This window comes from Magnolia sinica, chromosome 5, assembly GCF_029962835.1.
Source record: "Magnolia sinica isolate HGM2019 chromosome 5, MsV1, whole genome shotgun sequence".
NCBI classification, from domain to species: Eukaryota; Viridiplantae; Streptophyta; class Magnoliopsida; order Magnoliales; family Magnoliaceae; genus Magnolia; species Magnolia sinica.
In genome coordinates, this window is record NC_080577.1 from 45343225 (window position 1) to 45415313 (window position 72089).

The 72089-nt window shown below is 41.2% G+C and overlaps 1 protein-coding gene across 4 annotated transcripts; it reads left to right on the plus strand.

Annotated features, from left to right (window-relative positions):
* The first annotated feature begins 18339 nt into the window (after positions 1-18339).
* Positions 18340-51399, plus strand: LOC131246008 (syntaxin-52-like). 4 transcript variants are annotated; one of them, XM_058245863.1, is made up of 8 exons: positions 18340-18583; positions 18626-18657; positions 19313-19532; positions 21886-21987; positions 22997-23145; positions 23246-23346; positions 23445-23489; positions 51068-51399. In XM_058245863.1, exons 3-8 carry the CDS (start codon positions 19315-19317, stop codon positions 51197-51199), a joined length of 747 nt encoding a protein of 248 aa, XP_058101846.1. In that variant the 5' UTR covers positions 18340-18583; positions 18626-18657; positions 19313-19314; the 3' UTR covers positions 51200-51399. The 4 variants fall into 4 exon arrangements, with proteins under 4 accessions (XP_058101846.1, XP_058101845.1, XP_058101844.1 ...); XM_058245862.1 differs by having other exon boundaries at positions 18341-18517; positions 18599-18657; XM_058245861.1 differs by lacking the exon at positions 18626-18657 and having other exon boundaries at positions 18342-18517.
* The last annotated feature ends 20690 nt before the right edge of the window (positions 51400-72089 follow it).

Sequence of the window (72089 nt, forward strand, 5' to 3'; positions counted from 1 at the left end):
TTTGCTCGGATCTACCTTATCAAGGGGCACTTTCTCTGGGTCTTCTATAGATGAGTTCTCTGCGGGTCCTCGGGGATCCAAAACATTGATGGCAAGCATTTGCTTCACGGATCCCTTTTTTACTGCAATTACATAACATCTCTGAGCCTCGCGTTGCTCGCCTTGGAGGTAGCCTATTCCACCCTCGGCTGGGAATTTCATCATTAGGTGATAGGTGGAGATGACCACCCTCATTGCATTGAGAGAGGATCTACCCAGGATGATATTGTATACAGATGGTACATTAACAATAAGGAAGTCTACCATAAGGGTGACTTGATGTTGCCCTTCTCCTGCAGTTACCAGGAGGGAGATGGCTCCCTCGGAGATCACTCTTTCTCCTGCAAAGCCGTACAGAGGGGTCTTCACAAGTCGGAGGTGTGACTGTGGAATCCTCATTCTCTCGAAAGCCTTAGAGTAGACCACGTCGGCTGAGCTGCCGGTGTCGACCAGAATACGGTACACCTTATGATTAACTATGGTCATGGTAACCATCAGGGTATCATCGTGCAAATGCTAAATTCCGCGGGTATCGTCCTTAGTGAAGGTTAGGCTGCACGGGCTGACCCGAAGTTCCTTGCTGGGCTGATCGGTCAGGTGAACGTAATGTTCTAGATCAGGCTTCCGAGAGTGGGCTTTCCGAGCCTTGTTCGAATCTCCCCCACCTGATGAACCCCCAAAAATGGTGCGAATTTCAGCTGGCTCTTCCTGGGGGTTATTCGGCTGCTCTTGTGCTTCTTTCTGAGCAGTTTTTCCTTCTTTGGTGTATCGGTGTAGATGTCCCTTCCGAATAAGGGTCTCGATCTCATCTTTGAGATCTACACAGTCAGTCGTGTTATGGTCGTGATCTCAGTGAAAGCTGCAGTACTTACGCTTGTCTCGATGATCCAGGTCGGCCCTCATACAAATGGGCCAATTCAACAGCTTTTCTCTTTGGATGTCCAATAGAATCTGCTCAGTGGATGTGTTAAGGGGGGTGTAGGAGCGGAACTTTTCCTCCGGCCTTTTGCTCGGGCGACGATAGCGAGGGGCGTGGTCATCAGGCCCTTTGTTGGATGGCTGAGATTCTTCATTCCTAGGCCTCTTCCCTTTGCCATTTGGCTCTGCCACTTGGACATTTTTGCGGGCATTAAAGAATTCTTCGGCGTTAGTGTATTTCTAAGCTCTGGCAACGAGTTCTGCTAAAGTTTTTGGTGGGTTCTTTCCAATGGAGAAGGTAAATTTTCCTTCTTTTAGGCCACTGAACATAGCTGTGATGCCATCTTGTCATCATAATCTTCTATTAACAGTGCTTCCTCATTAAAGCGAGCGATGTAATCTTTCAACGACTCCTTCGGCTCTTGCTTGATAGGAAATAGGTGAGTGTTGGGCTTTTGACTTCTCTTACCATTTATGAATTGGGTAAGGAATAACCGACTCAACTCTGTGAAGGAATTAATGAAATTCGGCTTGAGCTGCCGATACCAACTCCGAGCGGAGCCCGTGAGTGTGATCGAGAACCCTCGGCACATCATGACATCCGTCGCCGTCTGGATATGCATCCATAAGCGATAGGCTTCCACGTGCTCGGACGGGTCTTTGGACCTGGAGTATTGGATGACGGGAGGTATCCGGAACCTCTGAGGCATCACCTCGTTCATGATTTTCGAGGTGAAGGGAGGCTCGATCTCTTCCATCATTACCTGAACAGTGGCAGGAACTGACGTCAGCTGTTGTTTCTTTTTCGGAGTTAAGAATTTTTCGTTGAGCTCCGTGAACCGTTTCTCCCAAGGGTCCTTGTTTTCCGCTATGATTTCTTGGGTGTTTTCTATTTCTAGAGTCCTCATTCCCCTCCTCCGTTTTAGCTGATGTCGAAGATCCGCTGGTGTCAGGGCCGAAGTGACTGAAGCATTGGTCAGAGCTCGAGTGGTTGTGTTCCGAGCGGAGACTCGAATCTGGGTCGGAGGAGGATTCTGACCCAAAACCGGTATCTGGGGGTGTTGAGCCGCCTCGGGCCTCATACTCCTCGAAGCAGAGTGAGCTTCCATGACAAGACCAATTGGCTCGGGAACAGGGTTTTCCTAAGTCGGGCATGATTGTGGCTCATGTTGTTGCTTCATCTGGTTTACTTCGTCACGCAGGGCCTGTATCTCGTTCTGCATTTGCCCGATTGCGAGAATGCTGGGAAGGCTCTGGGGCTGATTCAGCATGAAGTAGTGAGGAGGAGCGAGTCTGCTCATTTGGCTTTGGTTTCGCGGCTACTGCTTTCTTCTTTCCTCTAGCCATTATGCTTGAGAATAGGAACCTGACCTTTTGTATCAAATTCCCAAAGACGACGCCAAAAATGAAGTCAAAATCTAGACCACCCTCCACTCGGCGCGGCGAACTCACAATGAGCCCTAGTCCTACACAAAGAGTGAGCAAAGGAGACCCTGGCTAAGCCGGGGGACCTTCCGATGCCTAAGTCAGGTCAAGGGAATCTGCGTCTAAGTTGATTGCAGAGAGAGGGTGTGAGATGTTACGTCCCTATAACGGTGGGGTCTCATCGTATTTATACCTGATTGTCGGATGGTCTAGGTCCGTTAATCTTGGCACGATTCGCTCAATCAGGAGGATTTTCGGATCATGGAGATATTGTACGCGATCTAAGGTTCATGTATTGTGTCATGCGTATCTGCGGGCGAAGTAACCGGTCACGTCCGCTAATGGTAGTTTCCAAGTTTGGTGTATAATGCACTCACATTTCGCCCCAGCCTCGGCTCAGGCCGTCTCTTTTCTGAAGGAAGATAAGGATGAGGACGAGGACGAGCCCTCGGCCAGGCGGTCCTTCTTCAAACGAAGCCGAAGACAAAGACAGGGCCTTGGCTCAGGTCGTCGTTTTTCGGTGAGATCTCACCTTACTCGGCTTAAGGTCGCCATCTAAGGGTCCACTTAGGCTTGACGTGAAGTTCTCTTTTGTAAGTGCTATAGTTTATATCCCTGTTTGTTGTCAAATTTGTGGTGTCAAAATCACTGTTATGTTATATATAACCTGCTTAAGTGAAGCTCTCTCAAGGATCAACATACATGAACAAGCTAAGCTCACATCAAGCAAAGCTCTCAAGTACAAGACTCAAGATCTTGAATGAAAGAACTGATCACAAGACAAGACTCTTGAATGCAAGAACTGCTCACAAGACTCAAGCTGAAAATGCAAGAGCTGCTCACAAAACAAGACTCAAGCCAAAAAGAAAGTACAAGGCAAGACTCAAGCTGAACTCAAGACTTAAGCTGAAACTCAAGCCACTTTCATGATTGAGCTACTTCAAGGTTTAGTCTACATCAAGACTTCAAGGCTCATTCTTCATGGTCTCTTGTTTCAATGTCCATACTTCATGATTGAGGTTTGTTTGACCATAGGATGACCTTAGAAGTAGGTCATTTCGGATACATAAGTCGAATGTTATTTTACATGTGATTGGTCTGTTCTTCGACTAGTCTTAGGTCTGCTTCGACTAGTCCTAGACTTGCTTCGACCAGTCGAATTTCCTGGATCGATCGTAAGTTTGTTACAAATTCCGGATAAAATCATAGCCTTCGACTAGTCCTCGAATGCTCGACCGATCGTAGGAACAATGATGACTCGGATCTTCGACCCGTCGTAGAATCTACGACTCGAAGTCCAACGAAGATTTTCTGACCTACGACTGGCCGAAGGAAACCTACGACTCGTAGGTGACCTACGACTCGTAGGAGGGCTACGACGATCGTAGAACGGCCAAAGTATATCCCGCCGGATTTTTCAAATATCTCATTAGAGCTTCGACTAGTCGTAGAGCACTCTAGACCATGAAAACTCGATCTTCTCACCTATAAATAGCACGAATCTCGAAGAAATCATCGATTTAATTATAGTATTCAAGCCAATCTTCGTCGAACTTCTGAGAGATAATTTTGTGCTCCATCTAAGCTAAGTGTGCTTATTTAATATCTTCTTTCCTTAGCTTTATTTTAATTGATTTTGTTTCTGTTATTCCAATCTGATTTGAAAAGAGGAATTGTTATTCCCTTTCTTTGGAATCAAAATCAATTAAGGCAAGCCCTATTTGGTTTAATTTAAAATCAATTAGATCTAGAACCATTGTAATCGAGTACTGGACATTGAACTTGGACATTCAATCATCTACTTTGATTTGGTTCTACCGGGCTGCTACAACGAAGAAGATATTCAGGTATTTTACATATTGTAAATTCCTTTCTATTATTTTGGTTTCTTTCAAGATTTGCCAGAAAAATCTTGTTATATTGGTTATCTGAGGAGAGCCAGGAAAACTCAGAAGTGGGGGTTTTTTTAATTGTGTAAGCCCACATACAAAGACACAATTGTAAGGGTTTTGGGTGAACCTGGGAAAACCTATCTTTAGTGAACGCTAATATCCCCTGTGTGAGGATATTAGGAGTGGAGTAGCTTTTTGTGTGGCTGTTGGATAACAGTTGGTGAACACACAAGCGAACCACTATAAATCCTTTGAGTTGTGGTTGATTGATTTATTCTTTTAATTATTTTTATTCTTTTTGTGGGATGTATGTATGGTGGTGAATGTTGTAATTATTTCAAGCTTTGTGAGAATGTTGTAATAGCTTAGAATTTACTTTTTGCTATTCCTTTATAAGCTTGTTTTTCAATTTCATTTTGAAAGTTGTTCCAGCAAGGTTGCCCTGCCATTTTTATGGTGTATGGCTGTCCCTAGAACAATACATCTTTAATTACAAGTTATTTCAATTCAGTTCATATTTGTTTTTGTATTCCTCTTCGATTTGAGACTTGATACAAAGACCTTTCTAGAAATAAGGTTGTCCTACCATAAACTCGTTTTTGGTGTAAGGTTGTCCTTAGAATAACGTTTGTATCAACCTCTCAAGATCTGAATTTTGAGGTTGTTTTTCTTTCCTGCATTATTATTTAATTTGGCTATCATTTTCTTTATTATTCCGCTGTTATAAGTTTTTATTTGGCATTGTCCTATTCACCCCCTTCTAGGACATATAGCTTGGCCTTTTCAAGTGGTATCGAGCCTAATAGCTCCTTTTAATTCTTGGATTTAATTCTGAGCTAACGATTTAAGCTATTAAGATGTCAAATTTTGATAGCCTTTCACACTAGGCCTCCACCCTTTGATGGCTCCAACTATGCTTATTGGAAAGCCGTAATGAGGATCTTCCTCAAATCAATGGATGAAAATGTGTGGCAAGCCACGGTGACGAATGGAATCCTCCTATCATGGAAGTTACCTTGGGGTTGATGGTTCAAAGTCTATGAAAACCACACCATATTACCAATGGACCACCCTTAAAAGTGAGAGTAGTGCAAATGCTAAAGCACTAAATGCAATTACTTGCGCACTATCACCGGATGAGTTCAAAAGAATCATCTCTTGTGATACTCGCAAAGCAAGCTTGGGATATATTAGAAATGACACACGAGGGTACTACAATTGTCAAAAATCTAAAGTCCAACTCCTCACAACCAGATTTGAAGAAATTCATATGGAGGAAAATGAGATGTTTATGGACTTTTACACTAGATTGAATGACATTGTAAACTCAATGTGGGGTCTTGGCGATAAAATCCCAGAAAGTAAAGTATGTGCAAAAATATTACGCTCACTTCCTGAACGGTTCAATTCTAAAGTAACCGCAATCCAGGAACTTCGTGATACGGATAATATGAGGGTTGAAGAACTAGTTGGTTCTTTACAAACCTACGAGTTAAACTTTAAAGCTCCTAAAGGTAAATCTATCGCTCTAAAATCTTCTAAATGTAGTTCAAAAGAAAATTCTGAAGATGACATTGCTCTTTTAGCTAAAAATTTTATAAGATTTTCAAAAGCAAGAAAAGAGTTGATTTTCAAAAATCAAATGATAAAAAGAAGTTTAGACCCAAATCTCGAAAATCTTTGAAAGATAGTCAATGTTACAACCGTCTGAATATGGGCACTTAGCAAATAGATGTCCTAAAAGGGACAAACCCAAGAAGAAGGGTATGTTGGCTACATGGGATGAATCATCGGATTCTGAAGGTTCTTCTGAATCGAAGATTCTGAAACCGAGTCTGGCAATGAGGTCAAAGCTCTTATGACTCTAGCCAAATTCACATTTTCGGATAATGACTCTACAAGTGAAGAAAATCAATAGTGAATGTGAAAATGAAGATGATCTTCAAGACGCTTACAATGCCCTATATAAGGAAAGTTGTAAAATTGTTACAAACTTAAACTTCAAAAAGAAAAGTTTTCTAAACTCAAAAATTGTTTTGAATCGCTTGTCTTAGAAAAATCACAAATTTCAGATAATTTTGAAAAATCAAAATGCGATTTGGAATTTAAAAACTCTCAAATTGTTGATTTAAAATATGAAATTGAGAAACTTAAAACTGAAGTTTCCTCTCTTCTGAGTTTAAAGGACACATGGAAATATGCCCAAGGTGATCCAAAGTTAGAAAAATTGTTATCCGGATCAAGAAAATGTGGCGATCGATCCGGGTTGGGCTATGATAAAAATCAACCTCCTAAACAAAAGTATACTCCTCCTATGTTTGTTAAAGGAGAGTCCTCAAACTCAAAAGGAAAAAGTACTTATCAAGATTTTTCTAAAAATTCAAAAACTTTTCAAAACCTAGAAACAGCCATGTCAACTTTAATCGAATCGAAATCCACTAGCTGAAAAGATAGTTGATTTACTCAAGGAGCTATTAAAATCTAACTCTATAGGTCATTCCTACAAGTATACACAAAAGAAGACCAACTATGTTCCTAAACCCAAAACAATTATGAAATGGGTTCCTAAAGTCACCTGCTTGGTTGCTCACACTGCTTTCAAAGCAACAAGTCATTCAAAGTGGTACCTAGACAGTGGATGCTCCAGGCATATGACAGGTGACAAAGCCTTATTCACCGATCTGAAAGATATGACTGATGGTTCAGTCACATTTGGTGATGGAAGCAACTGCAAGATTTTAGGCCAAGGTACGGTTCAACTTTTTAATCTTCCAGTGTTTAAAAATGTTTTATATGTTGAAGGCCTAAAGCACAACTTGCTTAGTATATCACAAATATGTGATAATAACCATAATGTTCGGTTTTCTAATCAAAGCTGTGAAATACTAAATAATAAGGGTTCTGTAATATTAACTGGACGTAGAACGTCTGAAAATTGCTATATTATTAGCGAATCCAGCTCATCTAATCAAACATGTTACATGGTCCATACAGACGAGACTGATTTATGGCACAAACGTCTTGGACATGTACATTATCAAAATCTATATCGATTGAGCAAACGAGAACTTGTAAGAGGTTTACCCAAACTTCAGAAATTAGATAAAATATGTGGTGAGTGCCAGATAGGCAAACAAACAAAGAACTCACACAAAAAGGTGAATTCAAATACCACATCAAGACCACTCGAACTTCTCCACATGGACTTGATAGGACCTACCAGAACGGAAAGTCGTGGTGGTAAAAAGTATATCTTGGTAATAGTTGATGACTTTACCAGATTCACTTGGGTAGTCTTCTTAAGGGATAAATCTGAAACCCTTGAAGAAGTAAGAAAAGTTCTTAAAAGGATTCAAACTGAAAAATCTTCTCAAATCAGTAAAATTCGTAGTGATCATGGATCTGAATTTGAGAATAGCAATTTTGAGAAGTTCTGTACCGACCAAGGAATATTACATGAATTCTCTGCTCCCAAAACTCCACAACAAAATGGAATTGTAGAAAGGAAGAATAGGGTGCTTCAAGAAATGGCTAATGTCATGTTGAATAGCATGAAGCTCTCTAAAATCTTTGGGCTGAAGCAGCACAGCTTGCTATATTATTAACCGAGTCTACACAAAAAAGATAATAATAAAACGGCTTACGAATTGTGGTTCAATAAAAAGCCTTGTTAAATACTTTCGAGTTTTTGGCAGCAAGTGCTATATTTTACGTGATCGTGAAAATTTGGGAAAGTTCGATACGAAGAGTGATGAAGGTATTTTTCTAGGATACTCTTTAAACAGTCGAGCTTATAGAGTTCTGAACAAAAGGACTGGTGTGATTCAAGAATCCATTAATGTTGTCATTGATGATCATTTAAACACACCAACTTCTAATTCAGATAATGATGAAGTACTAATCATTGATAAACCTGATACTTCATCAAATCAAACTGATTCTGGAGGACTGTTAAAGATCATCCAACCACACAAATTCTTGGAAACCCTCTCACTGGTGTTCGCACCCGTAGACAACTTGAGGATATATGTAATTATGTATGTTTTACATCCCAAATTGAACCATCTAACGTAAAAGAAGCGCTTACTGATGAGAACTGGATTGTTGCGATGCAAGATGAACTCAACCAATTCATAAGAAATGATGTTTGGTATCTCGTACCAAGACCTAAAAATAAACACATCATCGGAACAAAATGGATTTTCAAAAATAAGTCTGACGAATGTGGAAATATAATGAGAAACAAGGCTAGACTGGTGGTACAAGGTTATACTCAAATTGAAGGAATTGATTTCGATGAAACCTTTGCACCAGTAGCACGTCTTGAATCTATCAGACTATTTATATCCATTGCATGTTTTAAAAAGATAAAGATCTATCAGATGGATGTGAAAAGTGCTTTTCTAAATGGCGATTTACATGAAGAAGTCTATGTTGAACAACCAATGGGATTTGAAGATTCCAAAAATATTGATCATGTATATCGGCTTAAAAAGGCACTTTATGGATTAAAACAAGCACCTAGGGCATGGTATGAGAAACTAACAAAATTTCTTTTAACTCATAATTTTCAAATGGGATCTGTTGATAAAACTCTTTTTGTTAAAAAACATAATGATCATATCTTAATGGTACGGATTTATGTTGATGATATCATTTAGGATCAACTTGTACTGACTTGACTACTGAGTTTGCAGATTTGATGAAATCACAATTTGAAATGAGCATGGTTGGGGAATTGACTTATTTCCTTGGATTGCAAGTAAAGCAACAATCAAGGAATATTCATTTCTCAATCTAAGTATGCCTTGAATCTAATTAAGAGATTTGGATTTGAGAATGGCAAGAATTTCGATACTCCTATGAGTACTACCTGAAACTATCAAAAGACTCTAATGGTAAAAATGTTGACTCAAAACTTTATCGGAGTATGATTGGTAGTTTGTTATATCTAACTGCTAGTAGACCTGATATTTTACTAAGTGTTGGTATTTGCGCAAGATATCAATCTGATCCAAAAGAATCTCACTTGATTGCCGTTTTGTCAAGCGAATTATTAGATATGTCGCAAGTAATGTTAAAATCTTGGTCTCTGTATCCTCATGAAACCAATGTTCAATTAGTTGGGTACTCTGACTGGGCTAGTAATCTAGATGATAGAAAATCAACCGGTGGTGGTTGTTTTTTATTGGAAATTGTCTAGTTTCTGGTTTAGTAAGAAACAAAATTCTATTTCACTTTCAACAACTGAAGCTATATCGTAACTGGTAATGCATGTACACAACTTGTTTGGATGCAACGAATGCTAAGTGATTATGGAATTAAACAGATTCTATGTTATTACATTGTGATAATTCCAGTGCGATAAATATTTCAAAAATCCTATTCAACATTCTCGTACTAAGCATATTGACATTAGATTTCATTATATAAGGGAATTAGTAGAAGAAAAAGTTATATCTCTAGAATATATTCCTACTGAAGATCAACGTGCTGATATTTTCACAAAACCTCTTGATAAAAGCAGGTTCAAAAAGATGAAATTTGATCTTGGCATGTGCATTTTAAATTGATAATTTATGCCTTCTTGTATATTATTATATTTGCTAGATTAAATTTCAATTTTTGTGTATATTGCAAGATATTGAATTTTTGGGGTTTGTACGACCAGTCGTGAGTATACACGACCAGTCGTACTACGACCGGTCGTAGAGCACGGATTTCACTTCATATTGGGGATTTTTCACTTTCTTCCTCATTTCTTCTTTCTTCTCCTTGGAGCCGAACTACGACTCGTCGAACCCATCCTTCAAGTTCTTCAAGGTTAGTGTTCCAAATCCGTTTTTCTTGCATATTTGTGTCAAGATTGCTTCCTTTTCTCTCTTGAAGCTTTCTATCTTGAAAATCATTGAGATTTGGGGTTGAGATTTTGAAAAATCTGTTTTGAGCAAACCCTCTTCTCAATCCTTTGCAACTTCTTTATTCCTTTAAATCCTTGTTGCAAATGGCTTCTAGAGGTAAGAAAACTACTTCACGTGGTCCTTCTTCTTCCTCCAGGATCTACCCCTTTATCTAAACGTCATCTTCTTGTTCCCAATGATGATCCATCATTTGTTAAGGACATTAGATCTCGTAAGGTTATCGTTGAACATCCTGTTGATGTCAATCATATTGCTCCATTTGACATCCTTCCTATGCTTGAAGCTGTATGTTGGACTAACTTATTGCATTGGGGTGGGCCTGCATACCGGTCCATTGCCCAATCCATGTTTTCATGTATTAGTGCATTTTCACAGGATAATTTAACTTTTCAAATTTCTACTAGAGAAGGGCCATTTGACGTTGATCGTCATTTAATTTCAGCCCTTATGGAAATTCCTGTGAATGATGAGGGTATTCCAATTCATAATTTAACTGATAAACCCTCAATGGTTGAAAAACGCATGCTCACTAGAGACTTGTGTAATATGGATGTTCAATGGACTCAAAAAGGGAATGCGCTCCCCGCAAGGTATTTGTTACCCAAATACAGAATTCTTCACAGAATCGTTGTGTCTAATCTGTATCCCCGATCGGGTAATAAATCTAATTTAACTTCATTTATGGTTCGTGTTATCCATGCTATCTCAAATGGTACTCAGATTTGTTTGCCTTCCTTAATCTGTCATTTCATTCTTCAGTTTCGACTCCATCCTGGTCATAGTGACATTCCATTTGCATACTTTATGACTGTATTGGCTACTCATATGTTAGTTGATATGCCTGTTGATGAAGCACCAATCCATCATCTGATCTTCAACAATACAAATATTAATAAGATGAAGTTGGATCTGCTTCCTGAACAAGGTGGTGGTGTTGATGGTGGTCCTGAAGAAGCTGGTGTTGATATTAATATGGATGATATTTTTGAGGAACTGGATTCTGACTCAGCTAATGATCCAGATTTTGTACCATCTGATGTTGATGCACGTCTGAGTGCATTAGAAGGTAGAGTTAAGGATATAAATGTTAAGTTGAAAAACATGTCTGTTGCTCATGATTTGCAATTCAAATATATGCGCAAATATCTTAGGCGCTTGAACAAAGGCATGCACCAACTTGATCCTTCTATTCCTGCTCCATCTTCAAGTTCTAATTCTGACTAGTTTTTATGAGACTTTTTGGTCTGTAATAACTTTCTTACTTAGCACTTATTTGCTTGGGTATGAGTTGGATTCTATTTATGTATTATGCTGAATATTTGTTCTTGATGTAATGCTGAATATATGTGATGCTATCTTGAGTATCTCTATGTCACTCTGAATATTTCTTTTGCTATACTCTCTTACTTCCTCATGTTTCCTCTCATGACTTCCTTTATTTAGTTCTCCTTTGTCATATTGTGACAAAAAGGGGGAGAATGGTTTGTTCTTAATGTGATTGTGAGGGGACCCAGGGGGAGTTAGGGGGAGTATATGTTTGATATATGTTTGATCTTGTTGAATGAAGCTAGTTGAATGTTGAAACTGGTTGAATGTTAATTGTTGAATATTGATTTGCATGTATTAACCAGTTGTTTTACTTTTGTTTGGTTATGTGTTTTGTCACTAATTTGACAAAGGGGGAGATTGTAAGTGCTATAGTTTATATGCCTGTTTGTTGTCAAATTTGTGGTGTCGAAATCACTGTTATGTTATATATAACCTGCTTAAGTGAAGCTCTCTCAAGGATCAACATACATGAACAAGCTAAGCTCACATCAAGCAAAGCTCTCAAGTACAAGACTCAAGATCTTGAATGAAAGAACTGATCACAAGACAAGACTCTTGAATGTAAGAACTGCTCACAAGACTCAAGCTGAAAAGAAAAAGAAAGTACAAGGCAAGACTCAAGCTGAACTCAAGACTCAAGCTGAAACTCAAGCCACTTTCATGATTGAGCTACTTCAAGGTTTAGTCTACATCAAGACTTCAAGGCTCATTCTTCATGGTCTCTTGTTTCAATGTCCATACTTCATGATTGAGGTTTGTTTGACCATAGGATGACCTTAGAAGTAGGTCATTTCGGATACATAAGTCGAATGTTATTTTACATGTGATTGGTCTGTTCTTCGACCAGTCTTAGGTCTGCTTCGACTAGTCCTAGACTTGCTTCGACCAGTCTAAGAAAATCCTCGACCAGTCGTAAGTTTGTTACAAATTCCGGATAAAATCTGTTAGCCTTCGACTAGTCCTGGAATCTGTTCGACCAGTCGTAGGAACAGTGTCGACGGATCTTCGACCAGTCGTAGAATCTACGACTCGAAGTCCAGCGAACCTTTGCAGGACCTACGACCAGTCGAAGGAAACCTACGACCAGTCGTAGGTGACCTACGACCAGTCGTAGGAGGGCTACGACCAGTCGTAGAACGGTCAAAGTATATCCCGCCGGATTTTTCAAATATCTGTTACAGCTTCGACTAGTCGAAGAGCACTCTAGACGACGACCTGATCTTCTCACCTATAAATAGAGCACGAATCTCAGAAGAAATCATCGATTTAATTATAGTATTCAAGCCAATCTTCGTCGAACTTCTGAGAGATAATTTTGTGCTCCATCTAAGCTAAGTGTGCTTATTTAATATCTTCTTTCCTTAGCTTTATTTTAATTGATTTTGTTTCTTATATTCCAATCTGATTTGATAAAGAGGAATTGTTATTCCCTTTCTTTGGAATCAAAATCAATTAAGGCAAGCCCTGTTTGGTTTAATTTAAAATCAATTAGATCTAGAACCATTGTAATCGAGTACTGGACATTGAACTTGGACATTCAATCATCTACTTTGATTTGGTTCTACCGGGCTGCTACAACGAAGAAGATATTCAGGTATTTTACATATTGTAAATTCCTTTCTATTATTTTGGTTTCTTTCAAGATTTGCCAGAAAAATCTTATTATATTGGTTATCTGAGGAAAGCCAGGAAAACTCAGAAGTGGGGATTTTTAATTGTGTAAGCCCACATACAAAGACACAATTGTAAGGGTTTTGGGTGAACCTCGGGAAAACCTATCTTTAGTGAACGCTAATATCCCCTGTGTGAGGATATTAGGAGTGGAGTAACTTTTTGTTGTGTGGCTGTTGGATAACAGTTGGTGAACACACGCGAACCACTATAAATCCTTTGAGTTGTGGTTGATTGATTTATTCTTTTAATTATTTTTATTCTTTTTGTGGGATGTATGTATGGTGGTGAATGTTGTAATTATTTCAAGCTTTGTGAGAATGTTGTAATAGCTTAGAATTTACTTTCTGCTATTCCTTTATAAGCTTGTTTTTCAATTTCATTTTGAAAGTTGTTCCAGCAAGGTTGCCCTGCCATTTTTATGGTGTATGGCTGCCCTAGAACAATACATCTTTAATTACAAGTTATTTCAATTCAGTTCATATTTGTTTTTGTATTCCTCTTCGATTTGAGACTTGATACAAAGACCTTTCTAGAAATAAGGTTGTCCTACCATAAACTCTGTTTTTGGTGTAAGGTTGTCCTTAGAATAACGTTTGTATCAACCTCTCAAGATCTGAATTTTGAGGTTGTTTTTCTTTCCTGCATTATTATTTAATTTGGCTATCATTTTCTTTATTATTCCGCTGTTATAAGTTTTTATTTGGCATTGTCCTATTCACCCCCCCTCTAGGACATATAGCTTGGCCTTTTCATCTTTCTTAGACGTGTCTTCTGTCATGAATCCAAACTGAGTTCCAGACCGAGTGGATTGTGACTAGTTTTCACTTATCTGCTAAACATTCTGAAGGTCTTCATTTTCAATAGTGTTCGCCGTTCTGGATATTCTTGCGGATCCGACCAGACTAGAACGATGCCGGTCCTCGGGACTGTAAGGGGCTCAGATCTTCCCATAACAAACACCGCAACCGTCAATCCCCGGCAACGGCGCCAAAAACTTGTTCACTCCCCAAGTATAGAGTTGTGATGTAGTAATAAACTCGGTAAGACTGAGGTCGAATCCCAAGGGACTGATACTTGTACGTTACCTGAACTAGGTAGAAATAGAACTATCCTAAGATGAAATCTAAATCAAATATAAATTGATGAATAATGGTGAGAGATTAATGTAAAACTTAAGAGAAATCAGAGATAAGAAACTAGGGATTCAGAGGATCCACTTGTAGAGATCAGGGAGATCTACGGTCGATTCATGAACTCAACTGGACTTCGAGTCCCATCTTCATCCAGTTGGAAGATAGAGCCTGAAAATCAATTCTTAACTTTATTTAATCTAGTTTTCAAGAGATCAGACGGGTGTAAATTAGAGTGGAATCCATCACAAAACCATGCCCATGAGACAAAGCAAACAACAGAATTAAACCAATTCACAGCCAATCTGAGTGATGTATGAATGTCAGGAAGAGTTTCGTCATCCAACCATGTCCAAGGGGCAATGGTGAACAACAGGGTTTCCTAACTGCATAGTCACAATAAGGGAATGGACATACTCAAAGCCATCGCAAATATATTGTAATTTAAGTCACAATAAATCATTAAAAACTGAAAGCATTCCATGAAATCAACTAGCATCAAAATCAGTTTAACATGAATCAAAGCCGTAGGAGTACTTCCATCACGCCACAAGCTTCACCTCTTAGCCCTAGCTAAGAGGGTTAGCCTAGAAAAGACATGATTAGGCTAATCTCTCAAAAATTTAAAAAAAAAACATAATAAAAATAACTTCTAAACAAAACACTTCTATGTTTCTCTTCCTCTCTCCTTGACATGGATCCCTGCCAAATTGCCTCTCTTTCGTCTCTCTTTCTCCTTTTCTTTTATAACAGCAGCAGGAGTCGGTGGAGAGGCTGGATTCGGCGTGCATGAAAAGCTTCCGCAGCAACAGCCGCGTGCGCAAGAGAACTTCAAGAAGCCTTGCGTTGGACACACGTTTTGGAGTTCTTGACCGTCCATCGATGCAGTCCGACTTCTTGGGTGTGGTCTAGACCCCCTTTTCCATCATGTGAACGGTTTGGATCACGAATCCGACCCTAATATTGATCACAGAACGGCCCACCGTGGCTGGTTTTCACGGACGCGTGTTCCTGCGTAAACAGGGTACGCTGTGACGATCAGTGGGCCCCACAGTATGGTTTTTAAAGAAATCCACCCCGTTCATTGGATTCCTGACGAAAAACCAGTCAGGAAGGGATGGTTTTGGTAGAGTTTTCGTGCGGTCCAATGATGTTTTCCTTCCGCCGTTCGTCTTCTTTTAGACGGTTTGAAAACCGATCTTCATTACTTCCTCCAGTTCATTCATCTAGGCTTGGATTATAGGAAGCGTGGGCTTCTGATGGACGGTCCGGATTGGAGAGATAGCTTGTGATGGTGGCCCATAGACGCCCGCAAAACGTGGACAGCTTCCGGTTTCCACGAACAGAGCCGCAAGAAACGGAATTTTCGTTTTCGTGGCTGAGGGCAGTGGGGTCCACAAACTTCGTCGAAAGAGAAATGCACTCCGTCCATTAGTTTCCTGACGAAAAAACAGGCTGGAAGGAGAGATTTTGGCCAGGTTTTAGTGCGGCCCACCGTATCTTTGGTTCCACCGTTCATTCTGCGTTTGACGGTGATCTTACACGTTTACGTTCGCATGAGAACAAAGAGAAAGCTTGGAGATAATTTTGGCCACTCTCCTGAGTGAATGGATGGTCTGGATCATCCATTTGGATGATGAGTGGGCCCCACTACTGAAAAATGGACGGACAGCGTCCGTCCGCTGTTGCTGCGTAAGAAGAAGACGGGTCAGCCCGTCTTTGACCGGGCTGACCGTCCGGTGAACGGCGGCTGTGCGTGTGCTGTGCACACGCACCATGTAAGGTGGACCTCATGGTGATGTATATGAGAAATCCACACCATCCATCTTGTTTCTCTTCTACTTTAAGTGGTTGAGACCAAAATTGAAGCATATCCAGATAGCAGGTGGGCCCCAGTTTAACAATTTGTGGGCTGATCTTGCTATTGGGCCTCTTTCACAAGAATAGAACGGATGAAATTCGACATGTACGGTTAATTTATAGTCCTCAGGCCATATATGAAGTTTCGAGCCGAGAAGATGGTTAGAACCCTGTGATCTTGCATTCTGGCTGATTTTTGGATTACTTGAGCTTCAGTTTCTCAGTTTTCTCGGATCTCTGGCATGTAAATTCATTGATCTTGGTCCCCTGGGGTCCATCCCTTGCCTTGGTGCATTCTGAGCATTAATTCTATGCTTTTAGCATCCTTTTTCAGCCCAAGCTCCTAAAGTCACCTTGCAACACAAACACGATTAAAATAGTTTGTTAAATAATATCATGTTCATAAATGCAGGCAATAATTGGGTCTAATATACAATATTTGACCCTCAACACATCAACAAAAGGTATGATGAAAGATGCATGCCATGGTGGCCTGACGCAAACCTATGGTTGACATCTCATTTCCATTTTTTTCATGTAATGTGGCCCACATAAATTTTAGATCTTGATGATTTCTCCACCTGGACCTAGAATCTGGTGTACAACCTATGGATGGACCGGATTTTAGATATATAACATGGCGGGCCCCCTAGACTAGGGTGTCTTAAGCATCGGTGTTCTAGATATTCGAGTCCCACTCAACGTGCTGTAGGCTGTAGGCTACCAATTCCTTCTCGGGGGAGTCTGCCATACTCAGGCAGTCTATGACCTGTGATACACAGGCAGTCAGAAACTTTACATGTTGCATGCACTGACTCCTTTTAAACCGGCTAAACTGTGGAACCTATTGCCTTAAAATCACAATCACAAATTGAGATTGATAGCACAATCCCAGCCTTTGATTTACGGACAATTGTTTATGGAAATAAGACTATTGGATATTTTCATGTTTAACGTCCAATAAATGTCCACCAATCCGATAGCCAGATAATCGTAATTTTTGGTTTATCGCATGCCTTTCATCCATCACAATCTGCCGAAGCATCAGAAGTTCTTCTTTTCCCGCCGTAACAGGCATCTTTAAGATGGGATAACGAAGTTCGAGGCCGTCGCAAGGGATGCGATTAGCTACCGACAAGTTGAGTAGCGAGACTCCCTATTAAAGGGACGTCACCAAGTTATATGGCCCCCCCGTGATGTATATTTTGTACCCGTATCATCCATTCATTTTGAGAGATCATTTTAAGGCATGATGCAAAGAATTAGGTAGATCAAAGGCGAGTGAACCCCACCATAGAAGTGGAGAGAATGATGCCCCACCAATAGGTCCACATGATTTTTATTTGAGATCAAATCCGTTTATATGTTAAAACGAACATGAAAGAAGGGAAAACACAAAATCAGTTGGATGGAAAACTTTTGTGGCCCTTAGAATTTTTTAATCTTGGGCGTCATTCTCCGGCTGATTTCTCCGGTGCAGTCTACTTGACCTTTGAATCTGAAGCATTCTTTGAATTATGCCTTAATATGATATCTCCAATGGATGGACAATGTGAATACAGAACATACATCATCGTGGGCCCACATAAGTTGGTGACGTAACTTGAGTAGCGAGACTCCTTAACTGACGCGGATTGCCAATTGGGCCTTACCCCGGTAAGCTCTGTGGAGCCAGCGTGATATAAAAATCTTATCCACGCCGTCCATCATAATTAAACATCATTATGCTACATGATCCCCAAAATGAGGCAGAACCAAGGCTTAATTGGGTCACAAAGTGAGGATTGAAGGGTCACCATTAAAAGCTTTTTGGGAGCTGCAGAAGTTTCAGATCAAGCTGATATTCGCGTTTTCACTTCATACAGGTTTACAAGACCTCATGAATAGGTTAGATGGTTAAAAAACATCACAGTGGCCCTTAGAGAGGTTTCAATGGTGGGTGTCATTATCAACACTGCTTCCTTTGGTGTGGTCCACTGGGGATCTGTAACTGCTTCGTTCGTATAAAATACCATAAAATTTTCTGTTAATAGGTATGGACGGTGTAGATAAGACTTTTATATCACGGTGGGCCCCACAGAGCTCTTCCCGGACGTATTGCCGTCCGGGCGGGGGTAGGACGCAATCCGCTTCCCTACTTAACCTGTCAGTATCTAATCCGACTCCGTCACGAGGCAAGCGACACAGGATCCGAACACAATCGGCATTAGCCGCTGACAACGCGAGGAAAGCGACACAGGATCCGAACACAATCGGCATTAGCCGCTGAGAACACGACTCGTCCTCGGCCGTCGACTCCGCTCCTCCTCGGTCCGTACGTGCTTCCAAGGTATGTTCTTCCCCCCTTCCTCTACTCCCCATCTATCAAAACGAAACCCTAGATTGATAGAAATACTCTCGAATTTATCAGAATCAGGATCTGATACAAACGGATTCTGAGATTTTGATTCCGCGATTGCGGAAGAATCGGTAAATTCTCTCTCTCTCTCTCTCTCTCTCTCTTTAAATTTATTTCTTCTTTTTCTTTTTGGGGATGGGAGCTCTATAACGTGTCGGTTTCGACCGATCGTGAAACTCATGCTTGTAATTCGAAGAGGTAAAGCAACCAGAAACTCGATTAATGAGAATTGCAATTTCTTGCGATTCAGGAAAGTCTTGGCAGTGTTTTGGAGCATTTTCTGGGAAGAAGGATTTCGTAATATATATTTTAAAAATTTGATCTTATTTGTTTTTAATTGCGATTGTATGAATAATGAGGAATTATGTGATCCTTGGTTCGAGGCGGGCCTGTCCATATTTTGGTGGTCCAGACTGTTGATCTGATAGGCCCCACCATCGATCCTGTGGTCTGCCAAGAAGAAGGTACAATGTACGATGAAGAAATATGGATGGCTTATGACCTTCTGCTGTGGTAGATTTTTAGATGGTTCATCCATCATGGGATCATTCGAACCTGTGGCCTGGATCAGCAAACCATGGACTGGCCTGTCCAAGCTCAACTCCAAGGACACCACTCATCGTAGCTCCAAGGATCATGCAATGTTACATGAATACTTTGCAATTCTTTCAGAAGGTGAAAATTGTGGTTGAATCGCTCCGAATGAGGCTATATTTATTTTTGCAGAGATGGCTTTGTCTTCTGATTCATGGTTGAGGGAATTCAATGAAGCCTCCAAGCTTGCAGACGATATCAATGCCAGGATTTCGGAGAGGGGTTCGTTGCCCCCCTCAGGCCCGGAGACACAACGTCATTTATCTGCAATTCGGAGGAAGATAACAATTCTTGGGACGAGACTTGATAGCTTGGAATCCCTTCTTTCTAAGCTTCCTAGCAAGCAGCCTATGTAAGTGGCCATGCCCATGCTCTACCATTTATCAAAATGCCATTTAGGGCTGCAAGTGCTTACTGAGTTTTTTATTTTTTATTATTTATTTATTTTTTAATTTTTGGTTTTTTACTTGATCATCATTCCGAACAGCATATCCCTTCTAAATAACCCAAAACAACCTATAAAAGAGATGGGCCCAAGATCCTGGATGGACCATCAAACTAGACCCAATTCCAAAACAACCACCGCCCCCCCCCCCCCCACCAAAAAAACCCCCACCAAAAAAAAAAAAAAAAAACCATAAGGGAAAAAAAAGAAGCACCAAAACCGCTAGCAGCTTGTACAGATTGTACCTTGCATGATGCATCCAAGTGCAGGCCATTGTAATGCTCTTTTGGGTTGCTCTCAAGAACATCCCTTGACATGCGGCCATCCCTATCTGGAGCCTTCATTGTCCCACCATCAGATCCTTCCCACTGCTACTGACTGCCCAATTTTGCCTTTCGCCAAATTTCCTTCAATGCCCCCACATTTGCCTGAATTACCACCATAACACCCACCTTTATTGAGTTTTAGCTCGCTTCTATGTTTACATTAGCATGAAAACGATACTTTATTGTGATTGATGTTTGCACGACAATCTTACTTATTTTGCTTAATGAATGTGGGATCATGATGAAAAATGGGATATGCAGACACTTCATTGTTATTATGATATTTGATGCAGGTTTTCCCTGGATTCATGCACTTCAAGGCATGCTTGGATGTGTAGTTGAGCTGATCTAATAATCTTTCAGAAAAAAAGAGCTGAAATAATAATCTGGTTTGATTTAGAAGAAATGACCCAAGTGGTGGCGACACCATTTCTAGTCATAAATCACAATGAGGTCCAAACTCCTAATGTCAATTGCACACGTTTCAAGTTGGGCCCAAAAAGGTCGTGATTTCAATTTGGGCATGAGTCCCTCATTATGGTTGGGGTGGGGCTGGCACTCGCTTTGGTCATTTCCACCTCTCTGATCTGAATTATTGCTAGTCAATTCAACTGAGTGTCCAACTGCAGCTCAACTACTCATTTATGTAGGTGTGTGCTGTGTCTCCTTAGTGATTATGGGATCATGATGAAAAATGGAATATGATGAAGCTTCATTGTTATTATGATTTTTGATGCAGGTTTTCCCTGGATTCATGCACTTCAAGGCACACTTGGATGCGTAATTGAGCTGATCTAATAATCTTTCAACAAAAAAGAGCTGAAATAATAATCCGATTTGATTTAGAAGAAATGACCAAAGTGGCGCTGGCACCATTTCTAGTCATAAATCACAATTAGGTCCAAACTCCTAATGTCAATTGCACATGTTTCAAGTTGGACCCAAAAAGATTGTGATTTCAATTTGGGCGTGAGTCCCTCATTATGATTTTTTTTTTTTTTTTGAGAATTAACTGAAGATTTCATTAAAAGGAAGGAGAAAACAGAGAGGGGAAAACCTGCTGAGATAGCAGGCCAAACACCCTACAAAAAGGAAGAAAAATTACAAACATCCAAATTAACCACATTACAAGCCCATTTGGTTATAAATAGATGCACCCTTCTAACTATGCAGTCCACTGAATTAGAAACATCTCTGAAACACCTACTGTTTCTCTCTTCCCAAACTGCCCACCAAACAGCTAAAAGAGAAATTCTCCAAACCGTTGCAATATCTCTACCTAGAGAGACACCATGCCCGGCCGCAAGAAGGCGCTCCGTAGAAAACGGGAACGTCTAAGAGACTTTGAAAGAAGAAAGCACAACTGACCAAACCCGATAAAAAAATGGACAGTGGATAAATAGGTGATCAATCGATTCTTCATTTGCCATACAACATAGACAAATATTGGAGATAATCATTCCCCTTTTCCTAAGATTGTCAACTGTAAGAACTCTCCTCTTCCCCACCAGCCAACCAAACGCTGCAATCTTAGGAGGCACTTTGTATTTCCACACTTTTGCTGTTGTCACCTCATCAGGAAAAACTGATTTGCTGCCGATACAAATATAAAGAGATTTCACTGAAAATAACCCCTTTTTATCAGGTCGCTCATTATGATTGGGGTGGGGCTAGCACTCGCTTTGATCATTTTCACCTCTCTGATCTAAATTCTTGCTAGTTGATTCAACTGAGCGTCCAACTGCAGCTCAACTACTCATTTATGTAGGTGTGTGTTGTATCACCTACAATATTTATTCTTTCTAGAAGAGTTCGTATGGGAAGATGTTTGTTAACTGTTTTTTGATGCTCTTTGATGTATGTATTAATGAAGTTTGATTTATAGAAAAAGGTCCTTCAGAACAATCATCTAAACTGGCTTTTCATATATGCAGAACAGAGAAAGAGCTGCATCGGCGCCAAGACATGCTTGTAACTCTGAGATCTAGAGCCAACCAGATGGCTTCTACGTTAAACATGTCGAACTTTGGTAACAGGTGAAGTTCATGTGGAAATCTTTTTGGGCTATTTCTTTGTCTACCATGCTACTTTCAACCAGTTGAACCCTCACATGAATGCTGGGTGGAAATTAGCTCTGTTGAGTGTTGCCTAACTCAAGGCAAAATGCCTTTGCTGTGTGGCTGTCCAACTAATGCAAGTTGAAGCCAATTCTTGGAAGCCAGTTATCATGCTTTTCTTTACAAGTGGGGGATTGGGTTGCTTCATCTCCTTAGCAAGATGGAATTCTGTGGACCACCACATCCCCGTGAATTAGTTTGTAGAGAATGCACCAACCAGTGTCTTTGGGTCTATTGAAATTTGAAAGGATGAATTAAATGATCCTCGACACCAGGATGAATTAAATGATCCCCAACCAGTGTCTTTGGGGCCAATAACTTGGTGATTCAGACAGTTGATCTGATGAACCATGGAGTGGATGGGCCATGCGTGGAAATTTCCCTGATTGGGCAATCCTTTCCTTTGTCAGTGCCTGCAAATAAATGATTACGAAGAAAAAAATGCACTGCAATAACAATCCAACAGAAAATGGTCAAAGAGTGGATGGCTAGGATCTTTGATCGAGGAAAATTTCGGTCATTGTCTGTCCACTGTTGGGCTCATTAGATTAGTGGTTTGGGTCAGCATAGCCATGGGCCCACCTGTACGGACTGATGGCCGAAGGATGCTATGCACCCGTGGGTCCAAGATCATATTAATTACCACCGAGTCCTTTTTCAATAATATTATCAGTGTTATTTGCTCAAAGAGGGATCATATAATTCCTCAATTTGAAAGATGTAAAGACAATCGTATATGATGAAACATGTTGGCATGCTTTTTTGAACCTATATTCAGGGTACTACATGTACTGCCCCTCATGGATGCACGTGTGCCAGGAAATACTGTTGTTGGCTGGGTTTTATCTAGCTGTTTTTTGAGCTGATGTCCATTCAAGAGGGATTTCTCTGCCATTCATGTGGATTTTCATTTCGTGTATTGCTTTAGGATTTGGGGAATTAAACATTGGATAATCATTGTTGTGAAATCTAGGGAAGATCTGCTTGGACCAAATCAAAAACAGGTTAGTGAGATAAACAGGACCACTGGATTGGATAACTATGGTCTTGTTGGTCTACAGCGGCAGATTATGAAAGGTAATTCATTTATAAGCTTTTGTTGCATTTTCGACTAAAAGAAATAAAATTCTACGCTTGAGCTTACTTGATTTGTTGCATTGATCCTTGTCAACTATAGAGCAAGATGAGGGCCTTGGGAAGCTGGAGGAGACGGTATTGAGTACAAAGCATATTGCATTGGCAGTTAATGAGGAATTAGATCTACACACAAGTCTTCTTGTATGTTTGTGAACATGAAATGAGTTCATTTTCTTTGAATGCTACATTTCTATCATCTCATGGTTCGTAATGTACTCACAGTTTCAGTGTTGTTGCAGGATAACCTGGACCAACACGTGGATTCAACGGACTCACGCTTACAGGTTTGCTCTTGTACTGGATGGGCTAGTGTGAGATCCATGTTGGACATAGGATTACATGTTAGGGGCATGTGCTTGGCCAAACATGCACCCGATAGGGCACATGATCCGAGAGGAGTACAGCATTTCATATACAGAGGCTCATTGCTCATGAGTGCAGCTTGTTTGTGTGACACATAGGAGCACTCTGAATTTTCCTGGGCAGTAAACTCTTATTTCTGAAAAGATGAATTTGGCACTTAAAATGCATCGAGGGGATAAAAAAGGAAAAGAAAAGAAAATTTAGCTTCCCATTCTGAAATTCCCAGTGGTTTCAATAATTTTGCTGATGAATTGGAAATTACGAGGCAGGAAATGATAAAAAGAAACCCTCTAAATTTAAGGTTGAAGAAGACCCATCATTTAGTTTCCTATAAAGAATAAAATAAAACAATTGACCTATTCTAAAGATTCTTATAGCCCCCACCAATTTAAAAGCATAAAATGGAAGCCATTAAAATTTAGAAAGAAGTGAACAGGTATAATTTGAAATGGGAATCAGGAATCAAATGATGAATTGTAGGATTCAAATTGAAGAATGTAGGATTCATCCAAAAAGGGATTCAAAGTGGGATTTTTTTTTGAAAGGTGAGCGCAGTGTTTTAAATATCGATGATATCAGCCGATATATCCCATGATATATCTTGTATCCCACCTGTGAGATACGAAACACACAAGCAGTGGGATATATCTCACATGTTCGATTCGGTGAGCAATTTTTTTTTTTTTTCGATCCTTTTTTTTTTTCTTGTAAATCATGTTAAATCAGTGTCAAATTGTTACAAATTCATGATTTTTCATGTTTTGCATGGCATGAAAAATCATGGATTAAGAACTTCGATTTCGAGATTTGGAGAAGGAACAAGTTGTAGAAAATTAAAAAAAAAAAAAAATCAAAATCAAACATCTATGTAACCTAATCTAGTGATTCTTCTTTTGATTTTGAATGTATTGCTTGTGTTTCCACACGTTTTCTTACTTTTATAAATTATATGAATAAACTTTGAATACACTTGTATCAATTTAGTTAGACAACACAAAGATTAGGACCCCATACGAAGAAACCTATTATGTGCACTTTTTTTTATTATTTATTTATTTATTTAATTTTTTAAATGTTTTGATTTGTAAGTGTGTATTGATGCCTTTTTTAATAATCACTGAAATTTTGTTGAAAAAATTGACCAATTTTCAATGTTTCCCCATATTTCCAACAGCAATGATACATTATGCGATACAACCAAGGTATTCCGTATCGGTAACGGTGGCCGCAATGGTGACCACCATTACCAATATGGGTATTGGCCATAACGGCCGATACAGGGGCATAACGACCGTTACGACTTCCGCAACGGTTGAAAATTTTCTTTTGTCCGAAAATTTCTGAAAAAATATCTAGAAAATCAAGAATAATGTAAATATTTCAAATATGTATTCATTTTTTTTTTAAAAAAAATATTTTGAACATGTTTATGGTAGTTTAACGGTCCACTCTTTGGTGAGAGTGTTGTATCGAGTTGTCTAGTGACTTGTTTAATATGATTATGTTTCTAATGTTTACACATCACAATCAAGCATTAGAATTAGAAATCAGAAAAAGGCATAAATACTGTTTTTTCAATTTTTTGAAAGAAATGCCCTCGTAAATTATATTCGCTCAAATCATTTCAATCCACAATTTTAATCTTAAAAGCTATAGTAAGAGTGGTCAAAATTTGTTGTAAGATGATATAGGAGAGTTTTTGGAATGAGAAAAGTGAAAAAGAGGAGAAAAATGAATTTAAATGGAAAAAAGTGATCGTTTTTCGACCACGGTCGTTATGCTCTGTAACGGCCTGTATGGCCACTATAATGGCCGATACGGTCTCAAAAAACTAACTACCCCTTCTCACCCTTGTATTGCGTAACGGTCATGGCCACTTATATGTATCGGCCTTTACGGGCGTATCGTAACAGATATGGAACACCTTGGATACAACCGATATATCTCATGCGATAACCAATATGTATCTGTATCTCAAGGTTGAGACATGTAACGCGATACCGATATTTCGAACATTGGGTGAGTGATATTTTATTAAAGGGATTCAAAGTGCGATTAAATCGTTCTTCCTAAGATTCAACATGTCAAGTCAACTCACTGACTCTATCAAATTTGACTTGTGGAGACTTGAACCATGTCAGTGATGTCACTAAATTTAATGAAAGCTTGGGTTGATTGTTGGGTCAACTATGTTGTTGATAGAAGGTACAAACATTATTGAGACTTGAACCCACAACTTCTATTTTAGAACCAATCATTATTACCACCATGTGCTGGTTGCTTGTTCGCCGGTTCAAACTTCTTTAGATATTTTAGTATTCATGGATATCATCATCATCATCTAAGCCTTATCCCAACTAATTGGGGTCTACATGAATCCTTTTCCTCCATTACACACTATTAAGGGCCATTACTTCAGTTATACCATAGGTCATCAAAGTTTTTTCTTACTTCCAGCACCCACATCCTTTTGGACCTTTCCCTTTGCCCTTATAGCCTTCAACTTGCATCAACTCGCTCCTGTCTCAGTTCTTGCTCTCTGTTGCAAATGATCCAACCATCTAAGTCTACTTTCCCTCATCTTAGATGCTACTCCTAAGTTCCCTAAAATGCATTCATTTCTAGCACCATCTGTCCTCATCTTTTCACTCATCCATCTCAACATCCCCATTTCAGCTACACATCCTATGAACATGTTTTTCCCTAACAGCCCAACATTTTGTCCCATAAAGTATGGCTCTATCGTACAAAATTTCCCCTTCAATTTGATTAGTACATGACAATCACATAAAACTCTAGAGGCCCATCTCCATTTCTTCCACCTAGCTTGAATTCTATGGGCAACGTTCTTCTCAACATCCTGCTTTCAAATGTGCCTTCGTCGAACCGAAACATCGCTGTAGGCTCGGGCTTCGAACCTGCAGAGTACCTTGAGTTGATTGACACCTGTCTTGGGTCAGATCAAAACCTAGACACGTGCCAACTCTTTCCTTCTCAAGGAGACCCCAACCTCCCTCGTTCGGTTTTGGATGCTGATTTCATATTTGCATGCGACACGTGTCCGGAGTTTCAATGGCTAGATGTTGTGCCTTGTGCGGTGGTCAAGTTAGGGTCGCTACCACGTGTGGCACTTCACTCCGCACACTCGCTCAACTCGGTCACATGCGTGATACATAATTTAAGTGTCACACATGTGCCAAACTTTGCCTTACGTGAAAGCCCCTGAAAACTCTCGTTATAAAATTGGCATATGCAGCTTTGCTTAGGGACCCCCCTCTCCAAAATCTCTTGCATGGTGGTCCATAGGAAATCGATGCCTCGATGACTTCATTTGCTACATCATTAGATCAATCCCAGAACAATGGGAAGGAAGACGAACAGAGGGAAGAAAGAGCGGAAGAATGTCGGGTGTTAACGGAATGCAAAAGCGACCTCGTTTTTTCAAAAGAGAAGGCTGGCTTGGGATCTGAGGAGACCACCCTATATGAGGTAGTTGGAGAAGGGGATCTTTTTGAGGAGGCTCTTGATGTCAATCCTTTCTGCGCTGAGAAGATGCAAGTCGAGGTTGGGGATCTTCAGACATCTGTAGTCCAGACAGATTGGGATGCAAATGGAATCACAAATAACATATCGACAGAGTAACATTGGTGGGTCAAAGACATCATGGAAAGGGTAGGTGGTCTTGTGGGTATGGCATATGGTGTCAGTGATGACGATGGCCACGCTTTTTTCCAGTTCGCCAAGTCTAGGGCTGCTTAGTACTTACGGGAAGCTCAAGTGCTAAAGTCCAAGATTCCCAAGGGCTCGCAAGAACTTCATCTTGAATGCTCCATCAACTACGATTCCGCTTCTAGACTTCTTAGAGGCAAGAGGGTTAGGTTGGGTATAATCGTTGATCAATGAATACCGTCTTGGAATGGCAGGGGGCTGGGAAGCAAGTCCAAAAGGGCTTAGGAAAGGAAAATCTACGGCGCGGAAAAGGCCGATATCATTTCAATTCAAGAAACAAAGCTTTACAACATCGACCAAAGCATGTTGGATTCGATTTGGGATTTAAAGGACAAGGACTAGGTTGCACTGAATGCCCTCAGGGTCTGCAGGGGGTGTTTGCATTGGGTGGAATACCGACAGATGGAAGAGCTGGGACATCTTCTCCGGAATCTTCTCTATTTATGTCATGCCGTGCAACATATCCTCTGGATTCAAATGGGTCTTCACGGCAGTTTATGGTCCGTGTTGCACAGTGCGAGAGAGCGATTCTGGGATGAACTGGACAAGGTTAGGAACAAATGGGAGGCTCCTTGATGCATTGGGGGTGATTTCAACGTCGTCCGGTTCTCTGATGAAAAGTCTAGAGTGGGAAAAGTTTCCAAAAGTATGATAAGATTCTCGGAGTAGGTAGGGAAACATGAAATAGTGGACTTGCCTTTGGAGGGGGCCCGATTCATGGTTTAATTGCCAAGCGAACCCACTGATGTCACGGTTGGGATAGATTCCTGGTTTCCACAAATTGGATCCAGAGATTTCCTTTGTTCTGTCAACGAGGGCTTTTGACAATTGTCTCTGATCACAAGCCTATTTTGCTACAAGTTGTGGAAGATAACTGGGGTTCAAAACCCCTCAGATTCGAATTAGCATGGTTAAAGATCGACGGTTTGCAAGATCTTGTATCCAATCGGTGGTCTGGCTTTTTAGTTGAAGGTTATGCTGGGTTTAGACTCGCTAGAAAGCTAAAGATGCTGAAAGAGAATATGAAGCTGTGGAAGACAGAGGTGCTGGCTAAGAGGGAGGAAGAATTTAACAAGTTGGCTGAAGAGATTCACGATCTGGGCTTGATTGAAGAGGAAAGGGACCTACTGGAAGAGGAGAGATTGAGAAGGGGCAAGAGAATAAGAAATTAAATGGTGTTAAAGATCACACACAATTTGGTTGAAGGAATGAGACAAGAATACCCAATACTTTCATTGCATGGCTAGTGCCATGGTTCACAATAACAAAATATCTACTTTGGAAGTGGATGGCTCTAGCACTACAAATAAAGACAATTTGTGAAGCAATCGTCTCGTTCTACAAAAATTTGCTTGCCGCCAACCAATGGGATAGACCAAGGTTAGACAATTTGCAATTCTAGCAATTCTCCCCTCTTGAAGCCTCATCTATAGAAAGGCCCATTTCAAGAGGAGGTGAAACAAGTAGTTGATATAATGTGCGGGGACAAAGCCCCATGACCAGATGACTTTCCAATTGCTTTTTTCCAAAGGTTTTGGCACATTGTGGGGAAGGATGTCTCGGACTTCGTGATTGAATTATTAGAAAGTGGGTGTCTCTCGGTCAAGTTGGGAGCTTCCTATATTCTTATATTGCTCTCATTCCTAAGGAGGAGGTTGTCTCTCGGTCGAGTTGGGAGCTTCCTATATTGCTCTCATTCCTAAGGAGGAGGGTGTCTCTTGGTCGAGTTGGGAGCTTCCTATATTCCTATATTGCTCTCATTCCTAGGCTGATTAGTTTTTTTTTTTTTTTTTTTTTGGGGGGTTTGTAGCCCTTAGATTCAGGGAACTCAATCAAAAGGTGATCTCGGAAAGCCGAGGGGCTTTTGTTATGGGTAGATAGATCATGGATATTGCGCTGGTGGCTCACAAATCCGTCGATTCCAGACACAGAGAGAAGAAAAGTGGCATCATTTGCAAGTTACACATCGAAAAAGCTTATGATCACACGAATTGAGGATTTCTGGATTACATGCTTGACAGGCTAGGTTGCGGTTCCAAATGGAGAGGCTGGATTAGATTGTGCATTTGTACAACTTCTTTTTCCATCTTGGTTAACTGGTCCCTCAAAGGATTCTTTAGAGCTTCCTGGGGTCTTAGCCAGGGAGACCCTCTATCTTCGTATTTATTTGTGCTGGTTGTTGAGGCCCTTAGCATGATGCTTCAAAAAGGCGAGGTGTGCGGCCTCGTTCATGGTTTTCGGATCCTAGGTTTTCGGAGACCATTAATCATTTGCAATATGTGGATGATAATATCCTTTTTTGTGAGGTGGAGTGATGCAGGACAACTAGCCACTTGCTCTAAAAGCTCGAACTGATAGAGCATGGCGAATTAATCCCTTTATCTCATAACCTAGGCTCCACATCTCGTGGGCCCCAAATCACATGGGTAGTGCCTCACATGAGCCATCCACCTCACATGATCCACCCGCCTCACACGGGCCGCCCACCCTGAGTGCACCTCTGCATCCCACAGGCAACCCCACTCGAGTCCGGTGTGAAAATGCCCTTGCATTAATCACCCCCAGTGAGGAGTCTCAAACACAAGACCTCCCGCTTTGATACCATTTTGGCACAGGATAACTAGGCACTTGCTCTAAAAGCTCGAATTGATAGAGCATGGCGAATTAAACCCTTTATCTCATAGCCCAGGCTCCACATCGCATGTGTTAGGACCTCGGCCGAACCCCCCTCGTGGGCCCCGAATCACATGGGTACCGCCTCACACGAGCCACCCGCCTCACACGGGCCACCCACCCTGAGTGTGCCCCTGCATCTTATAGGCAATCCCACTCGAGCCCAATGTGAAAATGCCCTTGCATCTTATAGGCAATCCCACTCGAGCCCAATGTGAAAATGCCCCTGCATTAAGGAGGACCCAATTCGGAACCTACGCGAGGTTGTAGTTTGCTTTGAGGCGGTCTTAGGTATGAAGATTAATGCCACGAAATCCGAAATGTTGGGTGTGCATGTCAACGAGGAGAATCTTTATCGGTTCGCCAGTATCTTTGGATGCTGCTCTGCTTCCTTCCCTACAAAGTATCTTGGATTACCTCTCTGTATTGGCAAGCCGACTACCCATATGTGGAACATCGTTATTGAAAGAATTTAGTGGAAGCTTGCCTCCTGGCAGTGTAGATACCTTTCCTTGGGTAGTCATCTATCCTTGATCAAGACAACCTTTTCCAATATGCAGGTGTACTGTACTTTTTGTCTCTTTTTAAATGTCCGAGATCTATCTTGGAAAGGCTTGAGAAGCTTAGGAGGGACTTCTTATGGAATGGGGCAAGCGAATGGTACAAGTTTCATCTCTCAAAGTGGGAAGAGGTCTGTAAACCTATTGCAGAAAGGGGAGTAAGTATTATACCCTTAGTTACGGACCTTATGGTAAATAAGACCCTTCTTCGGAAATGGATATGAAGATTCTTCGTGGAGGAGGACAGATTTTGGAGAAGGTTGATAGCTGCAAAGTATGGCTTACAGGAGTGTGGTTGGTTCGTTAAAACCTCCTCACTTTATAGAACCTCAGGTGTTTGGAAAGGTATTGCGTCTACACAACATTAAGTGAGCAAAGGCGTTGCATTTAATATAGGAAGAGGATCTCGTATTCGTTTCTGGGTGGATGTGTGTAGTTAAAAGGCGTTACAGGATGTCTTTCCGAGGATAGCTATGGTCAGTGTTCCAAATATTGGTATCGCGTTACGTATTGCATTTGTAGGATACACATACGTTTTGGTTATCGCATGGGATATATCGTTCGTATCGGGTAATTTATCACACTTATTGGGAAACATGAGGAAACATTGGGAAAATGGTTGATTTTTTCAATGAAACATTAAGGATTGTTAAAAAAGACCTTAATACAGACTTTTAAATCATAACATCTCAAAAAAGAAGTGCACATAATAGGTTTTCTTTGTATAGGGTCCTAAGCTATGTGCTGTCTGACTGAACTAATGCAACTATATTAAAATTGAATGCATAACATTTAGAGTGTATGTGATAATCATTTCATCGAACACTTCTAAATACTTCAAAATTAGTCTCAATTGATAGTTGGTTGAAGGGAAATTTCTAAAAAAATATATATATATATATTTAAATAAATTTTAATTAAAAAATAATTTTTATTTTTTGAAAATTGACAAGGACTTAACAAATCGGTAGATTGGCCCTCATACATGCTTGATTTCATGTTTGGAGTGTAACATTGCAAGCATTTTGGGAGAAATTGGAGAAATTTTGAATTTTTCTCAAAATTTCCCAACTCGAACCACGTACACTCAAATTTCAAAATTTGAGTGTATGTGATGATTATTTCATCAAATACTCCTAAATACTTCGAAATTAGTCACAATTGACAGTTGTTAGAAGGAAAATTTTGAAAAAAAAACATAGAGAACGTGAAGAACCAATGGATACGAAATCAAAGTTCAAACTCCATGATTTTTCTTGCAAAACGTAAATAACCAAATAGATTTATAACCATTTGACACTGATGTAACATAATTTCAACAAAAAAATGGATCGAAAATTGAAAATGCTCACCGGATTGAACATTGGGATATATTGGTGCTACTTGTGTGTTTTGCATCGCACATGTGGTATACAAGATATCATGGGATATATCGGTCGATATTTAAAACAATGGCTATGGTTGCTCCTAACAGATTTATTTAGCTGAAAGAGCACTATTCTTGGGAAGGGGACAACACAGTTTGGCTCCCTTGCTGCTGTAGAGATATTGAGGATGAGGAATTGGACGAGTTGTTGGGCTTATTGGATCTCTTAGACTCGGTAAAGCCAGATTTACTAGAAGATGACAAGATAGTCTAGACAGGGAATAACTCCGCTAAATTCTCTGTAAGATCAGTCTGTTGTTTCCTTTCCAGTCTGTCTCTGGTGTTGTGCCTGCATCACCCGTTCCATCACTGGTTCTATGCTCCCCCTTGAGTAGCGACTTTCGTCTGGTTGGTGGGTCGGCAACGCATTCTTATAGTTGACAATCTTCAAAGAAGAGTGATGGTCCTTCCGAATATTTGCCTAATGTGCTTGGCCAATGAAGAATCGATTGATCACCTCTTCATTCATTGTCCTTTCGCATCTAAGGTTTGGGATTATTTTCTATCTTGGAATAATGTTGGTCGGGTCATGCCTAAGTCTATGGATGAGCTTCTTTGGACGTGGCATGGAGGAGTTGTTAAGAATCGAAAAGCTATATGGAGGCTTCTCATCATGGCTATCCTTTGGACGATTTGGGGAGCGAGCAGTGATCGTTGTTTTCAGAATGTTAGTGTAGGGGTTTATGAGGTCATGCAAAGGATTGACCATTTTGTATCTGATTGGGTGGTTCATGTTAAGGTTGGTTTGAGCGCCCCCTCTGTTTGAGTGGCCTCTTTTCTATTAGGCTTGTGTTCTTTCTCGTGTTTGTGAGTTTTCTAATAAAATTATCACTTAAAAAAAAAAGACCCAAGATATCAAAGGTGAAGTCTTGGATGAGTCTTTGAGTTGACGTGACCAGATGGACATTGAGTTGAGTTGAGTTGAGTTTTCAACTTTTTGAACTATAGGATGTATGACCATTTTGTTTCCGATTGGGTGGTTCATGTTAAGGTGGGTCCGGGCGACCCCTCTGTTTGAGTGGCCTCTTTTCTGTCAGGCTTGTATTCTTTATCGTGTTTACGAGTTTTCTAATAAAATTATCATTATCTCTTTAAAAAAAGACCCAAGAAATCGAAAGTGAAGTCTTGGTTGAGTCTTTGAGTTGATGTGACCCAATGGACATTGAGTTGAGTTGAGTTTTCAACTTTTTGAACCATAGGATGTATGCCACAACCACCTTATTTGCTTTCAGAATATTCTCCATGTTTGTGCTTGCAATTCTATATATTTCCAATGGAAAATGATTCTTAAAAAAAAGGAGTTGTAGCCTACAGCTAGTCATAGTTGTTTAGTCCTTATGCACCTACTATTGCTTTCTTTTCCAGCTACTTCAATAAGTAAATTCGTGAATTACTTATTTTTATGGATAAACATTAATTTTATTCAAAAGGAGAAACGGGAAAAATGTAAATATAATTGGAAGGCAAAGAGTTTCCGATGGGAATTTGCAATTTCATTCACTTCTTCTCATGTGGTTAAAAGAAATAGCTATTAGGTGCTAAATCATAAATATGATTGAAGCACAAGTGCACAACTTGTTGGAAGCCCAACCAATTACTTTCTTGGAGTCCTTTCAACACATTGCTTCTTGAGAAAGAGGAAGCGAAGATCCTATGACTCTCAATAAGTGTCCAAGCCTCTACCCTATCCGAGTCTCCCAAGTGCCCAGTCTTGAAAAATACTAGCAGATAACACCTTTGTTGTCCCTGATCATACTCCTTAATATGTCTCTAATCATACTTTGTTGCCATTCAGAATGTCAATCACCTTGCCTCAGCAAGGTAATGAGTCTAACAAAAGCAAGCCCCTTAGTGGCACCGGGATTTTGGGATCATCATATCAATGGTCTTCCCAAATTTCCCCAAACACTTCTCCAGCTTTCTCCCCACACCAATCAGAGGCCACATTTTTGCTTCTCAATAGAACTCCTTGGGCTGTACATCATCCATCTCCCTTTTAGTATTGACACCATCTTGCCTTGATTTTTTTTCCTTAGCCTCCCCATCTCCATTTCCTTGATCTAGCTTCCCATTTGGATAGAAGCTTATCGCTCTAGTGTTTAATAGTGAAATCAGCCTCTTGAGAATGAAATTTGATAAATGCAGTAGTCCTATGGCCTTCCATTACCTTACATCTTGGGATGAAAGCTTCTATCAACCTTTCGCAGGAAGATATCTTTATTTGTCACCCATTAGAAGTATTACTCACATAAAGAGAAACCAATGGAATGGCGAAACAAGATTGATCTAGCCGACCCAAGTAGTTGGGATAAGGCTAAGATGATTGTGATGATGATAAAAAGAAACCAAGAGTGCATTGAGTTTCTTTTGCACTCTCTTTATGATTCTAGATTCATGAGATGGGTGGTGGAATTGATGGATAGATGCGTGGGATGCTAATCTCATCGTCCAATTTGAGATCGAGGTGTGCCGTAATGGTATCACTATCAGTGGGTGTAACAGTCCCTGTTGATACTGTTATGAGGGGCATAAGGTTATTTATTATTATTATTTTTTGGTTAAAAAGTTTCGGAAATATATAGGAAAATCTCAAAATTTTGGAGGATTCCAAATATGTTTTCTTTTTTGGTTTTGACCATGCTTATGACAGTTTAACTGTCCAGTCTTTGATGAGAATGCTATCTCAGCCTGTTTGATGATTTTATGAACTCATACGTAACATATCAACTAGGGCTAGTCCAATATGAAAGTGGCTCAGCAGGCTCCCTATATTGTCTGGGAGCTATGGCTGAGACGAAGTGCAGCCAGATTTGAAGGTCACAAGATGTCAGAGAAGCAGATCACCTTGGAAGTCTGCTTCTCCATGCTAGAAAGGGACAAGAACTCCCTATCAGAAAGCGTCACTCTCCAGGTGCTTGGGATGGAAAGCAATTCCATGCCACACAAGGGCAAACCTATCATCGTGAAATGGACAAAACTGCGTAGAGATTGGCTGAAATTGAACATTGATGGTTCATCAAGAGGGAACCTAGGTGAAAGTGGGGGTGGGGGAGTATGTATGGATCATGCAAGGGGGGTCATCTTTGCTTTCCACAAATATTATGGGAGAGCAACAAACACTATCGTGGAAGCGCAGGTGGTGTAGGACATGAAATTCAAGTATGATGTGCAAGATTTTCAAGCTTAAGATCACGTTAGTTCAAAAACAATTACACAAATTTTCACATCCCACATAAAAGTGCAAACACTCAATCAAGGGGAATCTTATGCGAATCCAGGCCTACACATGCTAGGGCCGGATCAATCAAAATTATAGACCAAACAAGAATCAAAGGAGGTTAAATTCATTCACACATGCACATAAATAATTCCCTGATCCAAGGGGTTCACAAATTTCAATTCAGGGAACCTTAAGGTTGAAGAAAGGGCATGAAATTGGGTTTTTGAGTAATTTAGGGATTTTGGGTGAAAGCGGAGTGAAAGAGAGGAGAGAGACGAACCAGAAAAGTACCGCACACATGGACAACAACAATGGCCCAGACGCACGTGCGTGTGATCTCGGCCGCACGTGTGTGGGGCCCACTATTTAGAAAAAGGCCACCTTGGCCTTGGTCGGCCAGGGATAGACTCCAGAACTCCCAAATTGCAGCTCGATCCGATGCACAGTTTGTGTATGTTGTTCCGCCAAAGTTTTAGCCCTCCTACAGGGCCAGATTCTGAAAATCTGTTGAAGAGAGGGAATTTGATGCAATAAGGGACAGATTTGTAGTGCAAATGATTATGGGAGATGAGAAGGGTGGATGGTATAAGATGGGTGCAGATTAGGATAGATGTGGCTTTGCACCATGGTAGTTAACCCTTCGATGAAGGGAGGGCTTCGCACCCAATTAGGCTTCACAACTCAGAGAGTAGGAAAACGCAGAATTTTTATTTATCTTCCATCCCTCAAAAAGCTACAAGGGGTGCCTATTCATAAGAAAAGTCTATACCCAAAAGTCGCGCCATGTGTGCAACCTATTATTTGGCGATGAAGTAAACCAAAATAAAAACCAAACAAAGAAATCTAAAGCGTTCATGATGTTCTAAATAATAACAATAAACAAAACCTAAAATATGAAATCAATCCGACTAGTGGGCCACGATTATGAGATCCTATGGTGGGCTTTTTTTACTGTCGGGCCTACTCTTTTGAATCAAAACTTCGTTTCCTAACTAGGAGGCCCTCCCTGGACGTCGTCATCGATCCAGATCGACGATGGGGTGGTCCTTCTGTCGCATGTGTGTAAGGGGCGGCGTGCGTGTGCTTGTGCGCGTGATGTCCCCATCAGCAGGTCATGCTGGATAGTCTAGACATTTGTTCTAATCTAGGCCTTACTAACATCGTTGTCGAGATTGACTCCAAACTCATAGCGGATGTGGCAAGAGACTCAAGAGCTCCCAGCCCTTGGAATATCTGGTATAGGATGGGAGCCATCCACCAAAAGAGTCGCCACCTCAACCTCATATTCTAGCACACTTTCCATGAAGGCACTTCGGTAGCAGATGCGTTGGCGAGAATGGCCAGCGAAGGGCAGCCCAACAAACTCTACACATGCCGAGCTGATCTCTCGAGTATGATCAGAGGAACACTAGTGCTAAACAATGCCGGATTAGGGTCGATCAGGTGATCACACATTAGGAATCACATAAACATCTCCTCCTGTGCTTGATGCAGCAAACTCTGCTGCTGGACTTCCCCAGCGAAATGCTGCTCTCGCCCCTGTTTTGTTGGTGAGCTCCACTTTAATGCAAGGGCATTTTCACACTGGGCTCGAGTGGGGTCGCCTGTGGGATGCAGGGGCACACTCGGGGTGGGTGACCCATGTGATTTGAGGCCCACGGGGGAGGTCTCGTGTTCGAGACTCCTTACCAGGGGTGATTAATGCGCATTTCACACCGGGCTCGAGTGGGGTAGCCCGTGAGATGCGGGGACACACTTGGGGTGGGGGACCCATGTGATTTGGGGCCCACGAAGGGGGTTCGGCCGAGGTCCTAACCCATGAGATATGGGGCCTGGGCTATGAGATAAAGGGATTAATTCGCCATACTCTAACAGTTCGAGCTTTTAGAGCAAGTGGTTAATTGTCCTACATCACACTTCTTCGAGCTTATCCTTCCTGTCGGTTCTAGCCAAGCACAAGGTTAATCTCCCACATGTTCTGGGATCAGCGCAAACTGTGCAGGAGCTGAGATATGCCCTGTTTTTTTCTGGATTAGTGTTGCGCTGCTGCCCTTCAGCTGCTACATCGGATGATGCGGCCTGCTTATTGGATCTCGTTTTCTGTTTTGTTGATAAACCATGTGTAGGAGCTGATGTATATGATAGGTGCGGTCTGGAACCTTTTTTTTTTTAAAAAGGTCTGCAGCCTGCTGGTTGTGCTCTGCTTTGTGATCTGGAGAGTTAGCCTGGGAGCTCTCGTTCTAAGTGGGTGGTACCAGGACTGTCAGTGTGCTGGTTGCTATTTTTAGATGGGATGGTCTGCAGCAGTGGGCAGATTGGGGGGCCAGTGGCATTCTAGCATGCTGTGTAGAAGCAGTGGGATGCAAGCTTTTGATGGTGGCTAGAATTGAATTTTGCAATTTTGGCAAAAGGATATATAGTCTGTTGATGATGGGATTTGGGCTGTCTGGAAGGTCAGGAATTGGGCAAGTGCCGGCATGTTGGTTTTGGTCTATGGAGGCAGTGGAATGTTTGGGTCGATCATGGTGGTGAGGTGGTTGTCCTCTGTCTAGTGTCCCTTTTGATAATCTTATAGTTTGGTAAAATTGAGTTGGGCTTTCCTTTGCCCAAGGGGATCTCCTGAAGAGCGCGAATACTGCTGGTTTTGGCTGTTCAGGGAGTTGTTGTGGCCCTCTTGGCACATTCCTGCAGGTTGTTTGGTCTTTTTTGGCTGCTGCAGTGGAAATTTGTTATAGGTTTTTGTTGGCTGCATCGACTTCTTATCGGCTCTACTTCTAGTACCCCAGAACGGGCGGGCTGCTTTTTGCTGGGATTGTGTTATCTCATATAGTCCTCATTGTGGCCCAGGTTTCTCATTTAGATGGCCTTTAGATTTTTCTTTTCCTTTTTTCTCTTCGGTTTGGGCATTGTACAAGGTGGAAAATGATAGGTGGGGGGCCAATTTTTGGTCAGCCCCCGCCCGAATGTGTGATACTGCTGATTGAGATCAATAAATTCTTGTTTATATTGTCCATGGTTATATCCATATTGTCTGTAAGCTGTCTAATGTCCTGGACCTCCTGGTCCTTCATCTACTCCAATGCCACCAGCACCAGCCTCCCCATTATACTCCCACTTGGTTGGTGGTATCGTGATTTCATACGCTCATAAGTTTGGCCTCCCTCTACACCGTCGATCCTTATTGGCCTCGCGATCTGTATCCTGTTGTACTCTGTGCTGAGTGACATTAGAAACATGTGTAACACCATCATCACCGCCACGATCATCCGTGTTGGTCTTACTGCTGCTGCTTTTACTTTTCAGCTGGATAGCTTGGGTAAAATCTGCCCTCTTTAGGTCCAAGACAGTTACACGACTCTCTTGCCACTCCGGGCATATCACTGGGTTGTGCCCCTTGACTTCTTCATTGTCCTCTTTTACCCGTTTCTTCCTTTGTTCCAATCAAGGTAGAAGTGGCTCCTCATCATAAATGTTCCAAGCTTATTGGATAGAAGTTGCCTTCGGTGACCAAATTTGCCACATGCCTTGTATTCCCTAGTCATAGCTTCATGTTGTAGTGCATGCAAATGAGTCATTCGAATGCCCCGTCTTGCAATTTATTCTTATTCTTTGAGTGGATGAGCGCAAAACGACTCCAGTGCCTCTCATAGGTAGTGGATGAAGCTGTCTGGCTCAAAACTTTAATAGCAATTGTTTTAAGAGCCTTTGCACTTTCTCCAAAATGCATCCAGCAATCAGCCACACAGAAAATTAAAAAGAACTTATATTAATAAAACATCACTAATAAGAGAATTTCTGTGATAATAGTAATAACTAATAACTAAAAAGACATGAGTTTCTTACTCAGAGCTGTCTTAGAGATTGTCCTTTGTGCAAGCACATCTTCGAAGCTTCCATGGCGAAGTTCAAATACTTTCAGCATGGACAATACAATATGTCATAACATTTAGTGTTTTAAGCACTGAAATAACAAAATTAAAGACTTGAAATTTAAGAATTGTGATCACTTTGTTCAATGCTCTTATCTACATATTTAGGTCGGGCTCTAATCTCTTTATCACATTCCTTTGGCTGATACGAGCTTTATCATCCTCAACAAATGAAGAAGCCTATCGATATCTCGGATTTAGATAGTTTTTTACATTACAGTAATGAAAACAAAGACTTTAATAATCACACAATAAAAATACTTGATTAATAACTAACAACAACAAGTGCAGAATAACAAAGAGTCTACTTGTCTCACGAAGATCATGGTGATGCTGTTTCATCCAACACTTGTCAATCATCTTCCAGTAATCTGCGTAATGTTTACAATCACTATTTAGGACAAATAGTCATCTTTGCTTTATCTATGACATTGTAGAGGAAGCCCATGATTGGTAACTCATTGGATTTTATAAGATGTTCGTCTCTAATTAGGGCTCTATCACTTTGAGGATGTTTGCGACCTTCTTCCAATATTTATTCTTCCTGATGGTCGTCACAATCTCAACCAGTGTCTCCAATATCTTTCCATGTTTTGTGTTCAACAATTCTCGAGAAACAAACATCTCGCACAACGCTTCCCGTTGCTGGTACAAATTCTCAACGGCTTTAAAGTTTGTTGCTAATTTAGTCGCCATAGGCTTAAGTAGCTCTATCTCGTACATGAACCTCCTCATTATGGCGACTAGTTGGTTATATTTGTAGATGAATATTGTTGTCTTCCTTTTTTGACCAATATTGCGACACTTTCTTCTTTCGAATATCTTCTAATATGAGATCAATGTGCAAGACATTATGACTAGAATAAATGTTCTCTTTGCCATCGACATTCATCTTGCTGACTTGTATTTTGCTTTGTCATTGGTCACAATGTGCACCACATTCTCCTTTCCAAATTTATCCACCATTTTATCCATTAGGGTGAAGATATACTTCAACATTTTTTGTTGCTTTCAATGCATCAATTGATTTGTGAAACATTGTTCCCAAGTGACAATATTCCATGAAGTTGATCATGCTATGTTTGGTTGGGCCAGTCCAATCATCACATATAATTGTGCATTATTTGGTCTACCGTATGGGTCTAAAGGTGATCACATATGCCTTCACATCTTGATACTTTGCTTATGGTTATTCCTCTCTTTAGCTGTGGGTGTCTTCACTCCTTCACTTGCATTTGCCACTGCATCAATCACCACTTGCTAGTAGGGGGAGTTGGTAACACTTGGAGCTATGTTGCCATGTATGAATAGCTTGGCTGCTACCCAACCAAGCTTCTTAGTAACAGTTTTAGTCACATTTGTGTGATCTTCTTCTATTTTGCCATATCCTTTCTAAATAGAGCCAAATCACATAAGGGTCTCTTGTGTTCCACATCAACCACATCAGCCATGGAGGGAGCACGTGAAGAAGACGATTTGGCTAAAGGTACTCTGTAATCCACCAAACATACCCTCAACCCCACCCCCAGTCGCATTCCCAATCCCACTCTAACTACCCTCCCCCGAACCATGCAGTGATGCTCTTCATTTTCATGGGTAGTGCATGCGCTCTCTCTCCTAATTTTGGTGACCTCCTTATCTGAATCCTGACCGGAATTAACTCTCCTGCTTACCAACACCCATGTAATCAGGACTAAATACCTCCTATCTGGACGCATCAAGAGCATCCTGCTTCTTTTGTATGACATCTTTTTTCTCCTTCAACTCTTCTAAAATTTTGTTGCATCATGTGCATTATCTTTCTTGATATGCTGTTGCACCCCTTGAGTTAGCTATTTTGATGTGTCAAATGTTGTTTGAGTTGTGTGATTCTATCAGTTGTCATTCTGCACCACAATAGTTGCACTTCATTAAGTGCCTACCACCAACTTTCTCACAATGATGTCATCCAAAATCCTCACTTCCTAGTTGGCTGACCATATTCTCGCCAATCACTACAAGTCTAGAACAAACTAACATGTAAAGCGTAAATTAAAGTCTAAACTCTAAAGTAATAAAGTCTAAGTTGTTAACTCTAAAGCTTCTTAATTAAAGTGTAAAGTCTAAACTAAAGTAGAAACTCGAAAGTGTAAACTAAAGTCCAAACAAAAATGAATCAAGCTCCTCACTTGCTCAAAATACAAACACATAAATATAATTATTATAGATACAAATATTATCAAGACGGGGTTAAGAAAAGCAACAATTTATTCACATGTGTATTCACACTTACTATTCATTTAAAAAAGAAAAATATAAAATGTGGTTAACATTACTAATCTAAGGGATGATTTTGTACATGTAATCATCCTACATATGTTGGAATCATCGACATTAGATATTAGAGAAAAGGTTTTTTTTTTTTTCTCAGTTTTATTAATCTGAAAATTATTAGAATTTAAAATATAAAAATAGAAAATGTGTTTAACATTATTAATCTAAGGCATGGTTTTATACATGCAATCGTTTTACATCTGTTGAAATCATCCACATTAAACATTAGACAGAAAAATCATAACCTTTTCTTCTTCTTCTTCTTCTTTTTATTTTTGTTTTTGTTTATTTTTTTAAATTTTTTTAACCCTCATAGTCACAATTCATTCGAAAATCATTAGAAATTAAAAAAATTAAAAATATAAAATGTGGTTAACATTACTATAACCCAAAGCATGGTTTTATACATGTAATCGTTTTACATCAGTTGAAATCATCCACATTAAATATTATACAAAGAAAAATAAAAACCTTTTCTTGGGGGGTTTTTTACCTCATAGTTACTATTCATTATCATACAAAGAAAAATAAAAACCTTTTCTTGGGGGGTTTTTTACCTCATAGTCACTATTCATTCGAAATTGATCAGAAATTTAAAAAAATTAAAAATATAAATGTGGTTAACATTACTAATCCAAGGCATGATTTTGTATGTGTAATCGTCTTACAACTATTGGAATAATACGCATTGAATATTAGACATGAAAAAACATTTTTTGAGGTTTTTTTTCCATGGTTTTGTACATTTAAGCATCCTACGTCCATTGGAATCATTCACACTCAGATATAGAATAAATAAATTCAAATTTGCCATTTCTTAATGTAAAAAACATCAATTTTATAAAGAAACTAAGAAAATTGTAAAAAAAACCCAAATCGACCCCAAATCTAGCAAGAAGTGGTTGATTTGGTGTTGTAGTATTCAAATAAACTATTTCTAGTAAGAAATTTAATAAAAAGAATGCTTACCTCCTTTGAATTTTCTGCAAAATGGCCCATGGAGCTTTAATTCTTCCAAATTGCTTTAATAAAGAGTTTTAATTAACAAAGAGTGCACAAGCTAGGTTGGAAATAGCTTAGGATCACTTTAACTAACATGAGAAATGAAGAGATTTGCAAAAAAAAAAAAAAAAAAAGTGGAAAAAATAGGCATTTGGGCTGGGTTTATATATATATATAGGGAAAAGGTTCTATATGGTCGAGCTCATGGGAACTCCCCATGAGGTCAAGCTATGTGGGCCCCACCATGATGTATGTCGAACATCTACCCCATCAGTCAGATGCACTGTTCCATAGTGGGCCTAGGGCTTAAAAATAAAGTCAATCTGTGACTTTTGTGGGCCACACCACATACAAAAGTTGAGAGGGGTTACCCTCCATTAAAACATTCATAATCATTTTTTGGGCCCACTGAGATGTGGTTCACAAATCCAGCCCATCCATTATGTGTGTCCCACTTGGATGAGGGGTCAGACCAAGTTTCAGACGCATCCAAATTTCAGGTGGGCCCCACCAAGTGCTTTTATATATTTTAGACATGTCTTCACATGATTTTAGATGGTATGACCCACCTGAGTTCCGTATACGGCTGATTTTGGGATATCCCATAATTTAAAGGGGACCCATCAAATGCACGGTGTTGATGTTTGACATACGTCATGGTGGGGCCCACATAGTCCCCATGAGCTCGACCGTAAAGAACCTTTTCCCATATATACTATCCTTCCCCTCCAATCATTATGGGGAATAATAGCTGTTACACTCCCATTATGGCACTTTCTTTTGAGGGTCATTGATTTGACACTGAATCACATAACGGGTGGTGCCAATACTGTTACGTAACAACCCTAACTGTTTTGCCACCCCTTGTTTGAGATATAAGCTAACTCTCAAGAACCTTTTCCATTTTGTCAAGAAAAGGAGAAAAGTGTAGAGTTTTTTCAATTGATGGCGAAAAGTGCATAAAAGTTTTTACATGCATTTCTTATATAGGGAGATTATTTCAGAAACAAGCAAAACTAGATAGCTAAATAACCATGGTAACTTGCCAACCAAGTAAGCAAGTAAATAAATAAAACATCAAAACAAATAAAAAGATAACCATGCATGTCAGCTATGGGACCTAGTTGTACGCAGTGTTAGAATTATCTCCGATATTATCAAAATATCTTCGATATTATCTTATCTCTAGCTCAGCGATGTCGATAACACTAGTAGTGATACCGAAAATGCTGGTAGTATCAGAAATTTCAAGTATTAGCAATGTATTGCTAAGTATCGCCAACGTATCAATATCGCTAATGTAATAGTCAATATTTTCGACTATGTAAATTCTAGGTGTCGCTTGTATTGCCAATGCATCAATTTCGCTGATGTATCGCCCATATTTTCGACTATGTAAATTCTTGGTAATGCTTGTATCATAAGTGTATCGACGATATTTCAATAATATCGCCAATGTATTGATATCATTAGAAATTTGTTTATTAAAAAAAATATTTCAAATTATTTTTCATGGGTACATGGTTGTATGTAGTGTTCAATTTATCATTGATAATATTAATAATATCTGGATATTATCGATATCATAATGTGTGCGATATTGAGACCACAATCTTTTGTTTCCTTTCCAATTGTTGATGATTTCTTGGTGAAATATCATGTGTTATTGATATTTTGCAATATCGATGGATGTTTGAATGGAAGGTTGGACGGTTAAATAGGTTGGATGGGATGGTTGGACTGATTTCTTACAACAACACATGCTTTTAAGGCCCCATTAAATGGAAGCTTGTTATGTATGCATTCTTTTGCAATTTTTATTTTTTATTTTTTATTTATTTTTATTATTATTATTATTTTTTTAAAATATGCAAATATGTACATTTTAACATCTCATGAAGTTTCACTGAAAGCTCCACCGTTTTCCCCATGTTCCCCTGCATTTCCTGTTATCAGCGATATTATCGGCGATATCAATATTGTTTCCGTATTCTGGCTAGCGAAACTTGTAGCGATGCTGATACTACGAACACTTGGACGATTATTAATTGAGCATATGGCCTGATTTGGTGGATGTTGAGCAAACCCCAAGTGCGGGGCTGTGATGTAGTTTTACTCGGTGAGACTGAAGTCGAACCCGCATAGACTTATATTTGTGCGTTTTCTAGAATACTTTATAACTAGAACTAGAATTAGAAATAAAACTAACTTATAGAATTTGATTTTAAGAAGTATGATTGAAATTTAGAAGAATTCAATAAAGCAAAACACTAGAGCACCAATGATCCACTTATAGTCATTCTTAATTTCTAATTCACATGATTAAATTAGATAACTCAACTGGAATTGAAGTCCTATCCTATTTGGTTGGATAATAGACTAGTTAAATTATCATTCATAAATGAAAATAGATTTGAAATTCAATTAATTTGGTTCCCGCATAAAGTACCAAAGTATTGATCGCAGGGAATTTAAAGCATCTATCGTGCCTTTAGTCTACGATAGATCAATGGATTTTGCAAATCAATCCATTTTAAAACAAATAAGCAATCACTCTTTAGCTTTCCTAAGCATCCAATGTGCAGAGTTGATAATGGATCAAAGTAAACTAAAAATAATTCTTTATTCAAACCAATGTTAATGATTGTTCAACAATCAAACCAAATACTTGAATAAAAGTAAACTAAGACACCTAACGAGGTTTGGGCGAATGCTCTTCACCATAGGTTTGCTCCCTATAGGTGAGGGTTCAATTCCCCTCATTGGCTTTACTTGATACACGTGGTTGTGGGTGATTGCGTGTATCTGCAAGGATTAGTCTCACTTCAAAAAAGAAGTGGGGACACCCCGTGTCTTTAAAAAAAAAAAAAAAAGAAGAAGAAGAAAAAGAAGAAAAAGTAAACTAAGACATTAAAAACCATTACAAGCTTCACCTCTTAGCCCTAGCTAAGAGATTTAGCCAACCATGGACATGATTGAACTAAACTCAAACAAAAACATAAAAATCGACTAAAAACCAAAGGATTGGAGAAGAAGGGGGACTTCGTAGAAGCTCTGCAACTCCTTGCTGTCTCCTCTACCCTAATTCGTACTTGAAATGACTTGGAACATTCCTTTAAATAGAAAAAAACTCACATCGACTTGGAACCGACTTCAATTTTACGCACTTATGTTACGCTTCGGTCGCATCGACAGTCACATTCGGTTGCAGTCGAACATACCTTCCGTCGCACTAAACCTACTTTCTGTTGCAGCCGAATTTCTCCAAAATAGGTCTAAAGTCTGTCTCCCTTAGGTTGCACTGAAGCTCCCTTCGGTGGCACCGAACATGGCTTTAGTCGCACCTAAGTGTTGAGCCAAATTTCATCTGAAAATCACAATTTCTTCCTGGATTGTTTCGTGCACATTCAGTCAAACCAAACCAACCTCAGGTGGGATTAAACAGTCTGTTATTTTTGTTAATGCACTGTGTGATTTTTTCAGTATTTTCCCTCTTTCGCAATTGGTTTTCTTAGATTTTTGCATTTGAATTCTTCATTAATAACCCCAAAATCTCAAAATCTTCACTTGGTCATTCTTTGAGCATTAAATCTTCTTTTTAATCATTCTTTTCATCTTTGCTCTCCAAATCACCTTACATAACAAAACGTACGTAATTAGGTCAGTTAAACACATCCATGCATATAAAACCAATTCACAATAAGGGGAAAATATATAATATTTCACACTTGACAGTGGATCATACAAGTCATATGATCTGGACCACACTATCAACCCACATGATTGTGGGCCCATTTGAACATCTCCATTGTGCGTGACCATAGCATGATCAGAGCCAGCTCTAGAAATGCAATTAGCTCTCCCTCACGCGTGTATTGAATGAGGTCACATCTATGCCCCAGATCGCCGTATGTGGGATATGATCACACAAGTGATTTCACATAAGTGATGGTTGTAGATGCTTTAGTTTATTGTTTCTTAATAAAGAGAATTGACCAATAAACCCCTATAGTCTCTTTTAAAATAAACATAGTTGAGCGCATTTTGGTCCTTAGCACTAGGGCTACATTTCTGTTTAAACCCATATAAGGCTTTTTGCTGGATGTGTAAAGTCATCCCTTCGTAGAAATAAAAGCCTTTGTGCTTCCAGGGTAGAAAAGATGGGGTATTATTTTAACTAGTTTCTAAGCCAGTGGGGTGTAGGGTTAATACCACACCCATCAAACACAATCTGGTGTATCAGGTTTTGTCATATGCATCAACGGTGATTGGATCTCAAATGAGGCCAATCGGATGGATAGTGGGGACCTGATTATTAACCAGATGCAGTCTGTTGGATTAGATCATTTCTCTGATGTCATGGGCTGCACAGGTGACATTATCTATACCGTACAATCAACCCACATGATTGTGGGCCCATTTGCATGGTGCACAAGTATGGGGTCCACAATATGACCAAATCACCTGTGGACCCACTAGTGGTCAAACTTTGAATGAGGTCCACTGGATAGATATTGGGACCTGGGGGCTTGATTATTAACTAGATAGGTTGTGGGAACCATTCTTGCTTGCCATTGGTAGATCTTTGTGATTGGGGGCCTGATCCATCAAATTCCCTTTTCTTGAAAAGAACTTCCCCTCAAGTTCGATTTTTAGCTCACCCATCACCATGACCTTGTATTAGTTGCTGGTATGCTCTTGCACAATGGCGACACTGTAAATCAAGTTGCTTCCACTTACACTTTCTTGCAAACTTTTTTTCATGGGATATACATTCCTGCTCTTTTAAATGTTTGTCCTGATCTCTGCATCCCAACAGTCCGAGAATGCAGAACCGTGAAAGAAAGCCTGCAATCCATGTCAATTCTGTTTGTTTACCCATCAATTTCTCCTTGGATTCCACAAATCTTATTGTTTGGTTTTTCAATTTTTGGTAGATCCAATTTTAAATCCTTTCTGTCAATTCATATATGGATCTGTTTCTAGATCCTTCGATCGTTCTTTCTTCTGATCTGTCCATCAAATCCATAAGCTGATCCATCCAACAAATCCTTGGTCAAGTGAACATCATCTGGTCACGCTTCCTTTGGTTTGTCCTTTGGTTTTTATTGTACTTCTAGAGGCTTTCCTGGACATCCAGATCTTCCCAGAAATCAGCTTTATTATGAACATTTTCTTATCCTTCGAATGAATAGGTATTTTTCTCACCACCATGGATGGTGTCAATCCTGTATACATGGTCTTTGAAGATGAATATGGCATGACCCATGGGAATGAGCACACACCACAAGCCTTCCAAGTATTCTCTGAAGGAATACAACAAAAGGTGACAGCGTTTGGGGCATTCTTCACGCTTTGGAAACAGCCCCAAATTTAACAGTTTCATCATCACTTCCATGGAGTTGAAATACTAACAACTCTTTCTATTGATTGTGATTCTAACGATATTTAACGCTAAATAGATCTACTCTTGAATCCATAGTGTTTGGAAGGAATGGGCCAGGAACAGATTGATGTAAGGGGAATGCGATGATGAATTATAAGGGCTGATTATGAATTGGGAGGTTGTAGTACAAATATAAGAGAATGTGCAGATGATCGCTCAATTGTTTTAAGTGAAAGGCAGCAAAACTTAAAAAAGAAAAGATTAGACTTACAGGGGGGACAATGGCCTCTGGGAAATTAATATGCTGTTAATTGTATATAGGGATAGAAGCAGTAAGATGAAGAAAAGATCAAAATGAACTTCTATGAGAAATGCTACTTACCAGAAGGTTTTCAAATTTTTTTTTTTGTTTCTTAAAAGCTACAAGTAGAGCAGTGTAGTGCGGTATGTTGAGTGGTACTGTACTTTAGCGTTACTGCTGCAATGCTAGTCTTGTTTCTTGGAAACATGGGTTTTGAAAACTAGGGTCTGGGCTTTGGATTGCAGGTTTTGGAAGGTGGAGTTTTGGGATGGGTTAAGAGTTGGGTCTTGGGATATGGTTTTTAAATATTGGGTTTAAGAGAATATGGGAAGAAAATAAAAAAATGTCCGTGTTAGCCTTAAAAAAAAATCATAATCTAAGCCTTATCCCAACTGATTGGAGTTGGCTACCTGAATCCTTTTCTGCCATTCCACTCTATCAAGGGCCATAACTTCAAGAAAACCGTAACAATAAAAAAATGTCTTTGTTTCTTGGGGCTTTTTTTGTTTTGTTTTGTTTTGTTTTTGTTTTTTGAAATTGAAAATAGGAAAGTTAATATCTTTGGAACTAACATTTCTATTTAAAAGGTGGTAAGGAGACACCATTTCCATTGTTTTGTTTGTTTTCTCACAAATTTGTCCTCGGAAATTGGTCTTATTTATCATTTTTTTTTTGTTTGGCAGCCCACCCCATTTCCACAGAAATTTTATGTCTTGGCATACAGATCAATATATACCTGCAATGCCCATCATTGCCGTCGCACATGTGTGATCTTGGTTAGGATCGACTAACAGTGTAGTTAATATCATGTAAGAATGGGTCTCATGTGGAGATGCACTTGGGTGGAATCTACTAATGAGGTGACCCATGGGGAAATTAACATGGTTGAGGTTATCTAATGATGGGCCTCACTTGTTTAAGATCGTCTAATGATGGGCCACACATGGTTAAGATCATCTAAGTCAAGCATCAGGTGAAAATTCACATGTTTATGATCAACTAATGCTGGACTCCACATGGTTAAGATCATCTAACAATAAGGCCAATGGGAAATACAACATGGTTATGATCAACTAATACTGGACCCCACATGGTTAAGATCATCTAACAATGGGCCCCATTGGAAATACAAGTGGTCAGGATGGATCGGATCATCCAATCGGTACAACTTTTGAATAAATGGGCTACCATGCAAAACACCACACCAATCTGACAAATATGAACATTTTGAATAAATGGTATTTAGTAAGGACGGTTAAGATCACTTACACAAAAATATGTCCAATCAATAATTTTATCCATCCGTTTGTTAGGGCCCATCATGGATTGTTTATGATTCTAAAGAATCACTTTTTGTTATGCAATTATAACCATTCTATCCATGGCTTCAAAAACGAAAAGCTGTAGAACAAATGGCCAAATCAAAGATGGATTGGATCATCCAATCAGTACAACTTTTGTATGGTAGCCTATGAAATGTATTCTAGACTTGATGGACAGTTCACTTCGATCGATTGAGCTGTCCAAGGGAGCTGCTGCAATGAGGAATACTGGAGCATTTCTCTTTATTCGGTAACGTTTTCAATCAGTTTAGTATTTGGGTAACTAGAGTGATTCGCCTCCCTTATTTCTAGTAGTTAATGCTATTAGAAGCCTGTTTGAAGCTCCTTCAATGTTCACTTTCTATTCATTTTGAATTGTTTGCTATTGAGTGGGAATTGCCGAGGAGAATTTCCACAAGAGCTGCAACCATTCTAGGTGCATCACTACTTATTCTTTCATGAATTCTACATTATTTCCAAGATCATCAGTGTCTGAGCAATTTGGAGTTGGCTTCCTTTCTTCCTTTCTTGTCCTTTTTTCTTTCCATAATTTATTTATTATTATTATTTTTTTTTGGGTTAGCTTGTTAGTACACACCCATGTCAGTACCCACACTCCATGTTAGCCACCCCCACTAGGGATTGATACCATGACCTCAAGTGTTGAAACGAGGTATTTCCACTCAGTCAACCAGTTGAGCTATGGATCTGGGTGTTTTTTCTTTCCATAATTGTCAATCAGAAAGATACATGATTACTGATCAGATAAAAAGGAAGAGAAATTAATGAATCGCTGCCTACATGACATTAACCCTCACTCGGGAATGTTCCAAAAAAAAAAAAACAACCTCCCTTGCTCGGTCTTGGACCGGCTTATGCTTGCTACTGGGCAGAGTTTGAAAGGATTATACATGATGTAATTGTTTCAAAATGGAGATATGCTCTGATGCTCTCAGAGCACTACAAGTCACAGTGCTCCTAGCTGCATTGGGACAGTTGCACTGTCCCATCCATTGATCTAGACTGTTCATTAGGTCCAACACATAAAATGGGCAACCATGCAAGGCATCACACCGATCTGACAAAAATTAATCAATTGATCAATGGTCTTTTATATGGACAGTGAATATAATTTACACAAAAAATAGGTCAAAAAAATTTGATCCATCTATTTGTTAGAGACACTCATGGATTGTTTTTTTTTTTTTTGAAGTACTGGTGGATTGCTTATGTATCTAAAGAATCACTTTTGTTAGGCAATATCGTTGCCATCCCATACATGGCTTGGTAAAAGGATGGCTATAGAAAATAATGCTAAATCAAGAATGGATTGGATTATTTGATCAGTGTGATTCTTGATTCTTGCATGGTAGTCAGAGAAATATGTTTTAATGGACGGTTCAAATTAATTGATTGGACTGTCCAACTGAACTTAGGCAACTAGGAGCACATAACTTGCTCTGAAGGCACTGGAGCATGTCCCTTCAGATATTATTTAAATACCTAGTTGACTCTAGGAGGCAAATCTGCCAAGCTGGATACAGCTGAGTCAGGGTTTCAAGCTTCCAAAATATCAACTTGAAAGGGAATCTCGCTAGACTGCTTTCTGACTGTCGGTTGTTTCCATGATTGATGCAGCGAGTGCAGAAGAGACTTGCGATTCTCAATAAGCGGACGAAGGGAGGTTGCTCATGCATGTGCCTGCTGCTAGCAGTGATCGGTATTGTAGTCCTGGCCGCTGTCATTTGGGCCCTCATCAAGTACTTGTAAAGCCCATTGTAGGGATGGCATATACTGCCAGCCTGCTCAATTGAGTTACTTCAAGGGTGCTTTGAGTTTGCGTCTTTTGTGTGCAGCGTGGAATATACGATTTGCCAGTGTGAATTTGTGTGTGGACACTGCTGATCGCTTACATTTTATTTACTTGTAAAAATGGTATATATTTGGTAATAAGTTATAGGGAATGCTAATATCGCATGTGGGATATCACACATTCTATGCCGTGGCACAGGAGTGAATGGCATTGAGACTTTTGTTGGTGGGACATCCTGATGAATGGGCCATAAGCCCAAAAATCCTTGTGGTCTATGTGATCCTTTAGCTGGTACAAAAGATCATTTGTCCAGTGAATGGGACTAGTTGGTCTACTCGTCTTTCTATGACAGTTCATTTTTACTCAAAAAATAGTCCAAGTGAATGGTTAGGATCATCTGGCCGTTGGGATTTCGGACCATGGCCATCCATGTCGGGGCCTGACAGATGCTGTACGTGGACTGTGTGTGATATTAGCATTCTAAATTATGAATTGTCCAAGGAAGGTGGACTGTGTGTGATATTAGCAATTTGGAGTTGGCTTCCTCTCCTGGAGCCCACCGTGATGTTTTATTTAGGTAGATTTGGATGAATGGAAAACAAAAATATTAGGTCGATCCAAAACTTGTGGCCCCCAAGAAGTTTTCAACGCGTAAGAGTTTAGTCCCCAATGTGTGGTCCACTTTTTTCTTCTTTATTTATTTATTTATTTATTTATTTGTTCACCCACGCACACCCCTAGGACCATTGACCATGATTTTGAGGCAAACCGACCGTGGAATTATAGAGCCAACGTGGTGGTTGAGTGTACCACTCTGGAGATGCACATTTGCCCAAAATAGCTTAATCAAATGGATGGACTGATGCACTGTAGCCTATGAGTTTGATGGCTTAAGAATCATGTGAAGGTATCGCTCAGATGCACCTATACTAGCCCATGACCCCCAAAATCATTTTAGGTTAAGTTAGAAGTTATCTACCCATGAAACGAATTTAAACGAATGTAATCTTTTTTTTTTTTTTTTTTTTATATTAAAAAATCTTTAACTTAAAAATATAATGGGAATTTATTCGACGTGGTCCACTAATACATGTAATCCACTTTAATTTGGGACCGAAGCTTAGTAAGAAATTTACAAGCTTAAGAGACGTCTTTGACAGGAAATAAAATGGAATAGAATAAAATAAGATTAGGCCTTAAAAAGAAGATAGTAATAATTAAATATTTAATAATGTAAAACCATGAGATGATGGTCCTAATGACCTACAGAGTAGCCCACAATAGGAATTATATATATACATATAAATATATATGCATGTGTGTGCATATAATAATAATAATAATACAAAATATAACTAAAATTTATTTTATTATTTGGGTAGTATTATGAAAGTCTTACCAACAGGACTCTTTTAACCGTTGGTATTTAAATTCGGGAAGGTCGGACCATCAGATCGCCTAAAATCCATGAATAGAGCCCAAATCAAATTTTGGGTCCCACCTAGGCATTTAATCTGCTTGATTTTTGGTTAGAGGACTTAAATTGGGCCCCCTAAAGAGCATGGACTGAGTGGATTTCACCTGAATGTCATGATGGACCCCACTCATGCGCTGCATGTGCACCGGAGGAGGTGCACTCGCCGTGCACCAGTCTGGGGAGCGTGGTCAAAGCGTGCTGACCCGCAACTTCCTTAAAAGAAAGATCTCTCTCTCTCTCTCTCTCTCTGCGTTTTAGCCAGCGAACCATTTGTTTGGATGGTGGCCCACCAGACGGACCCATATTCATGATCAGAACCATCCATCGTGCGCGCATCGTAGGTCCCACCAAAGCCCACTCATCTCGCACGTTGGGATGCACGTGCGTGGACACAATCTTCGCTGCAAACAGGTCCCGAAAACACAAATTTTCCGAGAATGGAAACTGTCCTCGCTCCATGTTGGCAATCCTAGTGCTCTCTCCTCCTTCCAATCCCAGCCATCCGTAATCAGGCAATCCTAGCCCTACGAACTGAGTTTTTGGTAAAAGAAAGGGAATGAGAGAGAGAAACCGGCCGTTTCCTCCTAGCTTTGAACCCACCACCCAAACGCCCATGGAGCTTCGAAATATCTCCTCTACAAGCTCTATGGCATCCATACGAACCGTCTAGCACTGATAGATGGAAGAAAGAGGCAATGGGAGAGGTTCTGCCATTAATGGCAGCCGTCTTCTTCACCACCGTCCTACCGCACCAAGCGTTTGGATCAAAGCAGATCCTTCTGGGCAAGCCAGGATTGAGTCCAGAGCTCCATGAAGCTCTGAGGAGGAAGAAAGAAAAGAAAAGAAATGGAAGGAGAAACAGAGAAAGAAGGAAGAGTTGGAGCGGTGCGGCCGTTGCTCCACTTGACTCGACTCGCTGACGAGCTCGGGGCGCGCTGGCTGGACCCACCTGCAACGAAAAAGAAAGAAAGAAAGGTGAAGCAAATGGAACAAGAAGAAGAAAGAGAAGAAGAAGAAGAAAGTGACGAAACAGGGTGCGCTGTCGCACCAGTTCGAATCGGGCCGGGTCCCAGACCGAGTTGGGCCTAGTGAGAGTCTCACTCTCTGGAGACCAGACTGAGTCGGGAACTCGTCTAGCTGAGCCCGAACCTGTGTGATCTCAGTCCAGATTCGTGCGCGGTTCGGCCTGATCTAATCTGCAGCCTCTGCATGGCCCACCGTGGTCGTCACCAAGCCAAGCTCGGGCCAGTTGGGTTCGCTGACTCATCGAGTCAGGCAGGCCTATTTGATCAGCGAGCCTCTGTCCGTCCAGGAAGAGGGAGGCAGTGATAGAAAAGAAGAAGGAAGGAAGAAAGAGAGAGAGAAGAGGAGAGAGGAGTGTTGCACTGAACTCAACCCGGCCCCGCCGAGTTGACTCAGTCGTCACTCAACCACCAACCAAGCCCTGACTCAGTGATTTCCCGTTGGGGTAAATCCGATTCCTCTACACCATAGCCGTGTCAGACCATCAGGTAAGCCTCTCATATGTGTACTATCCTAAATTAGTGAATCTCAATTGTTGACTCGACGAGTGTGAGGCTAAGATTGGGTTAACCAAGTTTAGGTTGTTTGTACAGCAACAACTAAAGAAATTAGGCGAGACGAACCCTGATTAAGTAAAGGATCAAGTTCTATCGCCAAGTCGTGGCGACCTCGAAAAGTAAGACATTCCCCAAAACACTCTTAGAAACCTATTAGCAATAATGAAATATATCTTTCTCCTAATTCATTATCATATGCACTTGTGTCTTGTGTAGATAGGAAACTCTCACTTGGGCCAATTTGAATCAACCACCCTATTCTAAATCAGAATATGAATAGTACTTATCCTCTAATGAAAATAGATCCAAACAACTTACATGTTAAGAAAATGTATAATTCTCTAAAGGCTAAATACTAAGATTGAACCCAAGCCATGACTACATCTCAAACGTAAGTAAGGTATGAAACTTGGTTCTAACCACACAAGTCCACACTTCGAGGTAGGATTCGATCTTAGGGGCGAGGTCCGCCTCCAAGACACATTGAATTGCGTCTAGTCAAGCCAAGTTGACAAAGGCGAGTCAACACGTTCTCCCCATTCTGGACTTGTCTCGATGCACTGTGATCATTGTTACCAATGTTATTATTAGGATTACTAATATTATTGATGATTAAACCATTAGTAGGTCATTTATGCTATAACTAGTTTTTTTTTTTTAAAAAAAATTTATTTATCACTCTTAAATAATACCACTAATGGTAGATTATAATATCTATTATCTTCATAATGCTTACTATTATCAAGTAGCTACTATTACTTATGTCGCTAGTATTAATGGTGGTTTTACAATTATTAATATTATTAACATTGTGGTTAATCACACGTCAATTAGCATTCAATCCTAGAGTCTAAGTCTAAAACTAAACTCTAGGATAAAAACTTAACTCTACACCAGAACCCTAAAAAATATAAATAATCCAAGCCCTAGGATATGTTAACCTCGACCATAAATACTTTGTAAAACATTGATCTCACATGCAATTTCGCCATTTATGGTAGGATCCGATTCTAAAGGTGCAAGCACTTAGCGACGCTAGAAGGTGATTCGGTTCATAAGGTGATGATTTTTTCCCCTTGATCTTTCCATTTTCCCATTAAGTTATAGTTTTATTTTAATTTATAAATGATATCTCCATTCTGTAACCACATGTGTAAATTATTGAAATTGAGTTGCTACATCACATACTTAATGTTTATCCTGTATATTTAATTCATGCTATTAGATTACCTGTGGATCGCTTCTGGGATTTAAACTGGTACGTTAGTGGAAAACCCCCACTTATAAATGTACACCCATACTTAGAATGTAACTTGATTGATGGTGATTGAAATGGACCTTCGATCTAGTGGTTATTGACTGGTGGTCCAGATGGATCATTGATGTGGGCCTACCCTCCAGGGTTATTGTGTTTAAGTGGTTTTCAAGGATGGTCTTTTATCGCATGGTTTTGATACTCGCCTTATGTGGCTTATTTTGATATTTGTCTTATGTGCTTGCTTTGATATCGCCCTATGTGGCCTGTTTTGGGTATTTTTCCTATATGGGTTCGATGTGTTATACCGTGTAACCCTGAGATGGTAAGCCCTATATATTGTAATATGATTGGCCATTAGTCGATGGTTTCCATTAAATATCCTAACATGGTAGTCTCATGAGTCGAGGATGGTGGTATGAGACCTATGCCCGAGCTGTCGGCCTATGCTGGAGACAAGCCCCCGTAGTGACTTTTGAGCTTATTTAAATTGGCTGGTTGTAATTGGACTAATAACGAGTTGGCTAATCATGCATATATAGCACAGACCAACATTTATTGCTATTGTACATGATGTACGTAAGGCAGTCGTTACACCACAAATTGTATGCTTTCGCTAACGACTAGCCTCTGTTCGACTGGATGGTTTTCCCAGGTCGATGATTGCATGAGTGACGAGCCCAACTTCCACATGGATGTACATCCCCGGGGCGATGACTGCATTCATGCATCCATGCATCTAACAAGACCTGCATCATGTATTGTTTTGTATGCTTTGTTTTATAACTATGCTTACCTAATGCGGTAGTGTATAATCTTGAGGGGAATTCATACTGAGTTGGCCACTCATCCATCAAATATACAACCGTACAGGTGGCAAAGGTGACTTAATTGATTTTCAGGTTCAGACTGATGAGGAGCATAATACTACTGTTGAAGATGCATGATTGTGTTATCAAGAGTTGCTACATGGTTTTACAATTCCAGATTCATTATACTTTGCTTTGGTTACATGTAACATCATTTCACTTGTAATTGTAAGTTTGGGACATTTGTTTGTATAAGTCATTATGGGCAACCTTTTGTATATTCTAAATTTAAATGTAAATTTTCCTTTTATGTTGATTTGTCCATCCTACGCTCATCTGCTTACTCTGAATGAAGAAAAAAAAATACATATTCGAATTTGACCATCCTTTAAGGTTAACACTCAGGTTTTTGGAAAACAAGTCATATACTCAGGTCCTGAAAAGTCGGGGTGTTACATGGGTGTGATCGAAGATCACGCTTGGAGATACGCCCCATTAAAACACGATGCACTACACGATCCAAAGATTGTGGAATATCTCTACGATTGCAGTATCCACTTAATTGAGTAGATCATGTTGAGATTGACGAACACACTCTGCCCGACCCATAGGTATAAATACCAGGGGACCCCATTGTAACAAGTATGCAAGATCTTGCACCCTCTCTCTACATTACGCGACTTAGACCCAGATTCCCTAGCCTGACTTAGGCATCGGAGGGTCCCTTGTTTAAGCCAGAGTCTCCTTTGCTCGCCTTTCTGTGTAGGACCAGGGTCCATTCAAGGCTCGCAACATTGAGTGGAGGGTGGTCCAAATTTTGACCTCAATATTTTTTGGCGCCATATGTGGGAATTCAAACAGAAAGCTAGAAGGTTTTATTAGAAATGGCGAAAAGAAAGAAGAAAGTTACGCAGTGGAGCCCGAACCTAGCAGACAACATCAGTCTTCTTCGCTGTTACATACCGAATCAGCTTCGATAGGGCCATCCCAGCGGACTTGGAGTCGAGGAGGAAAGTACAAGGCATTGCAAAACGAAGTCCATATGCTGAATGACGAAATCAGCCTAATGAAAGTGCAACAAAACTAGGGGCCACCTCTTAACATGGTGGAAGCCACACTGACACCCGAGGAACAACCGCAACAAGTCAGCTCTTGGGTCAGGGGGTCCCAGGAACAGTTCGCACGAGCTCCCAACCATACACAGAATGTAGTATCCTAGAATTGGTCCGCCCAAGTCCCGGAACCTACTCAGGATGCGGAGCCATCCTATGTGTAACTTCAGCTTTAGCCCCCACCGACCTCCACCATCGGCTGGAGAGGAGAAGATAGGGCAGAGCGCTTGAGGTGGCGAAGGCCTCCCAAGAGACAGTAGTCGAGAATCAGAACCCTTAGGAGGCTCAGCTTAAGGAACTCCACGACCAGATCAAGACATTGTAGAAGAATCAAAGTCTACGTCCGTCCCAATTGCAGTTCAGGTGATGATGGAAGAAACCGAGCCTCCCTTCACCTTAGAAATCATGGATGAGGTAATGCCACAGAGGTTCAGGATGCCTCCAGTCATCCAATACTCTGGGTCTGGAGACCCGTCAGAAGTTGTGGAGTCCTACCGTTCATGGATGTAGATCCAGTCGGCCATGGACGCAATAATGTGCAAGGCTTTCTCGATAACCCTCTCCGAGTCTGCTCGAAGTTGGTATCGGTAGCTTAAGCCAAAGACGATCCGTTCCTTTGTGGAGCTTAGAAGATTATTCCTTATCCAATTCATCTCTAGTAAGAAGAGTCGAAAGTCGACTACTCATCTGTTCATCCTCAAGTAGGGGAACAAGGAGTCGTTGAAGGACTTCATCGCCCGCTTCAACGAAGAGGCGCTATTAGTGGACGATTACGACGATAAGATGATACTTTCTGCCACGTTCAGTGGACTCATGGAGGGGAAGTTCGTCTTCTCAACTAGAAAGAATCCGCCAACTACTTTGGCTGAGCTCATCAACTGAGCTCAAAAATACACTAATGCCGAGGAGTTCTCTAACTCCTGCAAGAATGTCCAAGTTGCCGAGCAATCGTCTAAGGAGAAGAGACTGAGGAATGAAGAACCTCAGTCATCCAGCAAGAAGCCAAACGATCGAGCCTCTTGCGATCACCGACTGAGCAGGAGGCCTGAGAGCAAGTTTCTCTCCTACACCCCCCTCAACACATCTCCAGAACAAATCCTGTTGGACATCAGGGATCAGAAACTCTTACAGTGGCTAGTTTGTATGAAGGCCGATAGAGGATAGTAAGACAAACGCAAGTACTGCCGTTTCCATCGTGACCACGATCACAAAACGAGCGACTGTGTGGATCTCAAGGATGAGATCGAGACCCTCATCTATAAGGGTCGTCTGCGACGATACACCAAGGAAGAGAAGTCGGCTCGGAGAGAAGAACAACCAAGTAAGACTGCGGAAGAGCCTGCCGAGATCCGTACCATCTATGGTGGTTCATTTGGTAGAGGTGACTCGAATAGGGCTCGCAAAGCCTACTCTTGGAGCTTGGACCCCGAGCATTATGTCCACCTGATCGAAAGGCGGAGGAAAGAATTTCGAGTAAGCCCCTTCAGTTTGACCTTCACAGAAGACGATGCAAGCGGAATTCAGCATCCACATGACGATGCCCTGGTAGTGGCTCTGACTATAGCTAATCACAAGGTTTATCACATCCTGGTCGATACCGGAAGCTCGGCCGACATCATATCCTCCGAGGCGTTTGAGAGAATGGGGATCGACAGGTCACGCCTCCGACCTGTGAAGACCCCCCCGCACGGCTTTGTCGGAGATAAGGTGATCTTCGAGGGAGCCATCTCCCTCTCCATGACAGCAGGGGAAGGACAACATCAAGTCACACTTCTGGTCAACTTGCTCATTGTGAACGTATCGTCGGTGCACAATGTTATATTGGGCTGACCTTCTCTTAATGTAATGAGGGCGGTCGTGTCCACTTATCACCTCATGATGAAGTTCCCTGCCGAGGGGGGGGGGGGGTCGGATATCTCCGAGGAGATCAGCGCGAAGCTCGGAGGTGTTACTTTGTGGCGGTGAGAAAGGGTTCGGTAAAGTAGGCTCTCACTGTCAACGTCCTCAATCCTAGAGCTCCTACAGAAGATTCTTCCACGGAGGACATAGTGACCGTCCCACTCGAGGAAGCCAACCTGGGCAGAACGGTTCTGCTCGAGTCGTCGTTGAATTCCAACCAGCGGTCTCAGATGTTGTCTTTCTTACAGCAGCATAAAGACGTCTTCGCCTGGTCGCACGAAGACATGCCTGGCATCTCTCCCAAGGTTATGGTTCACAAGATGAATGTGGACCTAGATCATAGACCAGTGAAGTAGAAGAGAAGGACGTTCGACCCTATAAGGTACTCAGCCATAGCAGATGAAGTGTCAAAGCTCCTCAGCGTCAGATTTATCAAGGAAGTGCATTATTTAGACAGGATCGCAAATGTGGTCCTTGTGATGAAAGCCAATGGCAAGTGGAGGGTTTGTGTTTACTACTCAGACCTGAATAAGGCCCGCCCCAAGGACAGCTCCCCCTACCTCAGATTGATTAGCTGGTGGACAGCATAGCCAGACACGAACTACAATCTTTCCTGAATGCCAACTCCGGGTACAATCAGATCACAATGCATCCTCCATACAAGCAGAAGACGACCTTCGTCACAGATAAAGGTCTCTATTGTTATCAAGTCATGCCCTTTGGCCGAAGAACGCTGGAATAACATATCAGAGGCTTGTGAACTAGATGTTTGCTAAACAAATCAGTCGAACCATGGAGGTTTATGTTAACAACATGCTGGTGAAGAGCGTCAAGGCATCCGACCACATTGCCGACCTTGGTGAAACTTTCTTGATTCTTCGGGAGTACCATATGAAGTTGAACCCCACCAAGTGTGCCTTTGGAGTCAGCTCCGGCAAATTCCTCAGGTTTCAAGTCAGCTAGAGGGGTATCAAGGCAAATCCTGAGAAGATTAAGGTGCTACTTGACATGAGCTCACCTTGGACCACAAAGGAAATCCAATGCCTCACCGGTCGGGTGGTGACACTCAATCGATTCATATCCCGATCCACGGATAAATGACTTCCCTTCTTCCAACAGTTGAAGGGTCATAAGAAGGCCGAGTGGACCCTAGAATGTGAACAGGCATTCCAGTAGCTAAAACAGTATCTGGGCTCACCACCCCTGCTTTCTAAGCTGGAAGAGGGTGAGCCTCTATTCCTACATCTGGCGGTCTCAGCTTCGGCCTTCAGTTCTGCACTCATCAGAGAGGTCGGGGGTAGGCAGCACCCCATCTACTATGTGAGCAAAACAATGATACCTGCTGAGACCAGGTACTCGAGTATGGAGAAGCTAGCACTCAACTTAGTCTTCTCAACATGGAGGTTATGTTCGTACTTTTAAGTGCATACTATTGTTGTCGTGACTGACTCCCCTCTTAGGCAAGTCCTTCAAAAGCCCGAGGTGTTAGGTCAATTGACCAAGTGAGCGATAGAACTTGGGGAGTTCGACATCCAATATCATCCAAGAACTTCAATTAAGGGCCAGGCTGTGGCCTATTTCATAGCAGAGTTCACTACTTCGAACGTAGAGGTGATAGACGCAGGCACAGAGGCAGTTCCCAGGGCCCCACTAACTCTCCCACGTACGCAGGATGCAGAGTCAGATGCAGAGCATAGATGGATTCTTTTTATGGATGGGTCGTCAAATTCTAAGTGCATCAGGGTAGGGATTGTCCTGGTCGCGCTCGATTCAACCTCCATCCAATACGCCATCAGACTCGACTTCAAAGCCTCCAATAATGAAGCAGAGTATGAGGCCTTGTTAGCTAGACTCAGATTGGCAGCTAGTCTGGGGGTTCAGTCTCTTGAAGTACGATGCGATTTGTTGTGAACCACATTTCCATCAAGTACGAGGCTAAGGAGACTAGAATGGTGGCTTATCTCGCCGTGGCCCAAAAACTGATAGAGAAGTTCTAGAGCTGCAACATCAATTAGATTCCAAGGATGGAGAACTCTTGGGTTGACGCCCTTGCAAAGCTAGCCTCAGTCGTGGAAGGAAAGATTCCCAGGATCATTCCTGTGAAATTTTTGGATAGTCCGAGCATCGACCGGGCTGATCAAGAAATGGTCAACCCAGTGGAGACCACTCCGAGTTGGATAGACCCAATCTACAACTACCTCACATCTAGTGAGGTCCCCCACAACAGACTAGAGGCTCAACGTCTGAAGGTCAAAGATGCACGATATATAGTCTTGGATGAGATCCTATACAAGAAGGGGCATTCACAGCCCTATCTCAGGTGTCTCCAACTCGACGAAGTAGACTACATGATCCGAGAGACTCATGAGGGAATCTGGGGAAATCACTCCGGTAGCTGTGCCTTAGCTCTAAAGATACGCCATCAGGGGTACTTCTGGCCGACCATTCGAGAAGACTCTAAGAACCATGTCTAGAGGTGTGATAAATGTCAGAGGTTCGTTGTTGTACCGAGGTAGCCTGTAGAGGAGATGACCCCTATGAGCGGGTTGCAGTGAGGGATCAACATCATCGGGCCTTTGCCCATTGGAAAGGGACATGTCAAATTCGCTATCATGGCAGTCAAATACTTCACCAAGTGGGTTGAGGCCGAGCATGTGGTGAAGATTACAGAGTAGAAGGTGGCCAACTTCGTCTGAAAAAATATTATCTATCGGTTTGGAATCTCGCACACCATTGTTTCTAACAACAGGAAGTAGTTCAATAATGACAGATTCCGAGGCATTTCAAATGCATACTCCTCACCTCGTCACCCGCAGTTCAATAGGCAGGTGAAAGCAGTGAACAAGGTCATCAAGCACCACCTCAAGACGAAGTTAGAAAAAGTTAAAAGTAATTGGGCCGAGGAGCTCTCGTTTGTCCTTTGGGCCTGCAGGACTACAACTCAGTCATCTAATGGGGAGACCCCATTTTCACTATCTTATGGTTCAGAGGCAATCATCCCAGTCGAGATCGACCTCCCCACAGCTCAGATCAGAAACTACCAAGAGGGCCAGAATGCTGAGCAAATTGCTGTAAGCCTTGACTTGATTGAAGAGGCTAGAGACGTCACTTGGCTCTAAGTTGCAGCTTGACATTAGTAAGTGGCACGATTCTACAATTCCAAGGTCAAGATAAGGCGATTTCGTCCAGGGCACTTGGTTCTCCATTGTGTCTTCCAAAATACAACAGAATCAGGGGCTGGGATGCTCGGACCGAACTGGGAAGGGCCTTATCGCATGGTCAGATCAACGAAGCCAGACTCCTACCACATGGAAGATCTCGAGGGGTGTCAGCTCCCTCACCCCTGGAATGCTGAACACTTGAAGATCTACTATCCATGAAACACTAATGGCCATTCAAGGCCCTTAATGAATGTACGGCTCAGAGATACTAGCCTATTAAGGCTCTAAATAAAAGCATATTTTCTTCAACATGGTCTGCCCGTTCAGTTTATCTGCAATGAAAGAGTCACCTCTCATAAGCAGAGGGGAACTCAACGGACTGATCCCTTAAAGAAGGGGTCGGATCGTTAATCCATGAAGAACTACAGAAGGGTCATTTCTCATATGCAGAGACGAAACCCATAGGTGAACCGATCCCTTAAAGGAGGGGTTGGTTCATCATATGTTAACAATTTACAAAATGACTAAGAGTCGCACGCCATTCGTGGAGAGTTGATCCCTCAAAGGGTCGGCTCTCAACTTTAATAAATCATCATGAAACAATCAACACATGATATTATGCCCCCAACCAGGGTCAAATGATCAAAAATAAAAAAATCATCATCCATCCAAAAATTAAAATCTTATGTAAAAAAAAGAGAGAGAGAAAAAGTATTTCACTCCCTCTGAGTGGAGGGACCGACCACCGAGTTGGGGGGTTGAGCGTCAGGGGTGGCTTCGACGACAAGGGGGGCATCTTTGGGCTCCTTAACTATGGTTGGAATAGTGTCCTCGGCCTCATTCGCAGCAAGAGCGTCGTGGTCAATGCCTGGGTGGAGCTTTCGAACTTAGCTAGGCAAGTGTCAAAGCCGATGTTGTAGCCGAAGAGATACAATTTGTCCAACTCTTTGAACCTCTCCGACGACTTCTTGTAAGCTGCCACTGCCTCAGCAGCCTTTGAGGCCACTTGAGTCTCGAGCACCCCTTGCTGCTTCTCCATCTCCCTAGCAGCTCAAGCCTCGAGGACTATCTCTGATGAATCAGCTCGTCGACAACTTTGCGCTCCTCCCTCCTGAGGTCATCTGTGAGTTTTGCGCTCTCCCCCTCCATGCATTCAACGGAGGCCTCCAGGTGCTCGACGACCTCCGGCAAGCGCACGACCTTGAGGTCGGCCACATCCAAGCAAGCTTGGAGTTGGTTGACCTCACCCTGGAGCATCATCTCCCTCGCTCGGCCCTCATCCGTAGCCCTCTTTAGCTCCTCCCGTTCAGTAGCTGAACTCTCTAGAAGCCTTTTGAGCTTAGCCTTCTCTACCTCAAGCTCGACCTTCTTCGCCTCGTGTCGGTCCATATCCTTCAACCTTTCCTTAACCTCCACCATCATTGGCAGCAACTGGTAACAGACCGTTGCATAGTCGTTCATGAATTTAGTGTAGTTGTGGGAGAGGGTGCTGGCTATGCTCGACTCTGGTATATGCTTGGCCGCCCAATCATTCAGTAAAGCCATGTGGTAACTAGGAGGGAAGATCTTTGAGGAGTAGGCTCGGTAACTCGTCCGACTCCTTTAGCCTCGGAGGCTTGAGCCACAGCCTTGGGCATGGTAGTGTATCCGACCAGGGTGTCGACTCTGCCGACTAGGAAGTTGACCTCGGCAGTAGTAAGGTGAGCTGTGGAACGAGCGGGGGGCATCAGCATCGGGAGTCTCCTCGACAACTTCTCCCCCCAATCCCAGGGGGGCCAGTAGGGAATGGAGGTGGAACCTTAGAGGCTTGCGCCTCTGGAGTTGGAGTCGAGATGTTGATAGGCTCGGCTCCGACGGGGGCTCTGAGGTTTGCGCTTCAGGGTTAGGGGTCAGGGCTGGGATGACCACAGCTTCGGCTGGGGCGAGTGCAACTTTAATCGGGGCAGGCTCAACTTCGGAAGTCTTCCTCTTCTTCGACGTCACCTTGTTCCTTGACTCATTAGGGAGGACCATGCTCATTGGAGGGCGCGGCACCACCGAGCTTCTCCTTTTCAAGCCACCTGCTTCCATTCCTGTCCAAAAAGAAACAAAATCAGCCTAAGAGAAATCTACAGAAGAACAACGGACAGTCTCCGAGGACCCTTACTCCTCTTACCCAGAGCAAAGGGAGTAGGTGGAAGTCTGCAGAAACCAGACGACACTAGGTTCTGCCTATTAATAAGTTCAAGCCAAATACGCTGGTCTTCGGCGAGCACTCTGGCTCTAGCTACTTGGGCCTTTTGGAGAGGATTGAGATCAGGAGCCCCTTTCGGTTGGGCTACAAGCAGAAGAAAAGCACAAGTTAGAACACAAAAAGACAAGGTAGATATATAGAGTGTGACAAAATGGAAAGTGTCCGACCTGGGTTGGTGAACTTGGTAGGAACCCGGGCCCGCAACCTACCCAGCTCAGAGGATGGGGCCTCTCACTCTCCCGAGGCCTAAAACCACTTCCCCTTCCAATCACTATTGGAAATAGGGAGTTGGGTTACCAAACCCGAGATATATGGGGGTCTGGCAGAGAAGTATTGCCAGGACGGCTCGTTCCTGTCGTACTTAGCCATGTACATATATAAGAACTTGTCCGGCGTCAGCCTCTGGTTCTTCACCCGGTGCCAGATGATGAATGTGGAGATTAGGATTCGCCAGGCATTCGGGACCAGCTAGCCTGAGGCCAATTTTAGCTGTGCAGTAAGCTCACGCACAAATGGGTGGATGGAAAGTTGGAGCTCGCACTGAAGGGCGCCAGTGAATATAGCAATCTCTCCCTTAGCAGGAAGACCCGCTTGATCAGTGGGAGAAGGAGCTCATATGTGCACCGAGTCTGGAATCTGGTAGTCTTCACGAATCTGGGCCATCTCGAACTCGACCAGAAGCGAGCCCCTAAGGACCAATGGCTTTGGTCTGCCTCCCGATGGGCCTGCCTTCGACCGCCTTGTAGGATCTCTAAGTGCCCTCTTCGGCCTCTTACCTCGACTTTCAGTCCTCGGACCCGCAGTTCTCTGGGTCAAGGGGTTAAGAGGTATGGCCTTAAAGGGACCTTCAGAGTCCACAAGCCCTAAGCCGGTGGTCCCCGGTTCGGAGTCAGCCTCTGCTCCTCGGACCTCAACTTCATTAGAGTTGCTCCACATAATAAAAGAAAAAGTCTAAATGGTGGAAGACTCACTGCGCTGAAGGCGATTCGCTCCGGCAGAAAATCTCTCTTCTCCAGCAGCTTCCTCCGAGCGAAATCCCTTCTCCGGCTGTTGAAAACCCTTTATCCGGGGAAGAAAAATCACTTTCCAGCAGAGGTGATTTGAAAAGAGTAGGGGAATAAGAAGCGAGAGAGCTAGAATGTAAGAGAAGGAGAATGTGAATGAGAGTGAGAGGGGTTTATATAACCCTCCCATCACTCAGTGTTATCACTGCGGACAGCTGTCCCCAAAGCCGAGGCACTGCCATCATGGGACATGTGGAGGGAATCGATAAGCTTGAGTCCGCATTCCCAGGTCTGAATCTCATCAACATTAAAAGCTATTTATAGTGTAGGCGGCGTCTCGCCTCTCTATGACCTTGTGCATGTTTCCTCTGCTCCACCAATTATGAATTATAACTGTCGCCATGTATCCTGCATTCAGAGGCTGTAATCCGAAGAGTCGTAGCCACTATACTGCATGCGTAGTCCGAAGCACAATCGTCACAGTGATACGTTCCAATCATCCCAACCGTCATCATGAGCAGTGACGTGGAGGCATCGCCCCATTTCCCCAGACATTTACTCTCTAAGTCTGAGCTCAGACTAAGAGAATTGGGGGCTTCTGTTATGGGAAAATCTGGACGAGGTCAAACAGGGTCGGCCCCGAGCCATTTAACCCAATTAATAAGGCCTCGGAAGGAGAACGTCATGTCGGGCGAAAACAAACTTCTGGACTACAACCCTAGGTTGGGCAAAACGAGCTCTCATCCTCATCCTTGTCCTCATCCTCATCTTCATACGAAGAAGGTTGGCCGAGCCGATGGCTCATCCTCGTCCTCATCCTCATCTTCATCCGAAGAAGGTTGGCTGAGCCAAGGGCTTGTCCTTGTCCTCATTCTCATCCGAAGAATGTTGGCTGAGTCGAGCTCTCGTCCCCGTCCTCATCCGAAGAATGTTGGCTGAATCGAGCTCTCGTCCCCGTCCTCATCCTCACCCTCATCCAAAGAAGTTGGTCAAGCCGAGCTCTCGTCCTCATCTTCATCCAAAAAGCTATGGTCCCGGATCGATCGACTCATCCTCGACCTAGAGGCCGAGGGCTAAGCCCTGAATAAGCATGCTTAACAGACTGACACCGATGACTCGACTATGAATTTTGACCACAAGTACTTAGCCTCAGACTCAGATAGGACGAGGTCTGAGCTGGGAAACTAGTCCTAATGTGGGCGTGGCCAAAGATCACACCTGGAGATATGCCCCATTAAGACACAATACGCTACACGATCCAAAGATTGTGGAGTATCTCCACGATTGTAATATTCGCTTGATTGAGTAGATCATGCCGAGATTGACGGACACGATCTGCCCGACCCACAGGTATAAATACTAGGGGAGCCCATTGCAACAGGTACGTAAGATCTTGCACCCTCTCTCTACATTACGCAACTTAGACCCAGATTCCCTATCCTAACTTAGGCATTGGTCGGTCCCCTGTTTAAGCCAGGGTCAAACAGGGGACCCACCAATGTTTTCTCACCTTTCTATGCAGGACCAGGGTCCATCCGAGGCTCACAACATTGAGTGGAGGGTGGTCCAGATTTTGACCTTAACAGGTTTGATCCTTGTAATTTGGACCAGCCACTATTCTACTTGTAACAACCCATTTAATAGCCATATGTCTCAATTAAAAAACAAAAACTCAAATGAATAATCTCAACCACACCTCTCATCTTTCAAAAAAAAATAAAAAATCTCAATCACACTCTTAAAATATCAATCTAATCTTTTCACAAATTAGAAGTATGCAACAAAAAGATTTTGCACACTTTTCAAAGCATCAATCTCGATCACCTCCTAGTTAATATCCACGTAATCCTGAAATATATCCTAAATGAATATATGCAAAAGAAAAGGAAAAATCAATAATGAGTAGAAAAATAATATTAAGAGAATAATATGTAAAAACAAATAAAATTTGAAGAGGGATAACAAAAAAAAAAAAAAAAACTGGGAAAAGAATTACCTAATCATGATAATTGAGATCAAAATAAGACTGAAAGTATAAAACAAAAAATGCCTGAAATTTCATGTCAAATATGAGAATCAAGAAAAATAAAAACCACTTATTCAAGTAAGCACAAATAACATATCAAGATGCATATTTATATACCTGTTGTCGTTATGTTTCACCAATTGATTTGTTGTAAGTTCATTACCACCACTTTTCCTATGCTTGTGCCCATGCCCATACCCATAAGAATATTGTTATCCCTACAAATTTATATAAATTAGTGCATGAATATAAGATAGTTTTAATCTAAAATTAAAACTAATTACAAAAATGTGTAAGTAAAATAATTTTATATCCTTGCCTATATTTCCGTAACGGACAATTATATGAATCATGCCCACTTATCCAACAAATGTGGCATGCTCTACCAACTCCTTTGATAAGTTCTTTTTCAGATTTTATTCTCTTATTTATACCCCAACCTCTTGTCAAAATGATATTTGGATCACACAACACAATGTAGTTTGACAATAGTGCGTAATTACTTCCACCAACAATAATAGCTTCAAGTGGAGGTTCAACATTGATGGAAACTTGATCCATTGTGATTTCATTATGTATAACATCTTCATTTTGTTCTGTAATTTCCATTTGCTCGAGCTCATCACCCAACTTATCAATATATCATTTTGCATATTCATAATTCAATTCAAACTTTATTGCAAGAGATGATACCCTTTTCCAGCTACAATTGAGTTCACTTATTTGTATGAAATCCAACTTATCCCTAACTATTGGTGGTTTCAAGATTTCTGTATCAATAAAATGTCCTTTCTTTGCATATAGTTTCTACCTTTTTAAGATGTATTTTTCTGGCATTTTTTGAATATTACTTGCATTAAAAACTGCCAAAGAATGTGTGAATGCACACATATTGGGTGGGATATGTTAGTATGCTTAAGAATTGTGAGTTGTGGGTGAAAGAGTAGCATGATGTGAAATGAAAATGGAGTGTTATGAGTTGGGTTTTGGTTTTTCAAGGGTCTGATACATGAGTAGGGTGAGGAAAAAAGAGAGGAGGAAAGAAAAGGGAAAAATGTGAGGGTGTAAGGTGTGTAATGTGAGGAGTGTGGGGTTTGATGAGAATGGGAATGAGAACTATATGAGGTAAGTTCGGGTTATCAGGTATTAAAATGTATAGAGATATGAGCAAAGTAGGGGTAAGTTGTTGTTGTGAGGTTCCTTGTTAATGTGAGTGGGCTGGTGGGTCTTTTGTTTTTAAAAGAATGTATAGAATTATGAGGGCATACAATAGGATGAAGGGAATTGTTAACATAAGTATGTAAAGAGTGCTTATGACACGAGGGGCGGTGAAGGTATGTGTGAGTGGGGTATAGGCAGGTGACGTAAGTGAGGCTAGAGTGTGAAGGAGTAGTTTAACATGAGTAGGGTTTATGGTTGTAACGTAAGAGGCCTCCTGAGGTGAGAGCCTTCAGGAATGAATCTTTACTAATGGCCACTAGAGAAATATGTAAGTCTGCTTAGCCCTAGTCCCTATTTTCTCTCTTGTTGATCAGACCGCTTGATCTCTCCTTATCCCTTCATGTTGTTCCTGCAAGGTCAGAATTTTTTGACGAATTAGATTTCACAACAAAGCTTCTTGATATTATCACTGCACTTTCTATAATCTCCATCTAACCTTTGAGGTTCTCTTTTGAATAGTTCATTGTTTGCTATGAGCTTGTTGAACCAAGTGCGTACTCTTGAAGCATCTTTGAAATCAGTAGAAGCATCTATCATGCCCTCTACCCACTTCTATCAACATCTAGGTCAATAGTGCTTCAAAGGCAATCGACTAAGGGAGGGACTTCGTCGAGAAGCCTAGTAGACATAAGGGAAGAAAGATCATGTCATAGAAGATTCTTCATAAGGTATTTTAGCCCTGACCTTAAAAAGGAACTGGCACCCGCCAAAACTTCAACTTTACAATGAAAAAGATTTTTGTAAATCCTTTATGAAATGATAAAAGTATAGAACATAAAAAAAAAATACAAAAAAGAAAACTAACCAAATGAGAAGAGAAGTTAGATTCCTTTAATATAGACCAAAGAAGATGAAGCTTGTAATGATAAGAAAGATCTTCGTTAACAAAGCCTGATTTATAAGAATTTTTATTGTCAATTCTTACTTTGGTAATTAATAGGCGAAATCATAACAAATGATTTCCAACATCAAAGGTTGCGTATGACTATCGTACATCGATAAGGTGCCACTACATGGCATTAACTAGCACTAGTCGAAATCTCTACAATGTAACGTCTCTTCACATTCTCTAAATGCAAAAAGATGTGGGAGGGATCGTTTACACCTGACTTGTTATAGCTAAATCTAACAAGTAGGATGCTTCCATGTGTTGACACATTTGTACGGAGGCTAAAAAAGGCACTCATGGTGCACGACAAAGAGTGTGAGGATCTAAAATACACATCTATAACAAACACTTATCATGCTAGGAATGCTAAAACACCTAGAGACATACGCATGACCGAAACCCTAAAACCAGTCGTCCTCCAATTGACAATGGCAAGTAGGCCATATATATGTAAAGCGCCTAAAGAGCACATGTAACTTGGTGCAATTTAAAGGCTATGGTATTCAATGACATGTGATTGGATTTAATTGGCCATATGCTATGAGATCCGTTCTCTATTGGAACCTTCTGTATACCTATTTTCGACGATAGGATAGACTAGATTATCAATGATTGATCGTGTAGTATTTTTGTACCACAATGACCCAAGACCTATACCCTAGTGACCACACCGGTGCTATGATTCCAACATTGCGCAGCATGCCTGGTTGCAATACTCTATTAGTAGATACGTGCGTTTACATAAATCAGGGAGGGTTCACATTTTGATGCTTGTAGATGTGGTAGGTGGGGCATACTTGTAAGGAATCTAGAGAAAATCTCTTAAAGATAACATTTCCTGAATCTCCATACTGTCTCTCTCACCTTTTCCACCCACCACACCAATCCCATGCCAAATGACCTAAGATGCTCTTACAAAGGACATCTACCCCCTTAAACATCCCCAAACTATCCCTACTACCCATCCGTTCATATCCTAAAGTCTAAGCACTCCATGCCTTCTTTCACTATAAGTCAAGCTAGCCCATGCCTTCTCCCATGTCGGCCCACTCCTATCTCTTTTTTCCTCTCCCCATTCTACCCCACAGTCTTTCCTTCCTTCCCTCTCTATCCCATCTCACTTTACAACATCCTCTCCCAAACTCTCAAGCCTCATATTTTCACCATTTATAGTAAAGAAGAAAGAAAAAAGAAAAAAAAAAGAGAAAAGAGAAAGGAGAAAAAGAAATAGATTAAGAGAAAGAAAGAGATTAGGAGAAAGAAGAAAAAAGAGTTGAGAGGGAGTTATAGGAATTAAGGGAAAAGCTTGGAGCCGATCCAACCGTTCTTGTTTACCTTCCATTCGATTCAACCGTTGGAGTGAGTGCACAGGTCAATCAATCCGTTGTTTTCATTTTATTTGATGGTGGGCCCACTAGGGTGGGATCCACCTTGATGTATGTTGAATATCCATGTCGCCAATCCATTTTGGAGGTGAGACCCACCTATCCATACTGTCCAACGTGTGATCTATCTTGATATATGTGTTAATCAGTGACATAGCCCCCATAGTGGCTAGAACCCACCATGTAGCTTCCATCACTCTCTCTTTCCCTTCTTTTTTCTATGATCTAATGGAGCCCACCCAGGGTGGCCCATGCTATATGCAAGCACATTGTCTAAACAATGTGGATGTCCTACATGGCCCCATTATGATGCTTATTTGCCATACAAACTGCTGATAATGTCAAATGGACCTGGATGAGGGAAAATACATAGATAAGCTTGATTCAAAGCTTGCTAGGGCTCATCGTCACCTGGCCAATTTGATGGATGGCTTGGATTATTCGAGGTGGACCCTACATTCCTTGTAAAAAAAAATAACAAAAAAAAGAAGATAAAAGCAATTGTTGTTGCTGTGCCAATGATAACAATTAACACTACTTGTTAGAGCCATGAGGTGGTGCCCAATGCTAGCCCCACCATCATGAATATGTTCCATCCACCTTGCCAGATCATTTTAGGCAATGGGCCTGAAAATGAGATAAATTCATATCTCAAGTAGACTGCACTAGAGGAAACATTGGTTATTGACATTCACCATTTAAACCTTTTTGGGTCCATTGTGATGTTTATTGTTTTCCCCAACCAGGGGCTGTGAGACCCACATGTGTTTTTACCAAGTGGCCCATCCCATCTGGC

Excerpts from the sequence above, each read along its gene's own strand:
- LOC131246008 (XM_058245863.1), top strand. The coding sequence starts at position 19,315 with ATGGCTTTGTCTTCTGATTCATGGTTGAGGGAATTCAATGAAGCCTCC. Across the intron at positions 19,533-21,885 it reads CTTCCTAGCAAGCAGCCTAT|AACAGAGAAAGAGCTGCATC; the intron begins GTAAGTGGCCAT and ends TCATATATGCAG. Across the intron at positions 23,146-23,245 it reads ACAGCGGCAGATTATGAAAG|AGCAAGATGAGGGCCTTGGG; the intron begins GTAATTCATTTA and ends TGTCAACTATAG.